We start from the raw sequence: 72,089 nt of genomic DNA on the forward strand, positions 1-72,089 counted from the left end.
GTCTACCACTTCATTATTATGGACCATTAACTATTTCCTTTAAAATGATAACAGTAACAACTATAAGATTTCTATTCAATATTTAAAACTATTTTTGTATCATTCATATTATTATTATTATTTCCATTTTTAGTTAATTTTTTATATTTGAAGTGTTAATAGGTAGTGTAATCTTGAAGCCACACCATCAAGAGCTATTTTAGATGGGGTCGAAATTTAATCTAAAAAGAAAATATTGTAGATGAAAGTTTAGGGCATGAATTAGTTCACTAACTTAAGTTATTTGAATTGGGTTTTGCATTTTGGTGACATGCTTGGACAAAACAGTGGACTAGCCTGATCCCCACAAAGTGACCCAAATTCTACTGCCTAGTGCATTCTTACAAGACTTGAGGCCCCAGGCGATAAATCCTTGTGTATTATTATGGATTGTTTTATGCAAATGATAGAAAAAGTTAAGGTCGAGAAAATAGCAGCATATTCATTCCATATTCTCCTAGATTAATAATTGCACTCTTTGTTTATTCTTGTTTGTTGTGACCTGTAGAAACGCGTTTGTCATTGTAGACAACACTTTGGTAGTTGAAAACCTTGTGTTGCATGTACCTTCAAAGAGACTTTTCCCCCATTATATCATATTCCAAACACGCCTAATTTGTTTCACATTGCCTATTTATCGTATGGACTCTTCAAAGAGACTTGTCAAATGTCAAAATTTTGAACTTCATAAAAGAAGTGTGAATCAGAGACTTCATGAAATATAGTCATTTTTCCCCGCACATCAACTTTGAAAAACATTATGGGAAATGGCCAATTAATTTCTTACGAAGGTACCTGTGGGTTTCAAACCCCCTGATTATTCCTTCAATCAATCACTCAATCAGTCAATAAACAAAGACCTCAAGTTAGAAGCTAGCATATGGGCTGTTTCTAAATTCCACATGGTCTGCAAGAAGGAAAGGGTTTGCAATCTGGGGTCACATGTGTTCTTGATTTCCACATGCAAGTTTCCAGAATAAAAAATTATGTGTCAATTTAGCTCAGCCAACCTTCTCAATGAGTGAAATTTCTTAGAAACTCGTCTTTATCATTACCACGCTACTTTATCTCATCTACGCATTTGTCCTACGAGATCACACACATCAAAGTATGTTCGTGGTGTGTGTGTGTGTGTATAGGCCCCAGGGTTAGGCCAACTTCATCGCAAGGGAATTAAGAGCTTTCCCGGCTAAATAAAGATGATGAACTCTGCTAGTTTCACCGGCAACAAACATCATCGTCTTTGCACTTGTTCATCTTTCAAACTGGAATGTCTAGGCCGATCAATCTGCTTTCTAGTCTCATCCTTTTACGGTTTCGTAATTCTCCGGTTCAACACTTTCTGGGTTCAGCTTTGTTATTTCCTGTGTCTTTCATTTCAGGGATTCTGGCTCCTCAAGGCTTTGAAGCCGAGGACTCCTTTGAGGCCTAGAAACTTGGATTTGTTCTTCACCTCTGTGTCGGCAGCTACTGTTTCTAGCATGTCCACGGTAGAAATGGAGGTTTTTTCCAACAACCAGCTTCTGATTTTGACTCTTCTAATGTTTGTAGGTGGAGAGATTTTCACTTCGATGGTAGAACTCCAGTTGTGGAGGTCTAAACTTAAGAAACCATTGATAGCAGAAAACCAAGTCAATTCGGTTAGTAACAATAGCAGTGCTCCTCCGGATCCTAGAAATCCTTTTGGTCAATTTGAGTTGCGCGTGGTAACGGTTCCTAGTATGAGTAATTCAACACTAGAAACTGATGAGGTTCAGAGCCAAATTGAGGGCCGAACTAAGTCATTGTCTAGTGAGTCTCTCAAATACCATTCCATCAAATTTTTAGGCTTTGTGGTGATGGGGTACCTTGTAGTAGTTCATGTCCTTGGAGTCGCACTAGTGTCTGGTTACATAGCCCTTGTGTCAAGTGCGAGAGATGTACTAAAGCAAAAGGGCCTCAAGCTCTTCACCTTTTCACTCTTCACCACAGTATCAACTCTTGCAAGTTGCGGTTTTGTCCCAACAAATGAAAACATGATAGTTTTCAGCAAGAACTCAGGCCTGCTTCTTATCATCATTCCTCAGGTCCTTCTCGGGAACACCTTGTTTCCCTCCTGCCTGCGTTTTTCCATAAGGACTCTGGGGAAGTTTAAGAAAGTGGAGTCCAATTACCTGTTGACCAACACAAGGGAGATTGGATTTCTGCACTTGCTTCCTAGTCTCCATTCTACTCTTTTGGTTCCTACTGTTCTGGGCTTCATTCTGATACAGTTCACGTTGTTTTGCTCCATGGAGTGGAATTCAGAAGGGTTGAATGGCCTGAATTCTTATCAGAAAATCATCGGTGCCCTCTTCGAGAGCGTGAATTCAAGGCATACCGGCGAAACAATTGTGGATATCTCAATTCTCTCACCTGCCATCTTGGTGTTATTCGTCGTAATGATGTGAGTCTCTTTCAACTCTTTTTTCTTTTTATCTTTCTTTATCCATGATCTCAGAAGCATAGCCTGAAATCAAACACCATAAGTGGCCACCCCCATGTGAATTAAAGGTAAGGTGCTAGGAAATATTGTTCAAATTTGCACATAGAAACCAAGTAAAACGCAAATATTCATCAAAATTGACCATCTTCATGTGGATTAAAGTTGATGATGGTAGGAAATATTATAGAGAAACCTAGCGATTTCTGGGGTTTTCTTCCTGTCCTCATCACATGATATTTAATTCAATCTTACATTCTAGATCATTGACCATTTTTAATACATTTGGCTACCCATCACATTTCTATGCATAAAACAGTAGAATATTTGGAATAAGACCCACTTAGAGGTCAATTGGGGTCTCTACTTTCAAGGGAGAATTATTTTAGAAACTCTCCAGAAATGTGATTGATATTTATTATGTACGAATATATTTTATTTCAACAACTCCATAGTTTATAGATATGTTTTGTGTTTCTTCTGCTTCAGAATACTTTTAAGTGTATAAGGTTTCGACTATTCTAACACGAGCTTGATCAATTGAAAATTTTTGCTACAGCCCTTTAGTTTGTTCAAATAAAAAGAGAGAAAAATTAAGCCATGCCCAACATGTGCCTTATCGTGGAATCAATTGTAACTATAAGTACTATGAATTATTATGATTCCTTGTGCCAAATTAAGAATAGCTCTAGATGTTAATGGTGGACAGACTTAAATTTTTCTAAAAGAAAGGAAGACCAATCATTCATGCATATAACCAGGTCAAGTCAAATGGAGTCAAAAACTAAGGTGGGAAAAGAAAAAACAAAAAGGCCAACAAGGTTTTATAGTTCCTATGTTTCATATGTTTTAATATTTTACTAATGGACGTTTTTAGGGCTTAAAAAAAAATAATAAATTGCATCGTGAGAAGTATTTATTGCATTAATATATGTTTTTTGCTTCATGAAACTTTATTATATGCATTTAAATAATCAAACCTTTGAGTCAAATATTTAAATTTTTTTTTATATGTATGCAAAATTCCATATATAGAAACCTTAAGAGGCATGTTTGACAATTGATTTTGACAATAATTTATGTTCTTCAAAACAAAAAATTATGAAAACAAGTTTGACAACCAAAAATTATTTTCTATTTTTTATTCTTAAGAACAAATAATATGGTCTTTTCAAATAATATCTTTTAGTTATTTTTATTGTTTTGACTTTTTTTTTTATTTTAAAAAATAATTATACAAATATGTACAATGATTAAAAATAAAATATTAGACATAAAAATTATTATTAAAACATATTTTAAAATATTAAAAATAAGTTAAAAATATTTTAGGTTTTTAAACAAACTTTTATTTTACAGAACATCATAAAACATTTTTTGAAAATAATTATCAAATTAACCCTTAGTTATTCTAAAATAACATTTTAAAAAAAAATCTATAGGGTACATTTGGCAATATGACATTAACTTGTAACTTTGACATCCCCAAATTACCTTATTCATAATAGCAATTTGTTGACCTTTGTAATATATATTTGATTTATTATGAATTTGGATAAGATTTAATTTGCACTGGAATTAATTAATGTTTTAATCCACAGGTACCTTCCTCCTTATACTTCTTTCCTACCCATAAAAGGTGATGAACAGTCTTCAGAAATATGCAATGGAGGGAGGAAGAGAAGAAGGGGAAAGATTGTGGAGAATATAATATTCTCACAACTATCGTACCTGGCCATCTTCATCATCCTTATCTGCATAACGGAGAGGAGAAAGATGAAAGATGATCCTCTCAACTTCACAGTGTTAAATATTGTGATAGAAGTAATCAGGTAAGGCTTTATTATTCCTTTCCTTTTTTCTTTTTCCGAGATTACTAGTTGGGTAGAGTATGTAATTTTTCATTTCTTGAACATTTATGCATGTAATGCATCTAATATTGTTTACATGGTACATGAAATCACATGATTATATTTATTAATATTTCACAAAAGTAGTGAAAAATGATGTGTGAGTATTAGAACTTATTAAAAAGCCAAATATATAGCCAAGGTGTTTCTTCATAAGCCTGAGGTTATCATGAGAGAGTGGCCTATATCTCTCCACTCCACTAATTTGTGGTTCATGTATCATCATCTTCATTATATCAATTCCAACAACATCAATCATTGCTTAAGGGTGCATAATCTATGGAAATCCATCTCTCAATGTCCAACTTTTGGATATGATTTCAATTTTCACCTAGCTGAGAGAGAACACATGCATTGATCTCGAACATATATCAGGACAAACAATGTTGGGAACCCCACCAAGGGAGCTTGCAAGACCAGTACTTGTCCTCTTTGAAGAGAATCCAATTCCTGGTGTTTAAGGTTTTTGGGTTTTATTCACTACGAAAGCCTTATTTATGATTATGACTCAAATATGTAAATCTTCCAGTTATCCACCACCTAAAAGACAAAGAAATTTCTCCTTGTTTGCCCTGCATTTGCATTTGAATCTATATATACTTACATGTTGCAAATGATTTGCAGTGCCTATGGAAATGTTGGGTTTACAGCAGGCTACAGTTGTGAACGGTTGTTGAAACCTGATAGTAGCTGCCAAAGTAAATGGTTTGGATTCTCGGGAAAATGGAGTGATGAGGGGAAAATAATTCTCATTTTTGTCATGTTTTTTGGAAGACTAAAGAAGTTTAATATGGATGGAGGTAGAGCATGGAAGCTCTTGTAAGTGGTAACCAAGAGGCAAAGTCTGAAGGCTATATTGATCTCATGTAGGATATGAAATGCAAATCCTTAGCTATCTACAATGCATAAAAAGTTGACAGTTGCTTAATTTTAATTGAGGAATTAATGAGTACTGATAGGGATGAAGAAAAGAGAGATTAATTGGACTAGGAGGTAAGCGCAATCTCCTTGTGTTCTTCAATAGGTAATTGAACTCCACTCTCTTCACAAATTTCCCCAAAATCCATTTTGAAACAATCTCCTTTTTTAGAAGAATCTGAGGCAAACAAAATTACGTACCAGGCCTAATAGATTCCTGAGACCATTATTTTTTCATTTGTTGGGTCATGATGACCAAAAATAGTGAACATGTTGAGACCTTTTCTATAGTATATAATGTATTGATCATGAAACAACGACTATAAAACACTGTGATAAAAAATTGCACAAACTAAACTGAACCGAAAAGAAATTAAAAGGAATAGAGGAACTCATCAAAGAAGCACAAGAGGATAGGTCTATATATGCTCATAATCAACCGACTATGGCTAAAGGCTAAAAGAGTGTGACCATAGGTTATTGTTGCAGAAAAAAAAGACTCTGACTAAGCGTGATCATAGATGGTGCTGATAAAGCCTATGATCATGAACAAAAGCAATCCCATGACCACAGGTCTATGGCTAGGGAGAACTAAGTTCCACAACTTAAAAGGTTGCGCTCATGCAGCTATAGGATTCTCTTGGCCACGACCAAAAGTGGCTCAACATGTAGACATTTGGTCATATAATAATGGATTTCTTTTGGCTCGTCCATAGTTGCATTTTGCTTTGCTCTATTTCCTCCTATGACTATGGTTTGTTCTTTTTTTTTTAAAAAAAAATTATTGTAAATTTAAAATTGAACTATTATGATGATTGATGGACTATGATTTATATATTAGACTACACTATTACACTAGACAATGATACAATGTGCAGACTTCATTCATTCATAAATCAAAGTTACTTTTGGTTTAGGAATACAAGTAGTAAAAATTCAATATCTATCTTTAATGATGCACCTATTATATAGTATTTGAATCAGGGAGGAAGGGATTTTGGGGAGAAGTTTCAGTTTTCATCTTTTGGTGAATCCTTTGGCGAGAAAAGAAATAAACAGAGAGAGGAGTTTTAGGCATTGGAAGGAGAGCACCATCTCCATCCTCAGAAGGGAGCAGAGTTTACCACCGACAGAGAGGACTTTGGGCATTTTTTTTAGGAGAGGCAAATAGGAGCCTAGGGAATTTTCTTACTTGTTTTTTTTTTTTTGGAGAAAAGCACTTCTAGGTATGTTTGCTAAACCACACATGTGTTGCAATCAATTTTCTTTGGGTTGTTGTACCATATTGTAACAGATTCATGTTCTTCCATTTTCACATTATTCTGATATGACTGGCAGTGGTAAAAGCTTCATCCTAATATTGAATGGGAAGGTTGGCTTGAGCAAGGAGAGTGAGACCTTTCTGAATAGTATCTCTATGATTTCTCTCTACAACCCCATTTTGTTCAAGGGTGTGAGGACATGAGAGTTGATGAATGACTCCAAAAATTGGAAATGGTGAAGAGAACGAAATTCTCCACCCCAATCTATTCTAAGACTTTTCAATTTGCAATTAAAATGAAGTACAGTTTGTGTTTTGAAATTATGAAAAGCTGAATACACTTTAGATTTAGCTTTAGGGAAGTAAAGTCATGTGAATCTGGAATATATGCATCTATAAAACTCACATAATAACGAAAACCATTGGATGAGAGGGTGGGGGCAGGCCCCAGACGTACATCTGAGTTAATAAGCATTAATGGAGTGTGATATGTAAAATAGGAAATTAGACAAGGTAACTTATGGCTTTTTCCCAATTGACAAGCTGTGCAAAATGAAAATTCTTATTTCTTGAAAATTTTCTTTTACATTAATCCAAAACAATTTTGACAATCTTATCAACTGGATGGCCAAGTCTTGGATGCCAAAGACCAATACTAGACATGCAGATTTGATTACAATGAACTAAATTTGAATTGGAACTGGAGCATAAGCTAGCTGTGTAAACTCTAGAGACAGAAGGACTTGAAAACTGAGTTGGTGAAGATGAAGCTGGAATGTGATGATAACCGGGTAGACTAGTGAAAAACTGGTTTAAAGGAAATGAGAGCTTGGGAAGATGAAATTGATGAAGCCCATCCTTAAGAATCCCTTGAGTACAACGGCTCATGTGACCACATCCTTTACAAAACAAAGAGAAGAATGAAACTCAAAATAAACATCATTATCCTTGGCAAATTGTGAAACATTGATGAGATTTTTGGTGATATTTGGAACATGTAAAAGATTTCTAAGAATGAAGGATTTAGAAGAGTAAGGACTTGAAAAAGATGAATGTCCAACATGTGAAATAACCAAACCTGTACCATCACCCACATGTAGCTTATTAGAGCTCGGATAATCAGTGTCAATGTTCAGATTGCTGAATTCATTGGTGACATGATTTGTACACCAGAATCTAGAAACCAAGCCCCATCATCTTGAGTATTTGGTGATACAAAAATAGCTTGCATTTTGCCTGCATTGCTAGAAGATCCTGATGTAGTAGCCCCAGTATGTGAGTGTGAATGGTAATCAGAGAAACCAATGAAGAATGGGTCAAAACAATGGTAACATTTGAGAAAAATGTGACCCATCTTCCCACAAAGTTGACACTGAGGCTTGGCACTGCTTCTGCCACCATATCCTTGACCTTTGGCTCCTTTACTGCCATGAAATTTGGTGCCCGAATGGCCATGAAATGACCCCAAGTTTTAAGATGAATTTCCTTGAGTAGGATAAGAGAATTTCTTTTGTGGATTTTGATAGGTGACATTAGCTGTTGGTATGACACTGGAGGCATGGATATTATATTGCTCAAGTTGTTTCTCATGTGCAAACAACAGGCCAATTACATCAGTTAGTTTGTAGGCATTCAAATTAGATGTAATTTGCACAGTGATGGATTCATAATCATGTCCTAACCCAGCAGTAATAGCAAGAATCTGATCCCTTATGGATAGAATATCATCGATTAAGGCAAATGAATCCATAATAGTCTTCATTTTATTCAAATAATCCCTCATAGCTAAACCACCCTTCTGTAAATTTTGCAATTCAGATCTAAATTGCATTAAATGTGTTCCATTTTGAGCAGCAAAATATTGAGTCAAGGCAGTCCAAATCTCATGAGAAGTAATGGATCCAACCAATTAGGGAAGAATACTTACAGAGATTGAGCCAAAAAGCCAGGAAACGATCAACATATCTTGACGTTGCCGTTATTCATAATCTGGGTTGAGGAGGACCTGAGATAAACCTTCAATAGGATTTAAATTCAAACAAAATTGAGGTGGAAAAGAAAAGTGCCTAAAGTATAACCATCAAGCCCTAGTCCATGAATTGTAGCATAGATCTGTTGCTTCTATAGGAGGAAGTTATCCTCATCAAGCTTCATTGCAATTGGTTGTGTGGCTGGATTCACAACTTGTATCATGGAAGATGATGAACCAGAGGGTCTTGATACAGTTATTTTACTAGACGATGACATTGGGGTGGAATCAATGGAAGAAGGGGTTTGTCATTGAAGATGAAATGACTCTAATACCATGATGAGAAAAAGGGTTGTAAAGAGAAAAATGGTTTTCTATTCTGTTTTCTAGGTTTTTACTACTCAGAACAGGGATATTTATACATCCCCAGTCACACTTTTTGTGAGTGTTGCTTATATCTAAAAAATATAAAACATGATTACATTGAGAGAAGGGACACGTCACCATCCTCAGTACATTGTCTCAGAAAAGAGATATTTATACATCCTTCAGTCACACTTTTTGTGAGTATTGCTTATATCTAAAAAATATAGAACATGATTACATTGAGAGAAGGGAAGCATCACCACCCTCAGTACATTGTCTTTTTAAAAATCCATTTTGGTCATTGTTTCTATGTTTTGATTCATGCATTTTCGTTTGTGCATGCTATGTTTCTTTTTTTCTTTTTTGGGTTTTGCTTTTTTCTGTGTTCCACTGTTTCTGGTGCTCGATTCATGGTAGATGGGAAAACCTTTAACATTAATGGGAGGAACTCTTGCTAGTTGATGAATATGTCGATTGACTTCATTTTTATATGTCGAGATCTTCATTCTGTTTAGGGTATTGGTTTATAGAGAGAATTTCTTGTTTATTCCGATCCTAGAGTAGTAACATGTAGAATAAAAAATACTCAGGGACAAGAAGAGATTGTTTTCTGGATGGATCTTATACAGAGGTAGTTGCAGCGAGTTATGGACAGAGAGTGAATATGGTCGAGGCACACATAACAGGGTGGCATACCAACCCCATGGATAGGACATGCAGGTATCCCAGCTTGGGTGAAATGGTTTAGTGTCCATGATATAGATATTGCTTTCAGTAATTTAGAGGATAATCTTGTCATGGAAAGGAAAGAAAGACTTCATGAATTCTTTTGAGCTTACTTTTGGGGTCTTGGAGTTTCAATCTTGGAAATTTGTTTGAAAAATAGGCAGACCCAAAATCGAAGAGATGGCAGAAAGCATCATCCGTAAGCTTGTTATTGTTATTGAGGCTTCATAATGCCTGTTTGATTCAGAGGAAATGGAAGCATTAGAGATGACAGTAGTGATGCGAATTCTACCACTATACAGGTCTTTCTCCATGCAAGTTAATCAACACAAGGAGATTGGCCACCTTCATGACTTGCATAATCTTGAACTTGGTTCCAACAGATTATGGGTAATGGAGAATTTGCAAATTTTAACAAGAGCCCCAATTAAAGAATCTCTGCAAGCTGACCGAAGCTCATGAAAGTATCAAACCACCTCAGGCCATAATTGATCTCTCATTATCCCTTGAAGATCAATCCCATAAGCAGGGTCCCTCAAAGGATGAGTCAGATAAGCCCGGAATCAACCTCTCTCTATCCTTGGCAGATTGATCCAATAGGCAGCATCAAGTTGAATGTAACTCAGATTCGGATTCTCTTATCCAAACCATCAACATAACACTAGAAGATAATTGAGGAAGCTCCAACTGCAAACCATGTTCAAGGTTTGATAGCCCACAAAATCAAGGTGCACTAAACCGATAGGATTGAAGTGGAAGGTTATAACAGACTAAAGCTTTTTTTTTGTGGATCTAAAAAGAGCAATAAAAATATACAACTTTTATCTCTATACATTTTGGGTTGACATTAAGAATTCTTTGGTTGTTAATGCTCCTTACATATAGATCTAGCAGATCCCAAACATAAGAATTTCAATTGTAGTAAGCTAGGATTATTAGGTATTGTCTCCATTGGGATCCAAGAATTTCAATTGTAGTAACCTAAGTGTTTAAAAATTAAAAATTTATTAATTATCTTATAAATAAAAAATAATATAAAATTAAATTAGTTTCTATTTATAATTATAATTAATTAAATTAATTTAAAGATAAAATTATAGATAAAGACCAAAATATTTTTTGAATCAATATCTAACTTAATATAAAATAGTATTTTTTTTAATATAAGATGCTAAACATAATTTATACTTTTATAAATATTATTTTTATTGATAAATAATATATCACAATAATTATAATTATTCTTATATATTAAATTTATGGCAAGACTCATTTTCTTAGTGAAAAACTAATTTTTATAAAATTGGAGTTGCCACTTATTTTTATTTAATTTTAAAAGGGAAAATAAAATAAGAAATAAAACCTTAAAAAAAATGACTCATTTTTTGGAAAAAACATATTTTTGAAAACCCGAATCTAAGTTCGGAGGTTAGATTACTTATCAAGAAAGTACCATAAAGGTAGAACCCCTCTAAGTCCAGAAAACAAGTTTCTACTAACTAAGTTGAGGTAAGCATGACAATTAATCAATGAATTAAGGATACCAGAGATAACAAAGAAATCAATTACATGAGAAGGGAAGATAAGCTTACCTTAATTGCAACCCAAAGCGCTTTCATGAACACATCAAGGTTAGTTTAACAAATATAGCATATGACATGCATTTTATCTCATTCAAGGAAAACAAACACTAATCAATCCATACAAAGCAGTATCATATATGAGGGTATTTCACACACAAAGTTTTGCCAATTTATATAATTAAAGAGATAAAAAGTGTAAAGGACATCGTACATGGATAGCATATATAACTTACAATGGGCTTGCATAAGACTAGAGAGGGGTTAAGACAATTGTGATAACAAATAACTATGATATCAAACCCTAATACATATTGTATATGTACAACTATAAATGAAATGACAAAAATCTAAAGAAATATCTACTATCACATAAGACATGCAGACAACTCATTGTTAAGGATAAACTATGTAAAAGATAGTCAAAATTAGTGACATAATCTAAGCAAGGAACAAAGGGGCATAACATTAGCATCCACAAAATAAATAAATAAATAAAAATAAATTCCTAAGTAAATATTTGAAAGTATTATTTTATAATGAAAAAAAATTATACAACATTCTCATTATGTCTATATCACAATACAAAAGTCAAAGTCAAGCCAAAATATGTCAAATAACTTAAAATTAAATAACAAAGTAAATACGGTGCAAAATTTCCAACAAATAATCAAAATAGAAGCTTTCACCAAAATAAATAAATAAATAATCCTCGAAAAATATCTAGAAAGGCAACTTAATTAAAAAAAAAAAAAAAAAAAATCTGTGAACCTCTCCTATATGTCTAGATCATCACTCAAGTGGTCAAACAATTTATTGAAACCTCATTTAATCATAGTTTACAAAAACATCCAAAAAGGTCTAAGACGTGATAGAATTCCAAGCATATATAAACGTATTTTTTCAACTAAGCCAAAAGTGTGATAAAATCACCCAAAAACTTACACATTATGTTTTAGAATGTCTAATTTACAAGAAAAAATAATGGTAAGATCAAAAGACACATAAATCAATTTTAACAAGCAAACAACCCCTCTATTCAAAATTTGATTAGTGTAGTAGATGCAGCAAAGGAAAAATATTTATCTCAATTGTGAAAACATATTCTCATATTTTATATATCTAAAGTAAACTTCAAGATTGTAGAATCCAGAAAAACTATCAAAATAATTTTACAAGGTCATCTAATAATTTAAAAACATAAGAACAATCTAGTTGTCTAGAATTGGGTGAAAATTGAACCTACCTAAAGATGACTTCATATCTCCCAATTGAAAAAAGCTTTTTGGTTCAAACAAAACTCTAAAATCAAGTTCAAGAAGTCTACAATACCATACAACCATAGGAAATTTTTTTGAAACACTCCAAATGGTTTAAATCAAATTTATATTTCAGAGATGTGGCAAACTGAACAAGCTGGTTGCAAGAAGTTTTTTTTTTTTTTTTAAAAATAAAATTATGTAAGGGTCTCACCAAATCTCCATTGATATTCACAAATCTAGCCTATGCATTCCCAATCTCACATGAGTACTGATAAATTCATCAAAGCTAAGAATTATCCCATTTATTTGGGACCACAAGTTTGGATTCATGTGTTATTCAAATGGCTTTGATGAATTTATCAATACTCATGCGAGATTTGGAAAGCATAGGCTAGATTTATTTGGGACCACAAGTCTGGATTCATGAGTTATTCAAAACCAGAATTTTTGAAAACAAAGAAGAGAATAAAAACCCATTTAAATCTATTGCATACATTTTAAGAAAAAAAAAAAGATTTTGACCCTAAGGACTCTAGAAGGAGTTTTTGAAAAAGATTTTTTAAGGGATCTTTTGAGAAAAGGTTTTCTTTTCAAAAAGGAAAAGATGTATTTTCAAATAAAAAATATAAAAATCAAAACAACAAGAAAACAAAAAAAAAAAAAAAAAAAAACAAAAACAAAAACAAAAAAACAAAGGAAAACAAAATCACAAAGTGAAATTTTTTTAGCAATCAACTAAACTAAAGTGGTGAGAGTAAAGGTCAATCTTCATTATTTATCCAATGACTCAAGATAAGTGAAAAGAACCCTAGAATAAAAAAAATTCTAAACTCAAATTCATAGCATGTGACATCAATGCTTGATTTACCAACATCATGAATAAAAACGAATTGTGATATTGAATAAATCCCAAATGATTAAAGATATGCAATTGTCAACTCTTCAAGAATTAACCAATTACCCTTCATTCATCAAAATATTAAAACATATCAAATTTCATATTGAATCATGAAAAAAGAAGAGATCAAACATCCATAATCAAGAAAACCAAGAAAGCTATAAAATTTCTCTTTCAAAAAATCACAACCATGCAATTATTACCCATCAAGAATCAACCAAAAACCCTTTCTTTGAAGATAAAAAACATGCGATTACCATCAATCAAGTACCAAACAAGAAAAATCATTCCTTTCAAAAGGATATCATTCATGCATTTACTATTTATCAAGAGTCATCCTAAAATCCTTCAATCATTATCATATTAAAAAAGGGTCTAAAATTTCTTTTGAATCAAAAACAAAAATGAACCATAAGAAAACAAAAAATAACATCCACAATCATCAAAAATCAAAACAAAGCAAAAAAAACTTGCCTTTCTTCTTGGAAAGAATGAAAAACTCCAATGATTAGCCCCTTAAGGAGTATAATCTCTTTCAAATGTGTGTTTTCCCTTTTTCTTCAATGGTGTCATGTAAGTATATATTAAGGGCAGCCCTTTAATGCATGTTGTGGTGGACTCTCCAATAGATTGTACCTCTTCTCCTCCTCCCCAAAAGTGGTTTGATATGCTAGCCTTCCCTTTATAGCCAACTTCTCATCATGCTCCCAATGCAGCCAAATTTTTCTTAAAAAATTCCCCTTTGTCGTGTCTAGCTTAACCTTCCTTCAAGATGCCATTTAAATCTTCTCCTTTAAGGTATGCTTCCTATTCTCTTTGGCAAGTCCATAGGCAGCCACCTCATCTTTCCTAGTTCATGATGGTAGGTCAATGGTCTTCCTTCTTAAAACAAATGCAATTTTTTCTAAGGATGGAGAGGTACACCATAGGAAGAGTCTTACAAAAATCAAAAGAGTCCAATAAGTCTTCCAATTTTTCCAAAATAAAGTCATGCAACATGCCATGCAAGGTGGCATGAATTAAACATCCCCATGCATGTGATCATGCAATATGCAATGAACCATATAATCTCATACACATGCCATGTAATATACCATGAACCAAAAAAAAACCCATGCATATGACACAAAATATTACCTTAAAGTGCAACTAAAGAAATCTTAAAAAGAAACTATATGAACTAAGCTAAAGTGGACTTAAGTGGACTAAAGTAAAAATTACCTAAAATGAAACTAAGTGAGTGAGTGAGCTAAAGTGAGTTAAAGTGAAAGTTACCTAAAATGTAACTAAGTGAGATAAAGTGAGCTTAAGTGAAAAATTACCTAAAATGCAACTAAGTGAGCTAAAGTGAACTAAAGTGAAAGTTACCTAAAATGCAACTAAGTGAGTTAAAGTAAGCTAAAGTGAGCTAAAGTGAACTTAAGTGAAAATTATCTAAAATGCAACAAAGTGAGCTAAAGTGAGCTAAAGTGAGTTAAAGTGAAAGTTACCTAAAATGCAACTGAGTGAGCACAATAAAAAATTACCTAAAATGTAACTAAGTGAGCTAAAGTGAACTAAAGTGAAAGTTACCTAAAATGCAACTAAATTAGCTAAAGTGAACTTAAGTAAAAATTACCTAAAATGCAACTAAGTGAGCTAAAGTGAAAGTTACCTAAAATGCAACTACGTGAGTTAAAAAGAAACTAGGTGAACTTACCTAAAAGGTGTCTAAGCAAGCTAAAGTGAGCTGAAAGTGCCTGAATGAGCAATTACAAAATGCACCTAGAAATGAGATAAGCTAAAAGACACTTGGATGAGCTAAAAGTGAACCTAAAATCCATTAAACTTCTAATGCTCCTAAATGAACCATCCTAAAATGCACCTAAGTGAAGAATCCTAAACTAAACTCGAGGGGATTTCGAGCTCAAGGTGAGGGTCTATATAAATCTCTCAACAAATGATCCTCAAAAGTGGCTTAGAAAAAGTAAACCATAGATGTAACAATGGGCCACCAAGGGATGACTATAAAGCAAAAGAAAAATACCAGAAAGCAACTAGTATTGCATGTTCCAAGATGACAAAATGGAAGGTCTACAAGTATGCTCCTCTTCAATAGAGATCACGAGTGTAAAGAGTACGAGTGGAAACACAAGTAATGAATGAAACGAAGTAAACTATATCGAAAAACAAAGAAGGATTAGAAATTTTGTCCTAGCACATGACACAATATGCTCCAAGATAGACCTAACAAAAGGGAACAAGTACTTTAGATTATGAGGATACAGGAAACTCATGCGATTAAATATAAAAAATAATGAATACAATGAAATGATGAGAACAAGGAGTGGAAAATTATCATCTTTCAACACTAAGAATGTGAAAAATAGTGGCTTTAAACTCCAAAATTGAAAATAAGATGGATGTGAAAGCCAAAACTAAGAACAAATGGTCATGAATGTAAAACTGAATATATATATATATATATATATATATATATATATATATGGTTGTGAATGCCAAAACTATGACTTTGAATGCTTAAACTATGACTTTAAACGCCTAAACTAAGAAAATGACTCTAAATGCCAAACTATGACCCTGAAAACTAACACCACAACTTTGAACACCTAAACCATGAATTGAATGCAAAACTATGGCTCTAAATGCCTAAACTAAATAAATAAATAAATAAATAAATAAAGGCTTTGAACACCTAAATTGAAAAATGTGGCTATGAACACCAAAACTACCTGAACACCTAACACCATGACTCTAAATGCCTAAAACTGCGGCTCTGAATGCCTAAACTAACAAAGCTGGCTCAAAATGCCTAAACTATGAAAGGGGCTCTAAATGCCAAAACTAAGCAAACGACTCTGAATACCAAAACTAAGAAAATGATTATGAACTTCACAACTAAAAAAATTGAACACTAAAACTAGGAAAACAAATGGATTTGAATGCTAAAAGATCACATAGCACCAAATGATGAAGACCAACTAAATGTGATTGGTTGTGAATGTGTGATCTACGCTGAAAACGAGACTAAATGTGACCAATCGTGAAGGTATTGTCCCAAACTCAACCTCAACTCACATGAAAATGATCGATTGATATAAGTGCGATCCCAAAATCAAACTCAATTGACACAAAAATGACCAATCGATATAGTTGTGGTCCCAAACTCAAACTCAATTTGATACGAAAATAATGGATCGATATAAGTGTTGTTGCACACTTAAACTCAAACTGATACAGAAATGGTCGATTGATGTAGGTGTTGTCCCAAACTCAAACTCAAATTGACATGGAAATGACCAATTAATATAGGTGTGGTCTCAAAACTGATATGAAGATGATCAATCGATAGGGACTCTTCTGATCATGACTCCAATCCCGTGGATGAGAGAGTTTCACCTGTTACAGGGGATGTTGAGACTATTGATTTTGTCATAGAGGATCAACCTAGAGAGTTGAAGATTGGTTCATCCCTATCTACAGATGAGAGAGATAGACTTATTCATTTACTCAGGTCATACTTGGATGTCTTTGCATGGTCTTATGAGGACATGCCTGTTCTTGATCCCTCTATAGTTCAGCACCACTTACCTATCCTACCACATGCCAGACCGGTTATGCAGAAATTGAGACGATTACATCCACGTTGGAGTCTGCAAATGAAAGAGGAGATTCATAAACAACTCAGTGTTGGATTCATATAAGTGGTTGAGTATCCAGAGTGGTTGGCTAATGTTGTCCCAATACCCAAAAAAGATGGCAAAGATAGAGTTTGTGTGGACTTCAAAGATCTTAATAAAGTCAGCCTTAAAGACGACTTCCCTCTTCTACATATTGATTTGTTAGTTGATAGCACTGCAAGCCATTCGATGTTGTCTTTCATGGATGGGTTTTCAGGGTATAATTAGATTTTGATGGCTCCAGAGAACATGGAGAAGACAACCTTTATCACTGAGTGGGGTACCTACTGTTACAAGGTTATGTCATTTGGGTTGAAGAACGCAGGAGCCACTTATCAGAGGGTCGCTACTACTTTGTTTCATGACATGATGCATAGGGACATTAAATTTTACATGGATGATATGATTGTGAAATCCCAAGGCAGAGTAGATCACCTAGAGGCTTTAAAGAGATTCTTTGAGAGGATCCGGAAGTTTAGATTGAGGTTGAATCCCAAGAAGTGCACCTTTGAAGTGACTTCTGGGAAGTTATTGGGACATATGGTCAGTGAGCGGGGCATAGAGGTTGACCCAGATAAAATCAAAGCCATACTTGACATGCCTGCACCAAAGACTGAGAAAGAGATTAGAGGTTTTTTGGGCAGATTACAGTACATTAGTCATTTCATAGCCAAATTGATAGACATATGTGAGCCCATCTTTCGTCTTTTAAGGAAGAACCAACCAACAGTTTGGAATGATGATTGTTAGCTTGCATTTGAGAAGATCAAGGGGTATTTGCTTTCTCCTCCTGTTTTAGTGCCTCATACGCCAAGACGTCCGCTTCTTCTATATTTGTCAGTTTCAGACATGGCCTTGGGATGTATGTTAGCTCAGATTGATGACTCAGGGAAGGAACGAGCTATTTACTATCTGAGTAAGAAGATTGATTACTACTCAAAAAGAGCATATTTTAGATAATAATTCTCATGAGTTTCATGTCTTTTGAGTAGTAATTATGCCTAAAACACTCAATTAACATGTTGTTGCCCTTGCAAGAGTTACTAACAAGTTTTATGGAGTTTTGGAGTCATTTCAAGGTATGTTTTTGATAAATTTGTGACAAAATAGATGAATCAAATTGAAGAAAACAAATAAAGTTGATGATGATCCAAATGCATAATGAAAGAAGCAATGAAATGCACTTGGATCAAGCTTTGGAGCTTAATTGAAGGTGATGGAGATGGATTAAACATGAAGAAATGAGAAAAGTTGTAAAGAGGAGCCGGAATAGCATAATTGTCGGTTTCGCATGACCATGCGAAATTTTCGCACAGTCATGCGAAATGAGACAGAAAGGAGGTGGCTGCAGCATAAAGGGAAATTTTGAGGAAGTGATTTCGCATGACCATGCGAAATTTTCGCACAGTCATGCGAAACGCTCCAGAAGAACGAAATTAAAGCTTTTGGATTCTCCACTTCGTACCATCATGCGAGATTGCTAGGGCTCGTGCGAAAATGCATTCTCTCCAGATTCCTTGATGAAGAAGCATCTAGAAGACCTCTAAAATGTTGCCAAGTGTCCTTTTTACCTTGGCCTATAAATAGAAACGAGATGGACTCATTTAAGAACTTTTGACTTTTGATACATTTTCTAATTGTAGTAATTTTCATTCTTCTTCTCTCCATATAATTCTCCATTTTCCTTCAGTTTCTCTTATTTTCTCGGTAGCCAAACATGTCTTGTGAGATCAAATCTCCAAGCATGAGTGGCTAAATCTCGTTTTTCTCGGAGGAGGGAGGATCTAGAGGCAAGATCTATGGTGAATTAGAGAATTGAGCCCGAATTGTAAAGGTAATTAGATCCAATTGATTGATTAATTGAAATTTGGGGATTTTTCTCTTCAAATTGTCTTGAATGATTACTACAATGCAAGCTAGGTAGATTCATCAAATTCTTAATGCTAGATTTGATGAAATTGAATAGTTGCATTGTGTGAATCATTGGAAGATAGTTTAAGATGAATTGAATTTATGATTCAAATTGATCTCTTGGATTAGATTACCTAATTTTAAGAGAAATTAGATCTAGATCTAAAGCTAAATCAAAAATCGGTTTAGATGAAAATTTAGGTTTTCAATCTAACTTGATGAAAATTAGATCTCAACACCTATTCACCATGGAAATTGCTCTCTAGAAAATCCTAACTCCGAGAATCTCACATCTTATAAATTTTCTTCTCTTTTACACTTCATTTTCAATTCAATTTGAGTACATTGCTATCTTGAGAATTTATCATGCAATTTCAAATCAATTTCACTTTATCACAATCATTTCTTATCATTTCATTCAAGCCTTAATTACCAAGAATAATCCATCCTTGTGGACGATACCTAAAAACCACTATGCTACAGTAGTTTGTACTAAAACCACTTTTTGATCGGGTACAAATTGCTATAGAAGAGTGAATTAGGTTATAAATTTTGTTTTGATCCAACAAACGACAAAATCCGAGCGATCAAAGATGCTAGAGTATGAAGTGAAATATGTTATGATTGAGCGCCTATGCCTAGCACTAGTTTGGGCTACCAAGAGATTAAGGCATTACATGACAGAGTACTCAATGCATTTGATATCCCGCCTAGATACTTATTTGATAGACCTGCATTGACTGGTAGACTGATGAGATGGCTCGTACTTTTGACAGAGTTTGATATCCAGTATGTTTCTCAAAAGTCTATTAAGGGAAGTATTGTCGTCGATCACCTAGCCTCACTACCGACATCTGAGGATAGACCAGTTGATGATGATTTTCCAGATGAGGAGTTTGTTGCTATGACCAGCTTATCAGGATGGTGCATGTACTTCGATGGTGCAGCCAATCAGTCAGGGTATGGGATAGGTGTTCTGTTGGTATCCCCTCAAGGTGATCATATTTCGAGGTCCGTTCGTTTGACATTCTCTGATCAACATCCTGCCACGAATAACATAGTTGAGTATGAGGCTTGTATCCTTGGTTTAGAGACTGCATTGGAGCTTGACATTAGACAGATGGAGGTATTTGGTGACTCCAATCCGGTACTCAGACAGATTCAGGGGGATTGAAAGACTAGAGATGTGAAGCTTAGGTCGTATCACGCCTATTTGGAGTTGCTGGTTGCGAGATTTGATGATTTAAGATATGTTCATCTACCTAGAGCGCAGAATCGGTTTGCCGACGCCTTAGCTACCCTAGCTTCTTCTGTGGACATTCCGATTGATGTAAATATACGTCCATTGCTGATTAAGTTGAGGTCTGCACCCGCCTATTGTTGTTTGATTGGAGAAACAGAGGTCCAGGATGACCTACCATGATATCATGACATTTATCAGTTTCTTAGATCGGGCACATACCCTGAGGTAGCCACTGCCAAGGATAGGAGAGCACTGAGGAATTTGGCCACTAGATTTGTGATTTGTGATTTGTGGAGATACCTTATATAGGCGATCAGCTGGTGGTATGCTTCTATTATGTTTAAATCGAGCCTCTGCAGATCGAGTGATGAGAGAGGTTCATGTAGGAGTTTGTAGTCCGCATATGGGAGGACATATGTTGGCCAGTAAGATTATGAGGACGGGTTATTTCTGGTTGACTATGGAGACAGATTGTTTTCATTTTGTTCAGAAATGCCCAGGGTGTCAGATTCATGGTGATCTCATTCATGCACCACCATCAGAGTTACACGCTTTGACCTCGCCATGGCCATTTTCAGTAGGGGGTATTGATATCATTGGGAAGGTTTCACCAAAATCTTCCAGTGGTCATGAGTTCATCCTAGTTGCCATAGATTATTTCACTAAGTGGGTGGAAGCCGCATCATATGCGAGGTTGACATCTACTAGGGTTGCTAGTTTCATCAGGTCACACATCATTTGTCGTTATGGGGTTCCCCATGAGTTGATTTCAGATAGAGGGGTGCACTTCTGAGCTGAGGTAGATACTTTGTTGCAGAAGTATGGCATCCGACATCATAGATCTTCAGCATATAGGCCACAGACCAACAAGGCAGTAGAGGCTGCGAATAAGAATATTAAGAGGATTTTGAGGAAGATGGTTGAAACTTCTCGAGATTGGTAAGAGAAACTCTCTTTTGCATTGTGGGCATACCGTACCTCTTTTCGCATCTCTATAGGAGCTACACCTTACTCTCTAGTGTATGGTATGGAGGCTGTTTTGCCAGTTGAGACAGAGATGGGTTCTTTGAGAGTAGCCCTTGAGCAGCAGATTTCTAAGACAGAGTGGGTTCGGGCTCGATTTGACCAGCTTAACCTTTTAGATGAGAAGAGATTGAGAGCAACCGATCATATTCAAGCCTATCAGAGGAAGATGGCTCGTGCCTTCAGGAAACAGGTTAAGCCTAGACCACTACAAAATGAGGATTTAGTTTTGAGGATTCTCAGAGGTTTGATTGGAGACCTTAAAGGAAAGTTCAGATCTAGTTGGAGTGGGCCTTATGTTATTCGAGAGTTGACTCCAGAAGGGGCTGCATGGTTGATTGACTTAGATGGAAACCAATTTTCAGAGCCTACCAATGTAGATCAGCTGAAGAAGTATTATGTTTGAGATTATGGTCGCATGATGGGTGGCCATCATTTCGATCAGCCTTACACCTTATCACCTTTATTAATATATTAAACTGTTGCTAGCCCATCGAGCCTCACGTGGTATGTTATAGCCTTATTTTTTTCTTATAACCTTGATTACCATTTCTATACCCGGGTTGGGACCCTTTGATGTATATGATGCTTTGCTAGGAAAGTTTCATGAGCTTTAGACTTACAGGCCTATCTTCTCATTCTTGTTACCATCCCTTTATCTCCCCATTTGTTTTATTTTACTATCATCACCTTGCGTTTATCATTATTTGCTTCATCTTATCTCTTCTATTTCTTGGGTTGATGATTCTTCAAATGTTGGTGCAAAAGAGGGTAGTCATATCACTTCATCCATCCCATCATTTAGCATTGATTCGAAGATTTTAGTTTGAGAGGTTGTCTCATGGGTTGGGGTTCATGTATTCATCAGTGATCTGAGAGAGTTTGTTCATTCCTTGTATCTTTCCCATTGGAGTTCGATTTATTGATGATCAGAGCATGCGCATCCAAAGAAAAATCAATAAAAGAAAAAAAAGAGCAAAAAAAAAAAAAAAAAAGGCACAATGATATGTTTGTATATGACATCTTGCTCTATTGGGCACTTATGTCACCTTTTGAGGTTTGTTTACTGGGTATATTTGTCATTGTGGGTTCTTGTAAGATTTTTATATAAGTTTTCACTCCTTGAGCCACTCTTGTTATGCATTTGGAGTGTTAGGGATTCATGTGAGAGTTCTATGGTATCCTATGCTTCTTGGACCATGGTCGATATGTATTAGGTATGAGGGATGAGCGACCTTTTACTAGGGTCTCCGGACCATTGTCTTATCCATCATTCCATCATTAGTGATATGACTTTCCTTTATTGTACTGACATGGGTTAATCATCATCTATTCTACTTTCTCATTGCCTTCTTTTGTATCCCATTACCTCTTTTCGGATATTCATTCCACCTTTTATCTATTCCCTACATATTGATACACATTTTTGATTCGATACCTTCTTCACATCATTCACAGTTTCATTGATGGTTTGACTACTCATCATTTCTCTCATCTCGCCATTGACATTTCCTTTGGTTACCTTTAGGTCCATGACTCATGAGATTTTTTCTATGCATTACATCTGGTACAGGAGGGTATGGGTTTGATCATTGGGTATTTGAGCCTAGTTTCCCTTCACTTCTTTCACCCTTTCACCCTGGCCTATGTTACGTCCCGTGTCTTAAGACCACCCTAAGGCCATGAGATCAGGCGTTATCTTTGACAGTCTTCACTTGGATAGGCTTTTGTAGACTGGTTGAAGTATAGTCGTTATCATGTTTTCTTTTATGTCAGATACTTTTGGAAGCATTTGGTCTCTCTCTCTCGCTTGACATATTGATGTTTGATGGATTTTTTTAGTTTGGAGGCAGTTCATCGATGATATTGGATTCACCCTTTTGTCAACATCAAATATCCATACCGGGGCATATTCCCCTTTCATTCGATTGAGATGAGCCCCTAGTGGAGCACTTTCATTAAGCTTGGGCATTTTCATCGATCAGAGACCCCTAGTGGAGTATGTTGAGATGATATCAGTTCTAGTAGAGCATTGTTAAGCTCATTGACAGTTTTCATGATTCTAGGTTCCATCTGCGGAGTATTTCTGAGATAGACTAGTGGACTATTACTGAGTTGAGGACAGTTTTCAGTGCAATATATAGATTTTGTACACTAGGGTATATTCCCCTACTTGGAGGTCACCAAATTCCCATAAGATTTAGTTAGGGATTCATCAGAGACGTGCTTCTATTCTCGAGATTATCATATTCCTCATCATTTTGGTTATTCATTTGAGATCAAATTTAGAGAGTCTTCCTTGAGGTATTAGCTGATACTTCATTTTGATTTCTTAGTGGATTATTGTTGAGTTGGAGACAGTTGATTGATGATGTTGGATTCATCTTTTTGATTGTGCGTCAGATATCCACACTGGGGTATATTTCCCCTTTTCTCTGAGGTTTTCTAGTTGTTGTTGGATGATATGACTATTCATATCCATGGTCATAGAGATGTTTGATTGATTTTGACTGATTCTCTATTGTACATCAATTATCCATACTGGGGCATATTCCCCTCTCCATGATGAGATTATGTTTGGGCAGTGGTATATAGATGGATGATCATTGTTGGTTGTTTATCTCATAACTTCGACATCAGATATCATATTGGAGCATATTCCCCTCTCCTTTGTGAGATTTGTTTGGGCAGTGGTATGAGGATGGATGATTAGTGTCGGTTGTTTACATCATGATTTTGATATCGGATCTTATACTAGGGCATATTTTCCCATTTTCTTTTAGTATCCTTGAGATTGAGACAGTGGCCAGCTTGGTTTTAGATTGAGATTAGTTTGGAGCTTTCGGCGATTGATTATATTAGGACCTCCCTGCATGGATTTGTCGAGATAAAGATGGATCATATTAGCTTTCACCAGAGAAGCATGGTTAGATCCTTTAGCCAGATGTTCATGGGATAGATTTTGTTTTCATCATTGTCACCTTGTAGATTGGATTACCCAGATGAGCAGTATTTTGTACACTTTGAGATTTACCTTTTGAGATCCGTCGACAGGGCAGATTTTCAGACACAGAGAGTTCTTTTAACTTAGACTTTTCAGAGGTTTGTCATGATGCATCAGTTTCTGACCTATTGATTTCAGCGGATGATTGATTTATTGGTTGTTTTAGTAGTGTGAGCACCTTGGATACTGGGGCATATTTCTCTTCTTGAGCTCAGTAGTCCGACCCTTGTCACTTTGAGTATACGACTTTGAGCCCATTTACTTCCTATCCACTTTCGAGTTGGTCTTCTTTATCTGTTCCTTCTAGGCCCTGAGCCTCATAGCCCTGAGTTATCCACTCCTTCTAGACCCTGAGTCTTATGGCCTTGATTTATTCATTCCTTCTAGACCCTAAGTCTTATAGCCCTGAGCTCTCTTTCTTCCTTTAGGTCCTGAGCTTGATAGCCCTGAGCTATCGTTTCCTATAGACCCAGAGTCTTTCCAGCCCTGAGCTGAGCCTTCATCATTTGGTCACCCATGAGTGGTTTGACTGGGAGTTTGCGTATCGCACTCTCCTTCTAGCCGATCAGTCATAGAGCCTGGAGCTCATAGCCCTGAGCTATTCATTGTAACCCCGAGTTACTCATTGCATCATAACCTAGAGTCATTTACGTCATCCATAGCCCTGAGCTATTCATCGTAACTCTGAGTTGCTTATTGCATCATGACCCAGAGTCATTCATTCCGCCCATAGCCTTGAGCTATTCATCATAACCCTGAGTTACTCATCGCATCATGACCCGGAGTCATTCATAGCATCCCGAGCCCTGAGCTTATGACCTAGAGTCGTTTGCATCCTTCACATCCTTGAGATGTTTTGTTTAATCATTTTAGCCACTTGTGAGTGGCCTCAACTCGGTACCATGAGCTGGAAAGCATCTTGATCGGCTATCCATTTAGAGCCCTGAGTTCTTGACCTAGAGTCGATTTTCATTTATGACCCAGAGTCGTTTCTTTTCCATTTAGAGCCCAGAGCTCACGACCTAGAGTCATTCACTCCATCTTGACCCAGAGTCATTCTTAGCATTTATAGCCCTGAGCTCATGACTTAGAGTTGTTCATCTTGTCCATAACCTAGAGTTATTCATCTCATCCATGACTTTGAGTCATCATTTTCATCTTTTTCCATCTTTGTGCTACTCGTCACATACCTTTCTCTCTTCACTATCATTCCCCCACGTAGAGTTGTTCCATTATTGTAGTTGCAGACCCATGTTCCGTTCTTACTCTCGTCATGTGCTAGGACAAAATCTCTGGTCATTCTCTAGTTCTTTGATATAGTTCACTTCATTCCATTCTTTGTTCGTATTTTTACTCACATTCCTTACACTCGTGATCTCTACCGAAGAGGGGCATATTTGTAGACTCTCAATTTTGTCTTCCTAGCACATGTCCTATTAGATACTTATTCGATACTTTATAGTAGTTCCTTGGTGGCCCATAGCTACTCATATTACTTACCTATTTTGAGCCACCTCGGAGACTTTGGTTGAGGGATTATCTGACCCCTTATTGTGACCTTTGGCAGCCCTAATTTAGAATTAGGTTTTTCATTCATTTTTAAGATAGTTTTTAGATGTACTTGGCCCATTAAGCAACACCCTAAGCCCACTTAGATTCACCTTGACCCGCTTAAACCCACCTAGGCACCTTCTAGCCTACACACTCACTTTAAATCCACTTAGGCATCCTGGCCCACATATGTTACCTTTTAGGTAATTCCCACATGACTTACATAATTTGCATGATTTGCACTTTTAATGCTTTCATGTACTCGATTTCTTATTTATTTTATTTATTTATTATTATTTGGTTAGTTATTTGTTTTTATTTATTTTTTTTATTTGATAGAATATTGCATGAGATTGATGATTAATTGTGTAAACTGATGTCTTAATTATTTTTATGTACCTATGATAGACATAATGTTTTTAATTGCATAATTTTAAATTTGTTTTGATTTTCAATTTCATGACCTTTACTAATTTTAATTCTTATTTTATTTTGGCATGAGATTCGGATGCACACATTGGAGAAGATTCTTGATGTAACGTACACGGCTACAAGGAAGAGGAAGGAGTTGCTAGCCATAGAAGAATATATGGAAACTTCCATACAAAAAGGAATTTTTGGAGAGACAATCTCCATGGACGGGCAGATACATGGGAAGAAAAAGGAGATTTTATTATTTTCTAATTAGAGGCACAAATAGCAAGGAGATTCGATATTGAGATCAGGCACTATAAGGAAGGCATGCATTGCATCCTTTAAAGGCATCTCCACGTCTACAGAGGAGAGGACTCTCTTGTCGTTTTTGGGGGTTTTTTCAAGAGAGAGACTAGCACCATTCGGAGGGGGAAGGGAAAAGTACCAGAATTTCAGAGGGAGGATAAGGGAACACGCATTCATGGGGGAATGACGGCTGCCAAAGCGTGCATTGCTAGGAGTCCCGCATCATTGATAACAGGAACATGCTGTCACTTTGAGGATCCACCACGCACAGATGGGAAAGACGCATAAGAAGCGGGGATGATAAGGGTGAGAGCAGGAGACTTTTGGAGAGGGGAACGGGTGCACAGTTTGGGGTATGAGAATGAGGTGATCTTGTTTATGGAGAGAGAATCAGTGCATGGTTCAAGAAAGAAGAAGACAAAAGGGAAAGAGATTTTTATTAATCTCCATGGGGCGCACTATGAGTTTGATGAAAAGAAAAGTGGCAGCATTCAATTTTTTTGGAACACAACCGTACAGTGGGGATTCTCCAAGGCTGCCACTTTAGGGTGAATTTTTTTTTGAAAGGAAAGTGGCAGCAAACTGCTACTTTATGATGAGATTTTTTTAAAGAAAAGTGGCAGCAGATTGCCACTTTAGGGTGAGATTTGTTTTAAAAAAAAAAAAAAAGTGGCCACAAGTTGCATTTTGAGGGGGTGAGATTTTTTTGAAAGAAAAATGTTAGCAAGTTGCACTTTTAGATGGTGAGATTTTTTGAAGGAAAAGTGGCAGCAGGTTGCATTTTAAGGGGTCCATGCCTCAATTTCCATAAAGATCTTCATGGTATCTTCAAGAGAACCATGAACGCCATTGATCCCTAAAGCGAGTAGGTTGCATCTTCCAAAGGTAAGTGAGTTTCCTTGTTCTTGAGTTTTTTTATTTCTTTTTTTATCCATTAGTTTATTAGTTTTTTTTAAGATTGAAAATTAGAGCTTTGTTTGCTAATTTTTTACTCTATTAAGTTTTCGAGTCTCTCAAGTTTTAGTCGATTAATTTATTTGGTTTTATGTCATCATCATCTTGTTTTATTTAATTTTAGTTCATGGGTTCATCCTAAATAATTCGTGTGATGCTTTAAAATTTTAACGGATTAATTTATTTGATTCTATGTCATTATCATCATGTTATTTTATTCTTTTTTTTTTTTTTCATCTTAGTTGATTCATGTGATGCTTTAGGTTTTTAGGTGATTAATTCATTTGGTTCTATATCATTATCACTATGTTTATTAATTTCAGTTATTTTTTTATTTTTATTTATTCATTTTTATTTATTTTATTTTTTTTTTATTCATCATATTTGGTTTATGAGTCTTTAGAATTTTAATTATTTAATTTATCTGACCCCTTGTCATTCTATCCATGTTTTAAGTGTGTTAAGCTCTAGTTCTTGATTGATCCTTACTCAGTTCAAATGTTTTAGAATTGTAAGTTCTTATGGTACTATATTTAACATTACCTTAATCATAGGTTTGTGTGTTCGACTAATCTAATTTGATTATTGATTATATCCTCAATTTATACGCTTGACTAATCTTTGTTAGTTCTTGATTGATATCTAGTTGACTTTATTTGATCTAAGGCCGTTTAGTTATTTTCTTTGACATTTGTTCGTTTATATTTGATTCATGAAGGCCATCGGAAAATTGTGAAGATTGGCCTTCATTCACACCATTTCAGTTTGCTTGGTTGCCAAAAATTTTACTTTATGATTTTGTTTCCGTTTGTTTTGCTTGGTACAATGTTTCTCATACGCTTTATTGTTCTCAAATTAATTTCTCTTATTTTAAAATAAAATACTTTTCTCAAAATGTTCCTTATAAAAACCTATTTTAAAAATTCATTTAGAGTCCTTAGAATCAAAAACCCCATTTTCTTAAAATAATATGCAACCATTTTTTGATCGGTTTGCATCTTTCTCGGTTTTTAATGAAAATTTTGGTTCGAAATCAGACACGAATCAAAGCTTGTGGTCCCACATAAATGGGATAATTCTGAGCTAAATTCATGTATATCAATCGGGGAATTGGTGAAACCCCTACATAAGAAAATCTTTTTCTAAATTTATTTTTGCTACCACCCTGCTATTTATTGTAATTATATTTACATTTTTCTTTTTAGGAATTTTATACAAGATATATATGATAATTAATTATTCCGAATTCTAATAATTTTTTCTAATTAATTAGATAAGCATGCTAGGATTTATTATTTATTATTTATTATCTAACCCCCATGTCCTGAGGAAGCGCATTAAGAGTTATATATGCTATCTAGGTACGTTCCCAAAATTTCATGAATATGCATGTCATTGCCCTTGTTTGATGTCATACTTGATTGTCTCGATGCTTGTTTGATCGTCCTTGATAAAATGCATGTCGTGTGTCATATTTTTTAATTAACCATTGATGTTTTGTGATAACGCTTAAGAAGTGGTTCAGGTACGCACCCTAACTCTCCTTTATTGTGATTGATATCCTTATTTAGCATGCTACTTTCTGAAATCACTTAGCTTACTTAGGTATCTGCAATTAATCAATTAATTGCCACATAACCCCCAATTTAATCAGTAGAGACCTCTTTAGGGCTTAAAGGGGTGCTACCTCCTAGAGGTACCTTCCCAATAAGTAACCTGATCCCCGAACTTAGATTCGGGTTTTTTTCAAAGACACATTTTTCCAAAAATTATGGAGTCATTTTTTTTAGGGTTTTATTTCTTGTTTTATTTTCCCTTTAAAATAAAAATAAAATAAGTGGCGACTCCGACTTTTCCAAAAATTATTTTTTCACAAATAAAGAGCGAGTCTCGCCGATTGAGTGGGGACGCACCGTGAAAAAACCGGGTCCACACACCCATTTTCACTTGAAAATATGTACCTATTAGAGATTTGGTGATTGGACAAGGCATTTACACTAAGTGTACAAAGTAAATGTGCTAATTGTATAAGTGTGTACAAGGCTACCTATCTTGAAGGATTTGAAATGCTTTTGAAAAAATTGCTTGCTCATTTATTTTTTCTAATGGAGACATTCCTCATTTCCCTTCATACACATCAATTGGATGAGATAGCGCGCTTATGATGAATAGGAACCTAAATTGGGTGTCATTCTTCCCCTTTTCAATGAGCCATGACATTAGAACGTGGGTAACCCGACCATATGCATTAGTTCTGTTGTATCTAGGTCGAATTTTTGCAACTGTACAAGACATTTACACTAACTGTACAAGGGTGTCTATCTTACTTTTTCCAATCATGGGGAACATTCCTCACACATATTGCTTGATAACACACTCATTGCATGCATTTTATTTAATGTCTACCATGTTAATTCTTCATATTAGCTTCCCTAGTAATGATGAATATGAACCGAAATTAGGTAAACTTTTTTGTCATTTTCCCTAGTCCATGGTAATGGAAACATTGGTTACCCACCCATTTTCACTTGAAAATATGTACCTATTAGGAATTTGGTGACTGGACAAGACATTTACACTAAGTGTACAAAGTAAATGTGTTAATTGTACAAGTGTGTACAAGGCTACCTATCTTGAAGGATTTGAAATGCTTTTGAAAAAATTGCTTGCTCATTTATTTTTTCTAATGGAGACATTCCTCATTTCCCTTCGTACACATTCATTAGATGAGGTAGCGTGCTTATGATGAATAGGAACCTAAATTGGGTGTCATTTTTCCCCTTTTCAGTGAGCCATGACATTGGAACGTGGTTAACCCAGCCATATGCATTAGTTCTGTTGTATCTAGGTCGAATTTATGCAACTGTACAAGACATTTACACTAAGTGTACAAGGGTGTCTATCTTACTTTTTCCAATCGTGGGAAACATTACTCACACATATTGCTTGATAACACACTCATTGCATGCATTTTATTTGATTTATACCATGTTAGTTCTTCATATTAGCTTCCCTAGTAATGATGAATATGAACAGAAATTAGGGTAAACTTTTTTTTCATTTTCCCTTGTCCATGGTAATGGAAACATTGGTTACCTCAAATGAAATGATAATAACCTTTCATTGATTGATATCCCCATGGCCTTGTCTTTTCCGGTCTTGATGTCCTCATCCTTGAGCTCAATCTTTGAGTGATAATGGCTGGTCATCTTGCACACAGAGCCTAAGCCCGATGCCTTGAACTTTACCTCGTATGAGATGGCCTTGTTTTTACACTCTTAATTGCCTAATTTTCCTTTCTAAGAGGCTTCATTTTCCAATTCTATCTCCTTTCAAACCTCCAATGGGAATTCAGGAGACAACTTTTAGTATCGTGTCTTAGTTTGATTGAAGGTAAAATTGAAACCCACAACAACCCTGACTTGTTGGAACCCCATGTCAGAAAAAGTAAAAATAAAAATAACGAAGTGTATAGATTCTTCAAATAGATGTATATGTAATTGAAACAAAATAGGTGGAACACACCTGTGAACTCACCACTAACATTACAAGCAACTGGAATGATTGTTGCCTTGAACTATATATCATAAAGAACACCAAAAGGAAATATCTATATATAAAACACAAAATATTTGAGTAAAAAAAACCTCTCTCAAAGGAATAAAAGAATTGGAAAAACCCCTTTCCCAAATGTGAGTAATCACAATGCTACTTTTTATTCCTAATTTTCCGCTTCCCATCTGCGGGAACTGGGTGCCTTCCATTCCTATGCTATCGGGTCCCAACCCCATTTGATAGTTTCTGTGTGGTGAAGGGCCCACAGTAGAATTCAAATTCCTACAGGAAAATTTTGAGAACATTTTGTCAGTATACATGGGAACTTACTAGGTAACAGTATTTGAAATGAGGAATAAATCAGTTTGCATTACCTTAGTTCTGGACTATTTGCTGGCTTTGTATTAGGTTTCTTGATCTTTGACTCAATCCCATTAGTCATGCTAGTTATTTTTGCATTATTGAATTGCCAAAGCAAATCGGAATCAGAAGAAGCACTGGTGGCAGCATCCTTATCCAAATCATCATTATTAGCAATGTCATAACAATTGTTTTCCATGAATATGTTATATGATTGATCCGGGAATAGCTTTGAAGAATCTGAAATAAGTTTTTGGTAGAAAGCATCAAGCAAGTTCCTATTCTCTGTTTCCCAACATCCTAAAGGGTTTCGAACTCTAGGTACAACATCTTACTTATTCACCATAACCTTATATACCACTGACCAGAGCCCATGTCTTTGTCGTCCTCCACATAATTTTGCACAGAACTACTGATTGGAGGCCAAGGAGGTGAGTTCCCTAGTAACTCCTCAAGATCAAAAAAGCTTTGGTTCTTTTGCCTCATCATGGAATTGTTGCATGCCTACATAATCAGAACATCAAACTTGAATTCTGGTTTCACAAAGACTTGGATGCATAATAATTAGTCAACTAAAATGAAGCCATTATTTAATGTCTACCTAGACCACATTTATGTGGAACCTAATCATACATGAGCTAGAAATTACTTTTTATGAAAATTTCCAATGAATGTGATATAATACATAGTTTATGATCATCTTCAAACTTAGGCATGGCGTGTCATGATTATCAAGAAATAAAGGTTCCCTCACCATCAACAATTTGCTATCATTCGAGTTTAAATACACTTATGTTATTATTCAAAGCCAAATATCAATTATTGGGGTCAAGAAAAAGGAATATCCCATCATGATTAAAAAAAAATATTTACCTCAATGTTGCCTACATCCCACATTGGTTGCCTGCAGCTATTTTGATCATCTAACATATCTCCAGCCTGCTTGTTAGAATGAAAAGGTGATAAATCACTGGCTTTTGTTCTATATCTTTCAAAGCTGTTGGAAAATGAATGTTGCATGTCCTCTGGTTCTCCCTCTTTCCTTGCCAACGTTGCCTTAAGACTAGCAATCTGAAATAATAGTTCAAAGTTTTCAGAAGAATAAATAAGAATTGAGAAGAATGATAAATAATGAGAGCATTCAGAACTTGTTCTTTCAACTCTTTCACATATGCACTATCCTTGTTTACATGAGCAGCACCAAGTTTTACCGTGGCAAATTGCTCTGCAAATTTAATTGTGCTAATTGTTTCTCCAACAGCATCCGGTTTAGAGCTAATGTGAACAAACATTAGTGTCTTGGCTTGCCCCCCTAAATAGAATTACAATCCAAAAGCCATATTATAATTTAAAAAATAAAATTAAACAAAATAGAATCCAATATGAAGTTCCTACTTTAAAAATGCATTAGTTTATTCTTACCAAGTGAGTCTTGAAGAAGTTCTGTTAGTTTACTATTCGTATAAGGGACGTGGATTCTTCTGGGCAAGGGAAGATATGGCATCCCCTAGACCAGAGAGAGATCTGTTAATATGCTATGCCTCCTGTAGTCTATCTCTAATGACCTCAGATTTGTCTACTCTCTCACTGTCGGCAAGATCAACAAGATGCATACAACCACAAAGAATAGTTCCTGACATCAAGTCTCTTCCCTGAACATGAACAATCAAGCAAGTGCAAGTTGATTGAAAATAAAGTCAGCAAAACCAGCAGAGATTACTAAAAGAGTATTCATAGAGAAATATATAGAGGAATATGATCATACCTGTGAGAGTGACTACTACAGTTTCATATGTTGACAAGTGGCAGAGAACCAAGGTTTTAATTTATATGCAATTTTGAAAATTGATTCTAATAATATTTAATTCTTCCTGTTTACTTACAATGCAATGACAATCAACTTAAGTCAAAAAACAGTCAAAGTTCTACTAATCCCATAATCCCAATGTTCATTTCCGCATGTGGCACCATAAAAAAACATTTAAAGAACTACGTTTGTCCACCATAAATTACATGCAAATGTGCTAACTTTATACAATCTCATCACAAATTACAATCCCCATTAATCCCTCCAGACACGTTGTCGGTGTGCATTATGTGGTGAAAACAACATACTCCCCATAATCTTCAACCTATCATGTTTCAATTTCCCCTGCATTCATTCAAGTTTATAGCAACAAATCAGCAAATTAATTAATTAGGATTTTCTAACTATTTTAACATTAATGAGATGGTCATAGATAATTCCTTCTACGTACCACATCGATTGATTTGGAGAACCCGCCCATTGACCACAACTCCATGAATTTCATTACAAACACTCCGCAATCGTGCCTACGTCAATGTCATTACCAAAACGTTATTAAGTGTGGAATTATAAATAAGAGAGGAACTTAAAATAAGTTGCAATCCATTTTAACATCATCCCAAACTACAAGGTCAACACTCACTCATTAGGTTGGAGGGGTACATCAGGTGTTAGGAAATTGAATGTCCTCAAATCATAAGGTGATACATCTTTCTTGTGTGTAGCCAACCATAGGACAACCTTAGCCTGAAACATTTATTAACGCAACAATTGAAATTTTTATAGGAAGACATACCTAACAAATTATTAGTTGTTACTTGTTACTTTACCAGATTTTGTTGTATTCCACTCAAAGTTGTCTTCTTCCTACCAGGACGAGAATCTAGCAGTTGGATTCTCTTGTTTGATAGGTCATATATGTAGAGTGTCCAATGGTTCTTTATGAGAACCGGTAAGAAGACCTACACCAATAGACTGCCATTAAACATACATCTAAATATTATACCTTCATGTAATAAAAAAACAATTCCAAGCATTAAACACATGAATCCACCTCGTTAACATTCACATATGGAATATCCATCTGATAAACATGTGGTTCAAATCGTCCTATAACTGCCTCCCTCACTAAGTGTTTTGCATGGGAGTGGATTACCATTTCCTGCATATCAAATAGGGGATAACATCAAGTTTGTCATTGTAGGTAATGCCTAGTTCAAGACATAAAATAAAGTTAAGCAATCATTTAATGGATCAGTCATCATTACAGCTATGTAGGGGGATAGAAACCGTTTCGTCTTCAATTCATGTTCATACTGTAATAATCAACAGTAGACATCGATGACCTGATTTCGTAGATCATAAAAGTGTAAGCAACTAATTATATCAGAACCACACTTTAATTTTCAAACTTAAAATAATGCATAAAGAAGGATAAGAAGTCATATGCACGTCGTTCCCTATCTAGCCATTCCCTTCGAAGCAGCCTAAATTGCCTCTGGTTAGGATAGTGTCATGCATAGACACTAGTTCCTCATTGTTACAAACACATACAATTTAGTTTTTGTGTTATCACTATCATACAATGAGAGGAGTGTCTCTGAAGTATGTTACCTAGCATCCAAATCCTCTGCAAATACCAATGCAGCTGCTTGTTTTAAGTCCATTCTGATGGCAGATTGTTTGGTTTGTGGTTGGGATATGTATGGGGACAACAGGTTTGGAGCCATTCGACGCACTCGGCGTCTGCGGACATTCCTATTTATGGGGACAACATTACCTTCTGGTTGTTCTTCACCATCTGCAATACGAGATTTAGAACTAGTCAGCAAAGGTATACCTTATGATTGGGTACTTGGGTTGTTTACCATATGGGTGTTTGCATAAATTTTATCACTTACCACTTACCACTTACTGCATTAATGGGTACACTAGGTTGCAACTCATACTCAAGGGCGACAATGTGATCTGGTGTGTATATCACATGGTCTGCACCATGCAAAGCCATGTCCTCATCACCAAGAAATGCATGGTCATCGACCATGGGAGTGTTGGCTGGTGCATAGCCAGAGTGACCACCAGCATCTGAATTTACCCCACTATGTCTTTGAGCCCCTAACTTATGCATAAGGCCACACATTATTCTCAGCTGCTGCTGAATGCCCTATTGATATTAGTCGATTGCTCATTCCACATCATGATATTGATGCCATATTTTCTATCACATGATATTGATGTCAGTCTTTGAGCACAAAATGTCACAACAACATATTTCTTTGTAGTTAAGAAGTAAAAATAAATTACAATGACAATGAAATGAACATTTATTAATTTTTAAAAAAAAATTAATAGCTTACATCACTATTTTCAGCATCAACATTTGTATCATGGTCCACATTAGTCTCTGCCTCCATAGTTCTCTCTATGGTTGGAGATCTCTGGGACGCCTATAATTAGCACTGAAGATTAGTACTTAAATAATGAGTGTTATTCTGGTAATGACAATATATTTATGCATGCATCACTTACAAAATCAACCTCAGCATGTCTGAATGCTTCAAACTCCTTTATCTCAGCGGCTAGTCGCCGCTTAATCATCAGTCCATGCCAATGCTAGGGGCACTGTAATGGGGACTTGGACTGAAGGAATTTGGAATTTAATGACATAATGCAGCTGCATAATAAATACAAACATCAGCAGGCAAATGTTACCTAGTTGTGTAATAAAATTATATAAAAAAATGGAAAACAAATACTGAATAAGTTCACTACCTATAGAAATAAAACGCAGCCATGTACCCAAGAGGTGTTAGACTATTGATATCACCTAATTCCCTCAACCAGTTGGTCAAGCACAAACTGGGCCCAATTAATGTCATTTCGGAATCCATCCTCATGGATGGTATGCCACAAGTTACAGCAACCATTAAGCCTAGACTTGGGGGCCAACAATGTGGCACATGCGTAGTAAATGAATGCTCTACGAAACTCTTCTCCCACAGGTAAGTTGAAGAGTTTCTCCTCGCATGCCCAAATAGTCCTAAATGGATGCTCTGATGATGTAGAGGTCACCTGTAGAATTTTCCCTTCTATTGGGAGGCCGAAAATGAGGCCAACATCGGTGGCTGTAATAGGATACTGTTTTTGGGCTGAGAACTCTATCCGTCTAAAGCCAACATTGAAATGTTGGATTAGAAAGATAAAAATGTTGTGGCACACCTTTGTGCAGTTTAAGTTCAATAGACCTCCAAATTGGAGGTATCTTATGGCTTGTATTTTTTCCTCTAGTAAACGGTTGTAGATTTTCTTAAATCTTGCAGCTGAGTATCGTGTAAACATTGATGGGCCCTGCATGTAATGTTTGACAACATGGCCATGTTAGGAATAGCAATATTATTGCAGTTGGTAATGCAAAAAATAAGTGAAAAAGTAAAGATGTCATTTCTAATAGTTACAAAATGAAGTAGCACCAAATGGATGATTAAGGAGAGCAAAGTAAGGAGAGAGAGAGAGAGAGGAAGCAGTAGTATCATCAGTATCATCAGAGCCATTAGTTTTATCCATGCATAGAAGATTGTACAACCGATGGACCTTGCAAAAATACATAATGTCAGGAATACCAATCCCAACTGATGATGACTGCAAATAAATGAGGATGAGTGCAAGAAACAAGTCTCTTTTCACAGCGTCACAGTGGCAAAAGCTTGAACATCAAGATCTTATCTTCAAATACATAGTGTCAGGAGTACCAATCCCAGCTGATCTCATCTGCACTGTCAAAAGAAGCTTGGACTCTTCATTGACTTCAAGGCTATTTCCTCACCAACCCAGTAAGCATGGAAGGACATTTTCATTTTCGTGGTTTTTTAGTGTTTTTTTTTCTTGGTGGGTACTTGTAGACATTGATGTTTTTGGTGAATAATGGTCTAGGAACTCTGGGTTTTGTGTATGTGTTTGTAGAAGAACTGATAAAATAAGGTTTTATCACCAACGACCTTAGATTTTTTGGTATTTAGTTTGTTCTAAGAATGGAAAATGGTATTCCATCATATTCTAGAGGACAGGAAAATCACTAGGTCAAAGGCAATTGCTCCCAAACCAAATTTTTCAACAAACATAGAGAGGGTAATTATGGTAACCCTTCCCAGTGAAAAATAAATAGAGATGAACAAAGACTTGTCTGCTTGTATTTAGAAATAATATACAGCAGGGTAAGACATGAGATGGGATTGGGTGCTATTGACAGTGAGATATCCTGTAAGAGGGAGGATTGTCAATTTATGAATAATCCTATATAGAATGGACAATAACAGTACAACTGTACAGAAAAGACTATAATAGTACAAAAATAAATCTGGGAATATTACATGATATATAAAAGAAGGAAATCAAGTCAATTTATGGAAATAAATTGACTAATTCTATTAGAGAAATAAACCATCAACAAATCAATGAATAATCCTATTTAATTCCCATTTAGATTGTAAGACAAATTGATAAAACCAAAATCCTTGGTAATGAATTTGTGATCTTTAACAATAAGAAACAAATGGAGTAAACAGAAAATGCTATGGAAAAGCGAATTTCTTTCATTGCCTTAACATGTTTACAATAAAATGCTTAAGAATGTAGAAATAAAATCTCACTAACTTAAAGGCCTTTTCTTCGTATTCCCTCGCACACACTGGGTTTTGTGTCAGGAATCATCTTTGCAATAATTGTATTCCCCCCAGTGTTTTCCACTATACCTAACAACATGCTGGGTTCTAAGGGCCTTGCACTCATGGATGTGAGCAAGGCAAAAAACTTAAAGAGATCTCTTTGTTTTCCTTGTTATTTTCATTCTTCTGGCTATTTAAAAGGGGTCTAACCTGCTCCTTTTGATACTTCTGACATGCACAAAATCTAGAGGAATTGTTAGAGCAAGCACTTTGCTACTGCCATTAAACATGGACAAGGTTTGGAATCCAAGCTTATGTTGAGAGTATTCCCATCTGGTAATTACTATCATTCAAGAATTGTACACTATCTTTTGATACCATGAATCATGTGTTCGGCCGAAGTTCATTCATACCTATGTTGTTAGCTGAGTGAGGATCCATGGGAAAATAAATGAAAACTAGGACTCTTAATCTAAACTTATGAAAGTTTTGAGGCCTGAATCTGATTCACTGGGCATAATAATCTAAAATTTGCATAATAGAGGAAGTGGTCATTTTAAATTAGGCACTGATACAATATGAAATGCTACTACATAATTTTTTGTAGAATAGTAAACAAAGAGTATCTTTGCTCTTGAAAACAAGAATAAAGAAGGTGAATCCATGAGTCTTGGAGAATTAAATGAATGAAGAGGAATTTGGAAACCATAAACTCCAACTGGTAGATAGCCAATACCACAAGAACATCAACTAAGGTAAGAAACATCAAACATAGTTTCAAGTAGAGGTTATGACACTGCTTGTTACATAGTTTCAAGTAGAGGTTATGACACTGCTTGTTACACTTGAAACTTCATCAGTAGTTCTCCTTCATTACCACAACAGTTTAACTAGTATTAAGTTATGTTTTATGCCAATGCATTAGTCTTAAAACCAAAACATAGTTCACAACATACACTTATAATATCCTGCTTAATTACAAGTTTTCTATTTGCCTAAGAAATCAAAATTTTAATATCAGGCAGGACTCAACTAGAGTTTCAACAGCTTGGCTGCATGCCCATTTATAGATGCCAAATTATAAGATATTTGAGAATATTCTGAGGCTTTAATTTCAAGACTTAAACTTCAAGAATTAAAAAAATCTTTAGAGAGAGAGGATTTAATTATTTGGACAATCTTTACAACAACAATAATAATCATCATCATCATGAAGATTGATGTTTCAGTTCTAATGTTTCAGTCAATTCATGCACCAAATCTTGTATTAGTTTCACATGGAGCCGACCTATTCATCCGCATTCACATTTGCTTGAGCAGGATATTGGTCCAACGCATTAAAATATTGCCCCAAAAGGAGAATTTCTGCCTTATCGCCCTGGAATCCCAATTATTTAATTGATTTTTTTTTAGAAACAAGTCAAGAAAACTTCTGCAAGAGATTACAATCATATCTGCTAGATTTTCACGGAGAGCACCATTTCATCTCTTTTAAAGGCTGAATATACAGTTGAGAGAATTATAGTGCGTTTGGAAATGTTTTTTCCCGAAGTGTAATTAAATAAAAAGTTTTCCTTTCTCATAGATTAAAAACATAAATTATGAAATTTTTTATAAAATGGAAACCACTATTTGGGGTGGGTAAGAATAGCTTAGAGATTGTATGCAATAAAAATCATGAAGTTAGCTCAAAATGGGAATGAAATTTTCATTCCATTCTAGAGTATTAAGTGCAACCAAATATTGAAATGAATCTTTATTAAGATTTTCTGGATACCATTCCATTCTCAATAAAGGAACAGTCTTATTAATTCTAAAGTAAGTGTTAAGTACCTAGAGGAGAACAAAAATAATATAAAAGAAAAAAATTAAGAAAAAAAATTGTAAACATTTATTTATCTTCTTTTCCTGATTTTCTTAGCAATCAAAGAAGAAAACAATTTTATAAAGTAAGAAATAGAAAATATGAAATTAATAAAATTGAAAACATTATTTAGAGGTGGGATGAGAAAAACTTAGAGATGTTGATGAAATAAAAATAATGAATTAAATTAACATAAAATTGGAATGAAAGGCTCATTGCAGTTCAACCTATTAAAGTGCAACCAAGATTAGAATGAATCTTTATTACCATTCCATCACTAGGAAACAAACACAATATGAACCGAATGCGTCAAGCAACATCAACTATCCATTACTTTGATTTCCAGAAACTAGATATCCGAGATTCACCCAGGAAAGTGTAAGAAGTGATCTGAAGTAAATAGAAATCTTTAGTGCCAGTTAGAAGGTGAGGCAACTAGATTAGCAATAATCTCTATATCTGAGCAGCTCTTGACAATGAACCGAAGTTGAGCATAAAAAATAACTCTTACTCCGTATAGAAAATCAAATTTCATTTTTTCACTCAAATAAGCCAAACAAAGGCCAAAGAGGAAAATAAACACAATCAAATTTCATTTATTTGGAGATTAAAAATTTGGGGAAAGAGACTCACTTCCTAGGGTTATTTATCATTAGTCTCTTACATGCAATTATGATTCGAGTGTGGCAAGGAGTTCGGTGAGCGAGTTGGTTGTTCATCAGCAATCTAGTTGCTGACTCAGCTCCTAAGGTTTTATGCCTTTGGAAGAAGAGTTCAATGGCCATCACTAGCAACATCTCTCAATAGTGAGGGTTGAGAAGAGTGAATAGAAGAAAAATGTCAAACAATTAGTAAGAAAACAAAATCACAAGTCATTTGAAGATTCTCACCAATGGGTTCTCAACAGTTTGAAATAAGGAAGTGGCTCTTAGTGGGTTATTGGCAGTCCGAAGTGAGCGGTAGAGGTAGTGGTTATATAGTAGCTCTATTGAGCCATTTATAATAGCAGCTCATTTCTTCTCTTAACTATAAGAGCTCTTATAGCAACAACCTATTTCTTCCCTCAGTTATAAGACCTTTTATAGCAGTAGTTATTCCTTCCCCTAGCAATAATGTTGCTTTGGTTGTGGATTTTGCCCAATTAAAACTAAGTCATTATATCTTACATTTCTTGTAGTGTAATAAAGATTATTTATATATTGATCTAGGAATTAGATAAGTAAATCCTTGTGGAGACCACCTAACTGCTATTCATGTTCACTAGTTCTTTTTTAGTAAATTCACTTTTTATTTTGAGTGCTAAGGACTATGATCAGTTAAAAATCAAAGTAAAACTTGAAATTGAAGTGTGAAATTGATTTTTCAAACAGATTTCAAAATTAAACCTTGAGCAAAGAGTTGTAATTGGAAATAGTCATCAAAACATTTGAAATTATCTTCTAATTGTTGTGATAATTTCACTCAAAAACAAACCAAAACAAAAAATTGGCATATTGCATGTGTCTTCTAAAATGGGACAACTTGTCCCCATAATCTTGCTTTAAAAATGGGATGAATACCGGTGTAACAAAAAGCTAATCAAGGGATACTTAGATTACTTCATAATAAGACATCATAGCAACTTAAAAGTCAAACAATTGTTTTCTTGGATGTTGTTTGATAGTTTAACAAACCATAAGAAAGTTGAAAAAAATATAGTTTTTTGTTTTTTTTTTTTTTTTTTTTTTTTTTTTTTTTTTTTTGCTCTTTTCTTTGTGTCAAGTTGTAATTTAAGTGTAACCTAAGTAAAGAAATGGAAAACTAAAATTATTTGGTGAAGCATTACACTAGGTAAGGAAGTTCATTGTGACTTAAAACTTTTCTAGGTTTTATAAAATATGGTTTGAGGTGACACAACCAAACTTACTTTGAGTATATCCATTAGCATTAATCTCATCCCCATCACCATTCCTACCACAACACCTCTCTTTATCCCTTCCTCTACCCTCATCCCTCCTCCTAGACGACATGGTTTTTGCCTATCCCTACAGCTGTATAGCGAAGACCATTAGATCCCTAAAGCATAATTTTATATGGTGTTAGTGAACCACATTTTCCATATTACCAAATTGTACACAAATATTACTTGACAACTTACAAAGCTGATAAAATAATATTGGATAAATAAATGTTGAATTGTTAAAATATTATATTAGAGAACTTTCCAACATAACTGATACATGGTAACTATAACAAGGGAGAATAAATCACTTAAATTTCATGCATAATATATATATATATATATATATATACACTAACTTAAAATGTATCTGAAAATGAAAATTTCATAAAATGATTTCAGATTATATATAAACAAGGGAGTCATTTGTTCACACCAATTCAAATATGTAAAATATCATAAAATAAAATTTTACCCATTTTGATACCAACATGCATTCTGATTTATGTTCTCACAATACATTAAAATTGCATGAATATAGATTATAAGTTCTTGTGGCACTCTACCAGAGAAGCCAAAACCTCTCAAATAGTATGTTAGCAACGGAGGAATGCAAAAAACAACAAAAATAAGCAAACATGATGTACCATACCGAGATTGGGAGTGAACTGGTAGTAGAACCATCTAGGCCATTACCAGTCATTGTTAATATTATAATTGCATCATTGGGCATAGAAAAGTAGAATGTTATGCACAACTAAATTGACCAAGTGAATAACTAGACAACAAGTATAGTACAATACTATGAAAGTTCAGCTAAGTGACATGAAAATGCACGCATCCAATGATGTGAATAGGACATACTTAAAATAGGGAAATGAAAGTATACATCAAGTTAAAGGATACCACATTGAAAGTGCAATTTCAAATTAAATCAGTAATGAAAGCAACTCCAAATAATGAAAATTAAAAAGTAGTGCATCGTATCTATAACAAGGACAATACATAACATCCAAAAGCAACAACCCCATGACCATAAAGCAAAGAATGGAACAATGAGGGATAGTCCACAAAATGAAAACCTTACAAGCAAAGAAATGAACATGTCACAACAATGGATTATTACATTTAGACCGATTGTGACCTATGCCATTGCATCGAGAGCAATGAATAGCTCTCTTATGGCTAAATTGTGACTCAATACGCCTTTGTCGAGGTCTTCCTAGAGGACGTCTCACTTGCGGGGGTTGGAGACTAGGAAATACATTGCCTCGACCATCTTGCAAAGTCCCAGCCTCACAAACTTTAGGCATGTTGTGTGTTGGTAATGGTTGAAACTGACCCGAGTAAATCAAATGTTGGGTAGAGACTTTAAAACATGGGTCGATATAGTCATACACATCGTGTCTCAATGTGCGGATCACAGCACATACATGTGGACATGGCAACCCGAACATTTGCCATGTTAGACACATACACTTATGTTGCTACATATCTACAACCAAATAAACCTCTCCAGTAAAAACCTTGAACATCCCACCCAAATAGGGCATCACAGTAATCGGAGCAGACCTCATGATATTTGACATTAGTTTTTCCTCTGTTTTGGGTCCAACCACACTCTTCCACTTATTTGTACCACACATATGGGTGTCCAACATGGCTGCAAGCTTATCCATGTGCATCAATAACAACGTATAAATTGTTTGGTGTCATTCATCTCTTAACCACGCATTGAAGGACTCTGCAATATTAGTTGTCATTTTATCCCAACGTTTTTTAAGGAACTTTGACATCGCCCAATGCTCTGGACTATTCTCCGCAACCCACCTTGCTAGGTCGGCATTAAAACGCACAAGTTTTTCAAATGCCTCATTGTAGTCTATATCCAACCGAGCATATGCAATGTTGTCTAAAAGCAACAAAGCATCTTCTTTCCCTTTCTTTCCCCTAATGTTTTGCCTATTGAAGAAGCTAGAAAAGTTCTCTTTCACATGTCGATAACAATAGGCATGATTTTCTACTCTAAACAACTCCGAAACACTACGCGATATCCCTTGATGTCTATCTGATATAATAATTACTTCTTGACCATCTAGGATCCCCTTCAATTTCTCCAAGAACCAATACCAGTCCTCATAATTTTCTGAACCAACCACACCCAGGGCTAGGGGGAACATTCCATCATTTGCATCATATGCAATGGCAGACAAAAAAGCTCCTTTGTATGGACCACTTAGGTGGCAAGAATCAATAGCCAATACCGGTCGACACCCCATGGTGAACCCTTGAATTGAAAATGCATGGGCAATGAACAATTGCTTGAAGTCACCTTCATGAGAAGTGTACTCGGCAATAGTTCCGAGGTTAATTTCCCTTAGCCTATGGCATAACCAAGACATAAACGCGTAGGATGCACGTGGAGATCCATATAAGCACTCTTTTGCCTTCTCTTTAAGATGCCATGCTTGGTTATAAGTCAATTGAACTCCATGATCATGTTCAAAACCCTTGCAAATTTTTCAGGGAAGGTATTCTGGAGTTGTTCTAAACACATCTTCAACAACAACAACACCTCTCTTTGAAGAAACCCTCACCTTAGATGAACACTCCTCTTGAGCTATATGATTATGATTAACTTGGTAAGTATAAACTAGCAATATTTCATTTCCTTCAACAGCATGAGCTGTTATCTTCCAATGACAACCCTCAATCAAACACTTTACGGACATATGAGTAGGTGAATTTTTCTTGTACTTGTGTTGAAACCTTCCAGTTAATGACATTTGGTATATTGCATTTTGAAACTCATTTGCATTTTTAAATGTATGTCCGGAACCTAATATTGTCTCACGAAACCGATTCGATTCCAAAGGGGTGTACTCACTATCTGCACAACGCAATGCAAAACCTCTTGATAACATCATAGTATTAGGGTTTGCATCGCATGATGCATTAGACGAAGGAAACGTAGGACGTGGGGACCTTTGCATTTACATTCATAACCAAAATTAGACTACATAATGCGTAAAATTGATATTCAAAAAATGTTAAATAGACATCCAAGTGAAAGCGCATTACCCAAATGCCAACTGTGTATTTGGTATATTTGCGTCAATGGCTTCCCCACCGGGTGACTCTACTATGTACACATTTGCAAAGTCATCACTGTGGGAAACCACGTTATCCAAGTCATCCTCATCTTCTAAATCTTGGATGACTCTGAGGTTAAACTTGAGGGTGTAGTGCATCCTACTCACATGAAGGAAAATGTCGAATTTTTCTAAGACTTTGTGAGTGAATTCTTCAAATGTCATTCCTTTATAAATGTGAATGCCTTTGCTTCTTCCACCAACATATTCCCAAAAGCCATCATTTTTTTAGACAAGTTTGCCTCCCACGAAAATATAACAATATATTCTATTTGTGGCATCCATCAACCTATTGAAATAAAGCACAAATTTATATTGTTGAACAAACAATAATGCATATTCAATGTGATCTTAAAAGTTTTTTCATCTCACAATATACTATGTTCCCATAAGAAAAAGTTATATTTTAAAAAATGTATATAAAAACAAATGTAACTTTAGCATGTCTTAAAAAAGAATTTCTATTGCTCCTTTTGATTATTCTAACCATTGTCAACAGTAAGATTATTTTAAGATAGGCACTAATAAACAAACGGTGAGTTGAACTAAGATATGAAGACCCAGCTTCTCTCTTCTCTTGGAGTGGTAAATACTACCTAACTTAAACAAAACTAAAAATAATAATAAAAATAAAAAACAAAAATGAGAAATGTAAAATTGAAATGGAAATTAGAAGATTGAAATTAATAGATTAAAAAAATCATTAAATTAAAAACTAAGAAAGGCTATAAAAGGAAAAAAAAAATGAAAGATTACAATTAAAAACTATGTTACTTCTACTCCTACTTCTAAAAACAAATCTCTAACTTATTTTCCCTATCATTCCCTTTTACTTATATATTCATAGTTCACATTTTTATAAGCAAAAACCTCTCTCTCCAACTACTTTAGTGCAACCCAATTTGACACTACTGCTTACATATGCTAATAATCTAATTGTGTCAGTACTTGGAACTTTAAGACAGAACATCACAACAATATCTAGTAAAGTAGGAGGATTTTGTGTCCGATTCGACATAATACTCCAGAACATATATATATACACCAAAAACATTGGAATTATGGAACTATAAGACATGCAATAGAAAATAATCCCCCACGTTTTATTAAGCTCTGGCCTATACTTACACTAGGTAGAAAACAAATTCTCATTCTCACTCAAACCCTTAGACAATTTTTGTTGGTGCTACTATATCAAACATGCTTACAAACTTATTCAAAGAGAATGGAGATATTTAAATATTAATTATAAAGCATTGCTTTGCAAAATAATATGAAGAGATAATAGCCTAAAAAATGAAACAAATACAGAATTCTCTTCTAAACTATCATGTCCTACTTTAGATGATTCATACAAAACCATAAACAATAGTTTAACACATTTAAGGTTTAAGGGTAAAAAAAAATAATAGATAAAAAGAGATAAATCTGTTACTTGTGCCTAAATCTCAAGTCAAGGCACCATAAGAAAAATTTATGGGGTCTTTTTAGGTTTTCCATTTTTCCTCTCTCGGTTTTCTAGCAACCAATTAAATAATTATAAATTATTTTCAAGTATATATGACAATTTTTCACAAATGTTTTTTTGAATTTAAAATATACAAATTGCATGAAAAAAAACTAAAAAAAATTACAAAAATAAATCAAATCGATTAAGCCATGAATCATGAGTTGCAGGTAAAGTGCATTTTCTGTATTCTCAAGGCTTAAAGAAAAAATTATGGTTCAAAATTTTTCCTTCTTTTTCTCATTATTTTCTCAACATCTGAATAATTGTAGCAAACCAAGAAGTCAATTATTGAATGGGAACAGTAACTTGAACTCTAGAGATCAAGTTGAACACAGTTTAGAGATTTGGACTAAGAAAATCTAGAACGAGATTTAGGCAATCTACTAACCTCAAATATGCAACAAGAGTCTGCACTGAGACGAACACACCGAATTGAAATCGAGAAAGAGATTACATCAATGTATTTTGGGTTGAAATCAAATGCTTGTCAAAGATGAAATCGGGAGAAAACAAAATTGGAGAACCTACTAACCTCAAATAGTCAACGACGCTCGGCACGAATGGCAACACCGATGTGGATCGATGATGGAATAAAAGACACCTAACTGAAATCGAGAGCTTATTCAAATTTTCGAGAGAGACGAATGCGAGAAAAAATGAAAAAGGCACAGAGATTGAGATACAAGCGATGGAGGAACTCGGGAGGAAGAGAAGAAAACGGCTTCTAGGCTTGAAATGTTGAAGAGAGAGCAAAATTAGGGCAAAATTCCAACCTGGATTTTTTTGTTTATTATTTTTTTTTTCATAATCAGCAAAGGTTATTTTTGGAATTAATAAAAGTGCATATCCTTCTTTTTAATGTTGACACTTCCTATGGGTTTTCAACTTAAATGGGTCAGTTACATGGACCTTCTCTTAATTTTTGGGCCCAGCTGGGCCCAAAACATAATTCTCCCTAAAGTATTTTAGGTTTTCTTTTTTTTAGTTCATTAAGTTTTTAGATGTATGGCATAAATTTTTTTTTAGTTCACTATTTCACTAGGTCATTGTTGATAATTCTTAGCTTTAAACATTTTATTATGATCATGCATGTCACGTTTTACTTTCCTAATTGAATGTCATCAATTTTTGTCCTAACCTCTCTATCCATACCAAGTGTATTTGCATTTAGAATATACTATTCAGGTACACTCTCCAACTTTCACTTTCTTTTGGCTACATAAAAAATAAAAAATAAATGTTTCGAGTGAACTATATTCACATTTGATATTGCCTTGGGTGCCTATGATTTTCATTTGAATTCCTCTGATAAAATGCATGTTGAATGATATAATATCTTAACTAACTTTGATGATCTTGTGATAGCGCTTAAGACACGATTCAGGTACGTATACTATCATTCTTCATTATTGTATTTTGAATCCTTTTTTGGCATGCTAGTCACAATGGAGTTTCATAATCACCTTAATCCATTTAGGTATCCATAATAAACTGACTAATTGTTATAATTCCCTCAACTAAGCTAGTAGAGACCTTGTTAGGGCTTAAAGGGGTGCTACCTCTTTGGAGGTACTTTCCTAATAGGTAACTTGATCCCCGGACCCAAACTCGAGTTTTTTTTTCGCAGACAAATTTTCCAAAAAGAAAAATAAAAAATCAGGAGTCATTTTAGGGGTTTTGGTCTTACTCATTTTCCCCTTTAAAAATAAATAAAAGTAAGTGGCGACTCAAATTTTATTTATTTATTTTTATAAAAATCAATTTTTCACTTTAATAAAAAACGAGTCTTGCAAATCGAGTGGGAACGCATAATTAAAAATGCGGGGTCCATAGTACGTTTCTAGTTACTCTCGATATTCTTACCCATATTCAATTTCTCCATTTGGTCGTTTTTGAATATTCAATGTATTGTTGATTGGTGTGGACGGAAAAGGCCACAAGTTGTTTTGTTGAGATTGGTTGCTTGCTTGTTTGCCTTGTTTTGATTTTGATTCCTTTATATGTCATTGATCCCTTCTGAAATATATGACTTCGTGCCTAAATTTAATCAATACTCTGTTTATGTTTAAATCCTATTCCTTATTATCCCCTTGTCCAGCCCATGGATTAACATGTGAAATGGAGCTAACAATGTTGATTGATATTTTCTGCTCATCCTTTCTCTGCATTTACGTTTTTACCTATATTCTATGTTTCCTTTCTCTGCATGAGGGATGAGGTGTGCGACAATCCCAATGTATTCTGGTGTGTCTCTGTGGGTTGACGACGAAGATTGAGTGACTCTCGAATTCAGTTAAAGTTTCAATTGCAGTAGACATCAATAATAAGCGGTCTATCCGACTCTGTATCTTTCATGTGACGGCTCTAACTCGTAGGTGTTGGAAAATTTTGGAACCTACTGATAATTTGCGGAGAAATTAAAGACTAAAGCTTTACTCAAGCCCCTACTTCAATCAGTCCGACTTCCAACTAGTGCCAATATGTCAATTCAAGCTACTTCAGAAGTATTGGGATTTCTAAAAGATTGTGTCTTTTCTCCAGAATGGCGCACCTCAGTTTATGAGAATGATTGTAAAAAGCTTAGTGGGAAGCACATTGATATTCTGATTTCCATACTCAATTGTCAGTGCTGCTATTCTAAAGACAGGATTTCTGACAGTATTACAGGTTTACATGAGCAAAGGAAGATTGGACACTTCCATGAACTTTGCTTTGAATTGCTGCACAATCTTCTCACACATCATGCTTTGTCTGATTCACTTGAAGAATACCTTTTTGGGCAAATCCTTAAGATTGATAATGGTTGCTTCATTTACAATGATCTAACCCTAACTTTTCTAGCTCACTCTCTCATATGTTGAGTAGGTTTAGCTGGTAGCCAGTTCAGAAACAACATTTACAAGGGAGATATAGATTTCGTTGTTGAGAAGACAAAAACTCTCTATTCAAAATGTCCAAGCCTCAAGGAACTTTTTTTTGGGACTCTTCCCTCTATGTTTCACATCGAGATTCTCCTTATAGCATTCCATTTATCTTCAGAAGGTGAAAAGGCAACATTTGCAAACTTTTTTTTTTCTTCCCTCAGAACAATTGATGCTCCTGCTGATGGTTTTAACAACACTCAATTGTCATGCTGGGCTATACTAGTTTCAAGGTTGATTTTAGTGTTTTGTCATATGATATTTTACCTTTATGTTTGTCCTTCATCATTGCTTCTTGATTTGAGATCCAAGTTGAGGAAAGCACCACTTGTTGGATCCAGTCCTTCTGTTAACACAAGTGATAATTTTTCATCTTGGGCATCAATTGCAGTTGAGAACATAATGGGTGCCTGGATCAAAGAAGACCCTTTCCTTAGTAGTTTGGTTAATCAACTTTCTGATATTGCATCACTTCCTGCCTCACTTTGTAGAAATGATCTTGCCATCCAATCCTTATGCTTGCATTGGGATGATATATGTGCCTCCTTCTCTTGAATTCTAGGGTTCTGGAAAGGCAAGAAACCTACAACTATGGAAGACCTTACTCTTGAAAGGTACATTTTTATACTTTGTTGGGATATTCCAACAATGGGCTCTGCATTAGACCATCCCCTACCACTCTGGAATAACTTGCAGACTCTCGATTTATTAGATGTAAAGTATTTATTTCACTTTAGCCATTCTTTTCTAGGTCATTCTGGTGTTATTGGTGAGGGATTAGCTTTTTGGATGTGGTAATTGGTGTACTGCAGCACTAGAATGTTGTGCGCATAACAGATGACATTGAGGACCTACGTTGGGATTTCTTGAGGAATGGAATGTGGTTGTCTCTGGTACTCTCCTTACTTCAAACTAGAATTGAGGAATATTGCCTAAAAAACAGTGTCCCTGGAATGGGTCCAATCTCTCCTGAATATGCATCCAGTGATTATGAATATCTTACTCTTGCAAAAGGCCTAATTTCTAGTTTATTAGAGGCTAGGTAAGTTGCCAAAGTCTCAAGGATATTGTCATCTTTCTTGAACAGATATTTACAAGCTTACGAGAAAGCATTTCTCTCTACAATTGACAATGGCCAGTACCATGGTGATAGGTTTTCACCTTTATTGCTTCTCAAACATACTAGTGTTGACGAAGGCATGCAAGATGGGCTTCTTGAGAAGAGTGGAGTAAATCCTTATCATCTGGAGTTTGTTTATGGTCTTTTATCAAAGTTGGATCTAATAAGCCAAGAAAAGAGGAGTTAGTTACTGATCTCACGAGATGAAGCCCACTTGTTATTTGTTAGCTTTATTTTTATTGGCTTGTTATTTTTTACCAGCTGTTATTATAGCTTGTCTTCATCTATTGCAACCGTGTTCTTTGAACAATATATATATTAAATTTCTCTTTCTTGCTTCTTTAACAAAGAGAGCAGAGTTTCAGTTTCATCTTTTCTATCTTGGTATCAGAGCTCACATTTAAGGTTTAATTTTTTCTTCTCTTTCTCACTTTCTTTCTGTTTCTCTCAATCCAAACATGGCCTCTACTCCGACACAATCTTCTTCTTCCTCTGGTTCGATTGGATCTGGACAAAGCTCAACAATGGCGTCCATTCCTTCCTATCAAATGCTTAATCACACTCTGCCTGTGAAACTTGATCAGACGAATTACATCCTGTGGAGATCTCAGATTGATAATGTCGTTTTTGCTAATGGCTTTGAGGATTTCATTTATGGAACCTCTATCTGTCCGGAGAAAAATATGAATCCAGGAGTGATCAATCTAGCTTTTGTTGCTTGGAGGAGACAAGATCGAACAATCCTCAGTTGGATTTACTCGTCGCTCACACCAGGTATCATGGCATAAATCATAGGCCATAATACTTCTCACTCTACTTGGAATGCCTTGGAAAGTATTTTTTTCATCTTCTTCAAGATCTAGGATAATGCAACTCAGACTCGAATTACAATCCATAAAGAAAATATCAATGTCAATGATAGACTACATAATGAAGATCAAAGGAGTTGTTGATAATCTAGCTGCTATTGGAGAACTTGTCTTAGAACAAGATCAGGTTATGAATCTTCTTAGAGGTCTTGGATCTTACTACAATGTTGTTGTTACTGCTATCAAAATAAGAGATGATAAGATCTCTCTTGAAGCTATACATAGTATGTTATTAGCCTTTGAGCATCGTCTTGAGCAACAAAGCTCGATTGACCAAATGTCTGCCAATTATACCTCTTCCTCTAATAACAGAGGTGGTGGAAGGAAGTTTAATGGAGGTCGTGGACAAGGCTATGCTCCAAATAACAATAATTACACCTATAGAGGTCATGGACGTGGAGGTAGAAATGGACAAGGTGGAAGGCAAAATTCCAGTCCAAGTGAGAAACCTCAATGTCAGTTATGTGGTAAGTTTGGCCACACTGCTCAGATCTGTTATCACATGTTTGATATCTCTTTTCAAGGTAGTCAGACTACTACTTCTCATTCTCTGAATAATGGGAATCAAAATAATTGATATGCTATGGTTGCTTCTACTTCTAATAGTCCTACAGATGAGAGTTGGTATTTGGATTCTGGAGCAAGTCACCATCTGACTCAAAATTTGGGGAATCTAACTAGTACTTCACCATACACAGGAACAAATAGAGTCACTATTGGTAATGGTAAGCATCTCTCCATCTCCAATATTGGCTCTAAACAGCTTCATTCTCATACACATTCTTTTCAACTCAAGAAGGTGTTTCATGTTTCCTTTATCTCAGCTAATTTGATTAGTGTGGCTAAGTTCTGCTCAAATAATAATGCCTTGATTGAGTTTCATTCTAATGCTTTCTTTGTGAAGGATCGACATACGAAGATGGTTCTTGCTCAAGGCAAGCTTGAAAATAGGTTTTGCAAGTTTCCTGTGTTCAACAACAAGAAACCTTATAGTAGTATTAATAATGCTTCTGCTTTTCATTCCCATTTTTCTATTATTGTTGAAAATAAAGCAGAGTTATGGCACAATAGACTAGGTCATGCTGCTTCTAACATTGTTTCAAAAGTCATGAATACTTATAATGTTGCTTCTGGGAAAAATAAATCTACTGTTTGTTCTGATTGTCAGTTAGCTAAAAGTCATAGACTACCCACTCAGCTCTCAAATTTTCGTGCATCTAAACTTTTAGAACTTGTTCATACTGATATTTGGGGACCTGTCTCAGTTAAATCTACATCTGGAGTGAAATATTTCATTCTTTTTGTAGATGATTATTCCAGGTACACTTGGTTTTATTCATTACAAACAAAAAATCATGCTCTTCATCTTTAAGCGATTCAAGCTTCAAATGGAGAATCAGTTTGACACCAAAATTAAGTGCTTATAGTCTGATAATGGTGGAGAATTTCGATCTTTTATGTCTTTTCTTCAAGTAGTTGGTATTGCCCATCGATTCTCCTATCCATACAACTCGGCTCAAAATGGTAAAGTTGAGCGGAAGCACAAACACGTAGTTGAAACTGGGTTGGCTTTGTTATCTCATGCTTCCTTGCCAATGAAGTACTGGCACTACGCTTTTCAGACAGCAACTTTTCTTATCAATCGAATGCCAAGCAAAGTTCTCGAGTATGACCCTCCTTATTTCACTCTTTTTAGAAGGCATCCTGATTATAAATCTCTTCATGTATTTGGCTTCCTCTGACTTTCATTCGGCCATACAACACTCATAAATTGCAGTATAAATCTGTCCAATGTCTTTTTCTTGCCTATAGTTTGAATCACAAGGGGTTTTTATGTCTTGATTATGCAACTAGAAGAGTCTATATTACTCCCCATGTGGTCTTTGATGAATCAACTTTCCCACTTGCTCAATCCAAGTCTTCCATTTCGTCTAATGATACTTCAGTAGAAGGCTCTACCCCTACCATTATAGCTCCTACTTCTTTTCCTACTCCATGTCTTCTCCCAAATTCAAAAATCAGTCATGCTTCCATAGATTCTCATTCTCTATCCACAAGTGAAAGTCATGTTCCTACAACCTCTTCTTCACCTCTGGACACATCTAGTTCTTCTCCTGTTATAGATTTGCCACCTAAATCTATTCCGGAACCTCAAGTCACTGCTCTTGCTCCACGAATGGCAACAAGGTTCATGCGTGGTATAACCAAGAAAAAGACCATTCTTGATCTCTCTGCCATAAAGGTTTCAGAACCATCTACTCTCAAACAAGCCTTCAAAGATCCAAATTGGACTAAAGCTATGGAAATGGAGATTGCTGCTCTTCATCGAAACCATACTTGGGATCTTGTTGAACAACCACCCGATGTCAATGTGATTGGCTGTAAGTGGGTGTATAAACTGAAACATAAGCCAGATGGGAGTATAGAGAGGTATAAAGCTAGGCTTGTGGCAAAAGGATATAATCAGACTCATGGTCTGGACTATTTTGAGACCTTTAGTCCAGTAGTTAAGGCTACCACTATTCGCATCATACTTACTGTTGCTCTCAGTTTTAAGTGGGAAATTCGGCAGCTTGATGTTCACAATGCCTTCTTTAATGGTGAGCTAGAAGAACAAGTCTATATGTCTCAACCTCCTGGATACTTTGACACTCAATTCCCAAATAGAGTGTGTAGATTGAAGAAGGCTTTATATGGCTCAAAACAAGTCCCACGAGCTTGGTTTCAAAGACTCAGCTCTGCTCTTCTTCAGTGGGGATTCAGCATGTCTCGGACTGATAGTTCTATGTTTCTACACTTTGGTAAGGCCACTACTTAGATAGTTCTTGTCTATGTTGATGATATAATCATAACAGACAGCTCCTCCACACAGATTTCTTCTCTCATAGCTAAACTTGATTCAGTTTCTGCCTTACGAGACTTGAGTCAACTCTCATTCTTTCTCGGTATAGAGGTTTCTTACAATGAAGGATCTATGACTTTGAGCTAAACCAAATACATTTTAGATCTGCTTCATAGAACTGAAATGTTTGATACCAAACCGGCAAAAACACTTGGTGCTGTTGGGAAGAACTTGTCTAAATTTGATGAATATCCTATGGCAGATGTTACTCATTATTGATGTGTAGTAGGGACACTTCAGTATGTTACCTTGACAAGACCTGATATAGCCTTTGTTGTCAATAAGGCATGCTAATTTATGCAACAACCAACCACAGCTCACTAGCTCTCAGTCAAATGAATAATTCGGTATCTAAAAGGAACAATGCAAGATGGGCTCCTGTTAAGTCCTTCAAGTAACTTGACAATAAAGGGATTCACATATGCAGATTGGGGTGCTCACCTTGATGATAGGCGCGGCTCAAGTGGATATCTCGTTTATCTAAGAGGTAACTTAGTCTCTTGGTCCTCTACCAAACAAAAAGTAGTGTCTCGCAACAGTGTAGAGTCTGAGTATCGTGGCCTTGTTTTCGCTACTGCTGAGATTGTTTGGATGCAAGCCTTACTGCAAGAGCTAGTGTGCCAATACCTGCAATACCTCTACTTTAGTATGATAATATCAATGCTTACCATATGGCAAAGAATCATGTGTTTCATGCTAGAACTAAACACATAGAAATAGACCTTCATTTTATACGAGATCAAGTCATGAGAGGAAAGATACAGTTGCACTTTGTTCCCACTGAAGAGCAGCCAACAGATTTATTAACTAAGCATCTCACAAGTTCAAGGTTCTTGTCCCTCAAATCTCAACTTTGTATAGCTCTAAGACCCTTTCACTTGAGGGGGGATGATAAGCCAAGAAAAGAGGAGTTAGTTACTGATCTCACGAGATGAAGCCCACTTGTTATTTGTTAGCTTTATTGTTATTGGTTTGTTATTTTTTTACCAACTGTTATTACAGTCTGTCTCCATCTATTGCAACCATGTTCTTTGAACAATATATATATTAAATTTCTCTCTCTTGCTTCTCTAACAAAGAGAGCAGAGTTTCAGTTTCATCTTTTCTATCTGGATCAAATGGTTAAGAAAAGAGCTTCTGGATTCCCATCGAAGGTTTTTTGGGAATGTATATTGCATGGTTTCCCCTCTCATCTTCAAGCTTCCAGTGGAACTCTTCTTTCATGCATTCTAAGCATAAGAGGGATCATTTGCCTTCTAGATGGGCTGCTGAAAATCAAGGATGCGAGGAGAAACATTCTTATGGAGACTAAGGTTCTGTAGGAGATCCTTGATTCGGTGATGACTATCAAGTGTGATAGGATCTTTGAAAGTCTTCATGGGAATTGTGAAGCTATTTATCACAGTTTGAGTGCTGGAATGGAAAGATCATATTTTAGCTACCTATTTCAGATGAAGCAGATGGAAGGTTTTCTAAGGGATATCAATGCTGGAAAAGTAAGTGATGGCAGTATCCATGAATGTATAGTGACCAAGGCAATTGATATGATGGATATCCTCAGGAAAGACCCTTCACTGGCTGTCATTTCCAAATTTATGTCAGTATGGTTGATGTGTCTGAAAATGTCGAGAAGCTTTATGGGTTGCAACGTGGTGATTTATTGATTCTGGTTGATTCATTGGATAATTGTTACTCTGGATCGGTTAATGCGAAGGTCCTTAACTTCTTTGTTGATCTTTTATCTGGAGACCTCTACCCTGACCTCAAGCAGAAGATACAAACAAAATTTCTTAGCATGGATTTGCTTTGTCTGTCTAAATGGTTGGAGAAGAGGCTGGTGGGTTGTGCAGTAGATGCCTCAAAGAATCAACTATGAATTTTATTTTATGCCTTGCATCCCCACATGATATGCAATCAAAAGAGCTACAGTCATTTGTTTGAAGCCATGCTGATTTCACTTGATACAGCATTTGTTTTATTTGATATCCATACAGCCAAGTCCTATTTCCATTTTATAGTTCAACTTTATAGAGGGGAATCCCTGATGAAGCCACTTTAAAGAGGACTGTAGCATTGATGGAAAAGCTAGCTGGTGAGGAAGGTCTGCTTCAAGGGTTATAGTTTCTCTTTGGTTTTTTTTTTTTTTTGGAACTGTCTTGAGTGATTATAGGTCTAATAAGAGTACCTTGGAAAAATCTCCTGAGAAGCCTTTTTCTAGCAATAGTATTGGGGTTGGACCTGTGGCTTCTAGACCAGTAGGTTCAAGGAAAAATTCTGAAACTCTGGTTCTTTCAGCTAATCAAGAAACAGGATCGACTTCTCTTGAATGTGATGCAACTTTAGTAGATGAAGATGAGAATGATGAAACATCTGATGGTGAGGTTGCTAGCATGGATAAGGATGAGGAAGATTACAATAACAGTGAAAGGGAACTTGCTTCCAAGGTATGCACATTTACATCCAATGGCAGCAATTTTATGGAACAACACTGGTATTTTTGTTATACATGTGATCTGGCTGTCAAAAGGATGTTGCTCTGTGTGTACCATGTTAAAACTCAACCAAGGTGAATACCCTAATTTCATATATACTGGAATATTTCTTGTTATAACTCAACCAAGGTGAATACCCTAATTTCATATATACTGGAATATTTCTTGTTATAACTCAACCAAGATGAATACCCTAATTTAATATATACTGGAATCTCCTGATTAAAAATGAGTAGAAAAATAATAGCGGAAACATACCTGAATCCATTGAAGGAGAAACCTTATAGGAAGAAAACCCTTGAGATGGTCTTCCAATTCTGGCCACTAGATTCTGTGTCAACTTCTCTCTGAGAGGATTTTCGGAAATTGGAATGCGTAGTGGTAGAATGGGGACCATAATCCAGTTGATACTGATACTGTGGAAGAGAGAAAGAAGCTCTGACTGTAGGTGGCCTATAAAGTGAGTGATGCGTAGGCCTCCGATGCTGATAACTAATAGCGCCAACCTCTCCAAATCTGCCAAACGGCCCAATCAACTTCTTCCCCTTACTGTCAGAGGAAGGAGTAGTATCTGTCCATAATCCTCGAGCGATGGCCTCCTCAACACTGAAAACCGCTTGAACCAAACTCCTGAGATCCTGAAACGGGATGCCCACAAGACGTCTCGCGAATCTCGGTTGTAGGTTCCGAAGAACCATATCAATCTGATCCTGCTCCTTAGGCTGGTCTACCATACCAGCCACCTTTGCCCTCCAACGAGTGACAAAGGAAGAAATAGACTCATCTGGCCTCTGTCTAGTGGCCTCCAACTCTCGCCTGGATACATCAATATCGGCACTGAAAGCGAACTGGGTCAGGAACTCATGAGCCACGTCCTCCCAGGTGCGAAGTTTCGAAGGCTCAACTGAAGCAAACCACCTCTGAGCTGCTCCACTAAGTGACATAGGGAAGAGGGCCACCAACTATGCATCATCTATCCCATGTGCTCTCATAACTGTGCTATATAGTCTCAAGTGGATCTTGGGACAACCAATCCCACTGTAGCGCTCAATGTCTGGCATGCGAAACTTGGCGGGCAAGCTAGCCGCCGGTATGCCATCTCTGTCATCCCAAGTCAAACCTCCGTCCTGCAATCTGATCTGTCTCACCTTGGACTCAAGCCTCTCAACCCTAGCCTCCTGCTCGGCTAATCGAGTATCCTCAATAGTAGGAACCATGGGAGGCGACACTGTGACAGTAGGTGGCAGAATAGTCTCATAATGATCTGCCAGATGGAATGGAGTGCCGAGTGAAACCCCAGGTGGACGAATCTGTGCTGTCTGAGATGCATGAGGAATCGTCTCGTCAGTGACCATGCCAGCCGGATGAGGATCCTGGCGAGAACTCTCTAACTGATCCAAGCGCCTACTGACTCCGGCCATGAACTCCTGAATGGAAGCAAGTGTGGAAGCTAGCTCGTCTGACATCTCAACTGAACTGTCTAAACTCGGATATGAATCTGCTCTGATCAATCGTCCTCCAACTCTCCTCCAAGAATGTGACTCCAGACTGAACCGACTCCTAAACTGACTTCCTACAATGCAAGCAAAACAGATGAAGGACACGAGATAAAACTCTAAAAGACGACAATACAACATGCAAGCACATGGTCCTGAAATGGCAATCAGAAATCTGGACATATGACGAGAACTCGAGAGTCATAAAGGTGTCCACTGTGAGGTGGCTACAAATGTGACTAGAGAATTCCCATCAATAATCCAAAATGAAAGAGGTGTGAAAAACTCACTATCACGAGATCAGTACTCCATCTATAAACATATATCCTTGAATCAACCTTCAACTCAAGCTCCATAAGAGAAAAAAATAATAAGGTGATCAAGGCGAATCTCTCGAAAAAAGTGTGGATGTAAAAATGTGTCTTTCACCTTTCTATAATGCAAATATGAGCATCGAGTAAAAAAACGAATCCAGGATTAAACAAATGATGAGGTACTGAGCCCGGGATAGGTGTACAATGTGAAAAGATGATCAATGAACATATCTTAAAGCATCGAGTAAGTGACAGCCAAGTGAGAGGATGTGTCGAGCCAAGAAAGAAAAACGAAAGCCCTAAGGAGGGAACATGACATACTCATCGAGTGAAAAACATAATCCAAGGTGACACGATAAAGGTGATCCGACCGATACTCAAACTCAAACCAATCTCCGAGCACTCTCAACTGGAGACTAAAAAGAGGGAGTGTCAAATTCGAACTACGACTACAAAGGCTCTGAAGGCCCTCAGATGCACCCACGTGTAGGGAAGGAATCCTAATAGAAGGATCTATAGCTCAACCTACGAGGTTAAGGCGGCTCTAAATGGATATGGGTGGACTTTAAAATATCCTTAGCAGAAGCGATCATACCCTCCAGCGGTACGCAACCCTCTGCACGCCTCCGAAGAGACGGGGCGCTTCCATGCAAGGTGGTCATCAGCTCCACACATGCACTACCTCGACATCCCAGGGGGTTCCTATAGTGAAAGCTCTCACACTCTCAACACTCAATAGTCAACTAAAGTGCACAGTGAGCGGTGTGGGTGCATCCGAAAACCCTATGAATCTAGAGCAAAAGAGGAAACACACTGGTCGCACAACTATCCATGAAACCTAGCTCGGGGCTATACAAGTCTTCAATGATCGGACTCCAATCAGCATCGATATGTCGGTCTCCTCCAGAACGCTCCCAGACATCGATATAGCCCGTCGCTAGACCCTACTCCTAATCTCTGGCTCGGTCAAAGAACAAGCACACAGAAGGCCTCACACTTGCAATAGTGAGAACCGGAATGAAGGGAATGACCGAAACCAAGAGAGTCGGAGGTAAGGGGATACATGTGCGGCCCACAGAGACAAGCGACATGCAATCAAGCAGAAGAAGGGCAGTCATGCGACATGCGGTCAGGCAGAGTACAGGATATATCACTCATGTATACATACAAGTTGTGACAATCAGGATGAAAAAATGATACAAACATCATGCTCAAAGGCGACCGAGAGAATATACAAGCAAGTGAATCAATGTGTCTAATCAATCGATACATAACAATGAATCTATACATGCAAGGTGACCAAAACAATCATGGCAAATATCGAAATCACTATGCTAAGCGAAACAAGATAGGCAATCAATGCAATCAACATGTCAATATCTCCAACGAATATGGCAATGAATCACAGACAAAATAGCTATCTCGGGATCCTCAATCAAGAAGAATCAATCATCATAATCAGAATGTCAAATATCTTAAACAAATATATCAATGAAGCATGAAGAAACTGGTTATATCATAATCCCCAATCAAGATAATCGACCTATACGATCAATCATGTCAATGTCCCAAGTGAAAACTCAGGAACTCTCAAAGTGCAATCAAGAGAAGAGTACCCACTGATCAACTCACCAAACGCCACATTTGCTTCACTTTAAGTTCAAGCTTGACCCTCTAAACGTCCCCAGCGGAGTCGCCATTTTGTGGACCCCGCATTTCGCGCTCATGCGTTTCCCACTCGATGGCGAGCTCGATTTTTATTTTTGAAAAAATTGATTTTATTGATTATGAAAAATGACTTGGAGTCGCCACTTATTTTTGTTTTATTTTAAAGGGTAAACAAAATAAGAAAGAAAACCCTAAGTGTGACTCCTTATTTTGGAAAAGATGGTCTACGAAAAAACCGGATCGGGTTCGGGGGTCAGGTTACTTATCGGGAAGGTACGGTAAAGACCGTAGCACCCCTCTAAGTCCCTAAAGTCAGGTCTCTACTAATAAGGTGAAGCTGACGTGGCAACCAATGAGAAAGTCAATGAATACTCAAATCGATCATGCACGTATGAGATTCAGAAAATGCATATGGATTAACCAAAGTGAGAATGAGCGCGTACCTGGGCAACGAACCATCATGCGCTATCAAGAGAGGAGGTTAGTGTGCAATAACAATCACGAGATATGTCACAGAGCAGAATAAAATCAATCATGCATGGCAATTAAATCAATCAATCAATCAATCAATTTATAAAAATCACTTATGTGGGGCCCCCACCAAAGCCCGGTTTTATTTTGCATGAATTAATTTTGTGAATTCCATTATTCGGAATTACAAAATTTAATTCTTGCTTATTTTTAAAACATTTTAAAAGATCATGAAGGACTTGAAAATTGCTTACCGAATAGAAAGTGGAAGCAAATTTAAAAAAAAACGATTTTTTTGACTTTAAGATTACCAAAAATAATAAAAATAAAATAAGTAAAATAAATTAAAATAAAATGATAAATGAAATAATAAAAGCAAAATAATGAAAAGGTTAAAGAGTAAATGAAAACTACTTGAAAAACAGATTTTTTAAAAATCAATTTTTGGAAGTAGAAATGGAGAAATTAGGAAATGAAATATCCATTTGCTTCGAGAATGGCTCACCAAAGGTGGCCATGCATCCCATGAGAGAAAGAGAGTGGGTCCCATGATCAGAATTTGCCTTCCTCACCATTTTGACAATTGGATGGCAACAACATCCCCTGTTGCCTTTACAAGCCTTCCGCTCAAGTGCTGGCCAGTGTCTTTGTGCCATCTTCTCAAGAGCTTCAATAGCCAATTCCACACGACGAGTTTGAAGCTGTAAAATTTGATGATCAAGCATCCTAGCAGCATATAGATTGGCACTCACATCGATTTGCAGATCGCTCAATGTTATAATCGAATCTCTGTATTTTGTCCATGAGCAAGCAACTCGTAAGATGTTGGACTCTAGCTCAGAGAACAGTGCTTTAATTTCCATGTTTAAATCCTTGAATTCTGCTATGTCATCATTCAGCAAAGGTATCTCCTCAACCATCTTCAGCATTGCAAGTTGAAAAGGATTGAAACCAGCATTTTCCTTCAGTACATTTGAAAGATGTAATGTTCGGGCCAAGGTGTCAGGATCAAGCAATAAATGATCAAAATCCAGTGAGAGGATAGCAAAAAGCCTATTGCGTGCTTCTTCATAATCACCTCCTTGATTGTAAGAGATGGGATCCTCTACAGCAGCACCTTCTGGATGGTATAAGATGGGAATCTCATGGACATTTGAGAAGTCGGTGGATTGGATATAATAGCTTTTAGAACCAAATTTCCCGCATCTGACTCCAAAAACTGCACCAGCTTCAATACCAGATTTTGCATAACCAAGGATTTGATGAAATTGCTGATGATTAACACGAAGTCCTTATTCAATCTTTAACTTCTCCTTGAGAAAATTAGCTTCATTAAGAGACTTATGGCTTCAGGGAAGAAGCGTCACCATGTTTCCACTCTAGTGATGGGGTCTGTTAGGAATATTTTAATATCCACTGTGCCTAGGGAATTATAACGGACCCATCAACAGGAACAAAATCATGAGGAACACTATTGCCAGTTTTGATGCCCATGATGACGAGAAAAATCACCATCACTTCTTGTTTGCTTTCATGAGATAATTCCAAAGTATCGGGAGCAGCAGAGTTAGCAGCGTTGAAAATACAAGAAGTAATGGAGTCAGTTTTCTCCAATTCCAAGTTCTCTAGAGATGGTTTTCTCTCTGCACTCTGGCACTCCAAACTTGTTCCAGATTCCATGAGGATAAAAGCTATATCAGCTTGATTCAAAAGTGCCGCCAGATGGAGCACAGAAAAACCTCGCTTACTACATTGGACTCTAGTACATAATCGGGCAGAGGTTCAATCAATTATGGTTGATGATCATCACCCCATGCAAGCCCATGTACTGTTGTGGAGCCCTGTAGTTTTCCTTTCTCTAACAGTTGGGTCATCCTCTTCAAGTGTAGCCGTAGAGACAGAGGCATCCAAACCATCAGCAGAAATATCAGTATTACTACTGCGAGAAGAAACTCATCTAAACATTATTCTGAAAGCTTCAGATGGTGAAAGAACACAAAGTGCTGCCTTGATGGAAACAATCCAAATGCCATATAGGATGTTGAGTAGTGAGTCCATGCTAGAGGTAGCCATGCGCGCGGTGCACCAACCCAGCGCGAGACTGCATGCTTTTCCATGTATTCTGCCATGTTAATTCTAATAAGAATATTTTCTGTATTAAAAAGATACCCTGTGAGAGTCTTTGGTGCAGAACTAATTCTAGCAAGATTAACTTGTCCCTCTCTGATTGCTGTAGGTTTGACGAAGGGTATACTGGTCCATTTACTCACAGTTCAGCAATATCGAGGTCAGTCACTTCTGCACTTCATGCTTAGAAATGAAAGTGGCGAATCCTCTGGACCCTTTGGTTGCAGGGCAATGTGGTAGCAAAGCTTGGAGAGCCATTGATGAAGGGTCTCACGCATCTGTAGATTGGAGAAGTGATGTGTCCCAAGGTGAGGTAAGGATCTGAGTCTGAAATATCATCATCAATAGCCAAAGTTCCCATATCCAAAAGTGAGATCTCCTTGGGATGACCAGGTGACAATCTTCTCTTCAAGCCATTAATCTAATCTCCCACTTCTTCATTTGGTCCAACGTCTCTGCCACCTCAGCATCAAAATCTGCCCATCTCAATGCCAAAATCTGCCCAGCTCAATGTCCCCGTCATCTGAGCATCTACCTTGCCCAGAATCTGCTCCACTGCCTCCAATCAACAAATACGTAACAAAGTCATGGATCTGATCCCCCAGAATACGTCCTTTACCACTATGGACAGCTTGAGAATCCAGGCATATTAAGCCAATACCCTCTTCTTCACACATAAGGGGCAGCCTCCCCCATGATCAAATACCAAGAACAGATGAGGGTTGCAAAACAGAGCACAGAGCAGGAACAAAAGGACTTATGAAAGCTGCGTTTCATATCTCAATTAACGAGCTTATGACCCAGAGGTGGATAAAAAAAATGGGTTTCAAATAATTTGCAAAGAGATCGAAATTAAAACGAGATGACCAACAACTCATAAAACAGAGTCCAGAGGACAAGTTAGAAACCAAATGCAGGATGAGGGTGAGCAAACACAAATATTGAAAGAAAATAGGTAGGAGTTTCACCTGCTTGCATTGATATGTCAAGATAGAAACTCATGATAACCAGTAAACATAATAAAGTGCCATGAACACAAAAGAAACCTCAGATTACATGAATAAATACCTGTATCACCCTCTTCCAAGGCTATTCCTCTGTGTCTTTCTTCAAACAGCTTTCATGAACTCTCTCTAAAGCCCTCTGGTCCTCTCAGCTTGCTTCTCTAGAATCTCCTCACCCTGCTCTCCTCTGATTTTTCTCTGTCTCCTCTCTCTCTCTTCCCGAATCCCCTAAGCTCAAGGAATACCCTCCAGAAAAATCTCCTCCTCCCTCTAGCTAACAGAATCCTCTCCTCTCTGCTCCCCCTCAGAATCCTCTCTTTTTCTTCTTTTCTTCCTGCTCCAAAAACCTCTCTCTGTAGCCGTCTTCTCTCCCACAGCTAACCTGCAATATCACTCAACAAAAACCCCAAAAAGCAACCTGCACCCCCCTCTGCCAAAGAACCTCCTGCACCCATACCTTCACTAACGGCCTGCTATCCTCCAAAATAGAATACACGCTCCTGTCGAATATTCCCTGTACGTGTCGCATTCTAATGGCTACAACCAGCTCTCTCCCAACGGCCAAATGCACTACCTGATGGCCAGTCTTCAAGCTCCACGTGGCTCCCCAAAATCTGGACACCTAGCAAAACAAAAATACATAAAATCCACCCCAACATGAGGGTCTACATACCCCTAGAACGATCTCGGTGTATCTGGATTCCTAAGACAAATGAGGCATCACCAAGATCTTTCATCTCAAAATGTTTTGATAAAAATCTCTTGGTGTCGTGCAATATGCTAATATCATTTGTGGCTAGCAATATGTCATCGACATATAAAACCAGGAAAATATACTTACTCCCACTGAATTTGTGATACACACATTCATCCATAAGATTTGCCTCAAAACCATATGAGACAATAATTTGATGAAACTTGAAGTACCACTGACGAGAAGCTTGCTTGAGCCCATAAATGGATTTAGTTAATTTACAAACCATATTCTTTGAGTCTTCGGACACAAAACTGGTTGTACCATATAAATTGTTTCATCAATGTCACCATTGAGAAACGTTGTTTTAACATCCATTTGATGTAACTCAAGATCATAATGTGCAACTAGTGCCATGATTATCCTGAAAGAGTCCTTCGTAGAAACTGGAGAGAAGGTCTCTTTGAAGTCAATTCCTTCTTTTTGAGTAAAGCCTTTAGCTACAAGACGTGTTTTATACCTTTCTACATTACCATTTGAATCCCGCTTGGTTTTAAATATCCATTTACAACCAATGGGCTTCGTACCAACTGGTAATGGGACAAGTTCCCAAACTTTATTGTCTTGCATAGATTTGTACTCTTCATTCATGGCTTCAATCCATTTCTGAGAGTTGGAACTTTTCATGGCTTGCTGGAAGTTGATTGGATCATCTTCCATCATTCCACTTTCTACCTCATGTTCCTGGAGATATACGATATAATCGTCCGAAATTGCATTTCTCCTCTCTCTCGTGGATCTCCTTAATGGCATATTTTCTTGAGGTTGTTGAGTTTGTTCTTCAGGAGCAATGTCCTCATTTGCAATTAAGGGTTGAATAATATTGTCTGTTGGTTGAGGATCCAAATTTACTTCTTGATCAATGATAGGTAGTGAAACCTGTACATTATCAAAAGCAATAGTAGATCCCTCTTCCTCCTCAAAGACAATATTCCTAGCCTGATTTCTCCCCCCAAACTCAACATTCTCAAAAAATGTTGCAGTTCCCGTCTCAAAAATTGACCTAATAGCAGGATCATAAAATTTAAAACCCCTTGATCGCTCTGCATAGCCAATAAAGTAGCTGCTAACTGTTTTAGAGTCCAATTTCTTTTCATGAGGCTTATAAGGTCTCGCTTCAGCTGGACATCCCCAAATATGAAAATGCTTTAAACTGGGCTTTCAACCCGTCCAAAGCTCATAAGGCGTTTTAGCAGCCGCTTTAGTTGGCACCCGATTTAGGATATAAGCTGTCGTTTTGAGTGCTTCACCCCAGAGTTTTTCGGGTAAAGTAGAATGACTAATCATACTCCTTACCATGTCCTTAAGGGTTCGGTTTCGTCTTTCTGCTACACCATTCATGCTAGGTGATCCTGGCATGGATCACCTAAATATCATCCTTAAAATATCATCCTTAATTTTTACTAAAAGAATACATGATTTATGTTTTCATTGTAATTTTAGTATTCATATTTACGAAAATTATTACTATATTACTTATTTAAGATCATGTTTGTATTATAATGTTAATATTCATATTTACGAAAGTTATGAGTACATTATTTATTTAAGAAATTATTGGCCATTCATTTCATATTTATCCATTGTGATTTGTACAAAATTAAATTTTATTTCAAAATAAATTGAGATTTTCATGAATTTTAAAATATTATAATTCAAAATTTTTAATATTATTATTCATTTTTTTTAACCCAAAAAAAACTGCTGGTATATTCGGGTGGATATTCTATTTAGTGTCAAACATAGAAAGCCTCCATCTGAATCCATTCAGCACCTTTTCCACTCTTATTCTAGGAAATGGAAATTAAAGAAACTTTAAATCAAAGTTAAAATATAATGATAATTTGAGAAATTTTAAATCGAAGTTAAAATAAAATATGAAAGTTGGTACATTAAAGAAAATAGATGAGCTTATATAATACATGAAAAGGCTAATCAAGGGATGGTATTAGTGAAAAGGACACTTTTGAAATGGATTATATAAATGCAACAATGAAAATATCGAGCTTAGTACCATTACATCTTGAGACTCTTGAAAATGGCCTACCAACAGCAACATCTTTTGGAATATTGGTCTTTTTCTTTTTCTTTCTTTCTGTCTTTTTGTTTCTCTCCATCTGTGTCTTCGGGTTGTTTGGATTAAAACATTTGCAAGAGCGAGTCATGTTCCCAATCTCATCAAAATCTTCCCTTTCTCTCTTCTTCATATCTTTTCTCTAAATTCCAAAAGACTTTGTCAAGATGGTAGATGAGAGGTGGTCCCTAACTTGGCACTCATGAATACGCGTTTTATGGATGATTCAAGCCCTACACATTTAAAGGCGAGAACAAAGTAGCGAATGTTCATCCAAATGGGTTACCACCAAATCAAAAAAAAAATGAATTATATGTATTGAATTAATATCTCAATCACCCTTGAACACCTTTGAAAGAAAATAAAAAAGATCGTCAGATTTTACAAATATATTAAAAAATATTTATGAAAGTTTTGAAAAAAAAATATTAATAAAAGATATTTTAAGGAAAAATAATACACCTAAGTTTTTTTTTTTTTAAAAAAAAATGTTTCTATAATATAATTTGTAACATTGGATAATAAATTAATAATAAAAATAAAACTTGAAAACACATTTTATATATATTTATTTAAATTAAATGTGTTTAAAAGGAAATGATACTAATATACCGCATGTTGCAATTCTGACGTGGCTTCACGTTGGCTGGGAAAAAGCCGTGAAAGTGATTTGGGTGGGCGCACTCAAGCTGTCTCCACCAATGATTTTGTCCAATTGTTTGTTTTGTCACCTTGGGACGCTGACAGGACTCTTTCACCAACTCTTGGTGTCATCTATTTGCATATCTCCACTTGTCCACTTGTCATGTACACTGTACACTATTATATTAGTATTTTTCTCAAACAAATTTAAGAATATTACAGGGAAAAGTGGGTTTAACTCTAATTTAGAAAAATATAGAAAAAAAGATTATTAAATTTTATATTTTATTTTTACTCATTTAGAAATATTTTAAAATATATGTATTTTTTCATAAGTTAAATAATAATTTCCTAAAATGATTATTTTACTTATCTAGTTGATAATACTAACTAAAAAATTGTTTATTCTGACAACTAATTTGAGATTAATTAAATTATAAATTTTAAACTTTAAAGCTAAAAATCTAAAAATAAAATATTAACTTTCAGTTCACTAAAGCACACTAGTAAAAAATATAGATATAATAAATATTTTATATATTTATTTAATTTTTATGTTTTTGGTTTTAATTATATTTAATTCATTTTTTTAATTGCATTTAGTTTTTAAGTATTTTAGTTTTAATTTTTTAATTTTTTATTTTTATTGTTGATGTCAACTAACAAAAATTTTATTCAATTTTATTTTTTTTAAATGAGAAGATGAGTGGATTTATATAATAAAGTATATAAAATCATTATTAATTAGAGAATTAGAAATATTTATTATTCTAAAAAAAAGTCACAATGATTTGTATTTCATATTATACAATAAAAAATTTATAATATATTTATTTATAAGATACTTTTATCAAATTAAAATAATAAATTAATTTTTTGATAATTTTATTTAATATTATCAAAATAAAAAGATATTTCAAGAAATAATTATTTGACTTGTGAAAAAGTGTATATATTTTAAAATATTTTTAAATACATGAAGACAAAATTGATTCATATAAGTTGGGATTCCTATTTTTATATTTTTTTCAAATTAATATATCAAATTAAAAACAGAATGTTTTGTAATATTCTTTAAACTAAAGAATATGTAATCCTATAATCAGATTTCATAAATTGATTTTTATTCAAGGTTGCTTCCACTTATTCTTGAATCAAGCGCATGTGAGGACTAATGAGGCTTGATCTCAACTTACTTCATTGTAAGTTTTTGTCTCTTCATTTGTGTCCTAAAGAGTAGAAGAAAGTCCATCTATTTATAAGAAAATTTGAATAAGATTTTTTTTATTATCTATCATCCTTGTTTTTATTTAAAAACTTCAATGATTTTCACATATAATGAGCAAACTCCATGGGTATTTGATAAAACAACTTAATAAACTTAAAATGATTTAATAATTTAATTCAAATAAATTAAGTATGTTTGATAAAATAACTTAATTATATGACTTAAAGTCAAAAACAATTTTAAGTAATAAGTAAAAATAATTAACTTATTTTTAAGTCCACATCTTCATTTTACATTTTTATTTCAATTTGTCTTAATAACCTCTACGATTTCTTTTGATACTCTACGACTTTCATCATTACTCGACCTTCTTTGTCTTAATTATAATTTATGAGGATAAATATATCAATTTGAGGATTTAAAATAAATTTTAAGTTAATTTTATCAAATAATCTTAATACTTAAAATAAGAATTATATAATAAGTTTTAAGTGAACAACTTAAATATAATTTAACTTAAAATCAACTTAAATAATTAAGTAACAAGTATTAAGTTTTACTAAACACCCATCTTAATAGAATTTGGGTACACAAATATTTTGCCAAAAATCATTTTTTTTTGTTATATACCGTATTACCAAAAATACACTAGAAGATTACTTTTATTTTTTAATATCAAAAAAACAGGTGATTTAAAAAAAAAAAAAAACAGTTCTAATAAAAGTGTTACCAACAAAATAATTACATACTAAAAGCATTTTCACCAAGGATATGCTTGGTTTTTAGAAAATTTGAGCGAAAAAAATAAAGAAGAAAAGTAGAAAGAAAAAGTGAAGGAAAATAAAAAATAATTTTAAGCTCAATAAATTATTTTTATATGTTTCTTTAAACTCATTTTACTTATTTTTCTCTATTATATAAAGATTAAATATTTTAATTATTTTCTTTTATATTTTTTATGATGAAACCAAATATGAGAAAGTCATTTTCTTTAACACTTTTTTTTTCCTTAATACTTTTTGGTAACCAAACGCAACATAAAATTACTCTCAAATCCACCGGTATATAATTTAATTTAGGGCATATTATGTTAGGCATCACAAAATGGCCTCAACTTACAAAATTGCTTCCTACCACTAATAAATTTGGTCTCATAATAGTAATTATGATATGATCTTCTTTTCAATAAAACTTTAAAAGTATAATCCACCAAAAAAAAATATCTCATATTATTGTTGGAGTTGGTTGAGAAATTATCATTGTATGATTAGAAGTATTTTCTAATATTTAAAACCATTTTTCATAAAATTAGAAATTTAATAAAATTATAATAAATAAATAAAAATAAAAATCTAGAAAATCACATGAGCTTACATTATCACTTAAAAATCTTTGTTTTTTCTAAAAAAATTATTTTTTTGTCATACAATATATTTCCATAAGCATTATCAAAAAAACTTTTAAATTTATATATAAAAGTTAATTAATTTTCATAAATAAGTTTTCTTTTACTTTGTATTTTAATAAAAGTGATACTAATAAAAGCATAATTAGATAAAGATATCATCGTTATAATTACTTCAAGTGACCTTTAGAGTACGTTTGATAGTGATTTTAGAAAGCATTTCTAACGTTTTTAATACTTAAAAGACAAAAAATTTCAAATGTTAAAAAAAATTAAAAACACTTTTTAGAATTATTGCCAACTGTACATAATCTCACACAAATGTGATCATATACTAATACAATGAGATCATGTCCAAAAATAAAAGAAGGTTGTGATAAATTATTCAACATAAATCTAATGTAACTATTCCTTATTATATAGTCTTTTTTTCTTATTATGTATGAAACTTTTACAAAATAAGTGAAAATTTTAAAATGATCAAAACCCCAAAACTTTTGTGCCACTACATCATGGTGGGGGCCAATGTGAAAGTGAGCCTCGATGTTACATATCCCTAAATAGTATATATAGAGTCCAACACTTGAAAGAACCAATAGGAAGCACAATTTCAAAGATATTTTATCATGTAACCATGTGCCAAATGCCAAAAGGTTGTGCATGGACATTTTGGTATGTTGTCTCCATCACAACATGTCCAAGATTCACTCTCTTCTAATTATGAATTCACTAAAATTAGAATAAATTAAACCTTTTTTTTCTATTTTATTATAAAATTTTCTTCAAAAGAAAGGACATTAGCCAATCAACTAATTAGGTGAGAGTAATTTTTGTAATCTTATTTTTACTTTATATCACTTTTATTAATAGTGATTTTATTTTATGGTATTTTTGGAAATAAATTGTAGGAGCTAAAAATTTATCATAATTATAATAAAAAATATAAAATAGATAAATGACGGATAATCTTTTTTAAAAATATATCTTGATTATAATTATATAATCATGATATGCTACAAATATAAAACTTGTTGAACCTTGTCAAAATGACTCTTTTGTACGAGTCCAAAACGTTGCTCTTGTGGAAAATTCATAGATGAGTTATCCTTTCATCCTTGTATTGTATTTATAGTAGTGACATGGTTACATATATCATAGTGGGTGGTTACATTGATATAGTTGGCAATTACAAGTATCTCTATTTTTTAGTGATAAAATGATAGTGATAATCTCAAAATATTTTACTCATGACTTATTTTGGCTCAACGATGGTTGGTTTCCATTAGGACTCAGATTGTTATTATGTTATCTTTAGAATGGTACTTGACTAATACTAGGACTCATGTTGTTGTTTTATTATCTTTAGATTTGTCAAACAATGGTTTAGGGTACTCTACCACATTGCTCCCCAAACGCCCATGTGGTCACAACTTGAGCTCATAGACTACTTGGTTGGGCTAGTTTGGTTGTTTATACTCTCGAAATGCTACAATTATCTTCCTACTATTAAGATGTGCATCTTCCTAATATTTGAATTTGTATTTTCCTTGTAGTTCTTCCAAATGCTTAGATTTCTAATCCGAAAACTTTGTTTTCCTCTTATCCCTACTATTTTGCTTTTTGTTATCCTTCTTCTTGTCCTTCTTGTTGTCAATCTTCAATATTTTGCTTTTTATTGTTATTCATATTGTCTTTCTTATTGTTAATCTTCTTGGATCAATCTTTCCATCTATTATTTGAACTTAGACTAAAGCCTTTGCATTTAAATACATAATTACTTATTGGATTCTATGCTAAAATCAATTCAATCACTTGTTCTATATTTTTTTTGTGAGGAATCTTTCATTTTTCAACTATCTGTTAGTCAATTTGTAGACTAAGCCTTTATTAGAAGTTCTATCATTTCATTTTTTTTTTAAATTGAAATTTATTAATATGTCGTCTGAAACAATAATAGTGTACATATATCTAATTTTAGAGTAGAATCCAAAGGGAATTTAAGAGAAAATAGATTCTCATCAAACTCTGAGTTCCTATAACAATAAAAATTTAATAAATTACAATGAGATAACATTTAAGTATTTAAAAATATAGATAAATAAATAAAAAAGATTAAAAAGGATAAATTATTCTTGTGATGAAGTGAGATAGTGCCCACAAGAGTTGTTGTCATGACTTCTCGCTAAGTAGGTTAATGATTGGATAACTTTTTTGCTATTCTTGTAACTTGTATTTGCTATAGGTGCAACCTCTTTCACTATTCTTGCAATTTGTATTT

At 35.3% G+C, this 72,089-nt stretch overlaps 1 protein-coding gene and 1 pseudogene across 1 annotated transcript; one reads left to right on the forward strand and one right to left on the reverse strand.

Annotated features, from left to right (window-relative positions):
• Positions 1–1,192: 1,192 nt before the first annotated feature.
• LOC117909841 (probable cation transporter HKT7) lies at positions 1,193–5,338 on the forward strand. The gene is made up of 3 exons (XM_034823887.1): positions 1,193–2,464; positions 4,102–4,332; positions 5,035–5,338. Exons 1-3 carry the CDS (start codon positions 1,239–1,241, stop codon positions 5,231–5,233), a joined length of 1,656 nt encoding a protein of 551 aa, XP_034679778.1. The 5' UTR covers positions 1,193–1,238; the 3' UTR covers positions 5,234–5,338.
• Positions 5,339–31,184: 25,846 nt separating this feature from the next.
• LOC117909837 lies at positions 31,185–35,796 on the reverse strand (annotated as a pseudogene).
• Between the last annotated feature and the right edge of the window lie 36,293 nt (positions 35,797–72,089).

The sequence above is a fragment of the Vitis riparia genome, unplaced genomic scaffold (genome assembly GCF_004353265.1).
Source record: "Vitis riparia cultivar Riparia Gloire de Montpellier isolate 1030 unplaced genomic scaffold, EGFV_Vit.rip_1.0 scaffold418_pilon_pilon, whole genome shotgun sequence".
Lineage (NCBI taxonomy): Eukaryota > Viridiplantae > Streptophyta > Magnoliopsida > Vitales > Vitaceae > Vitis > Vitis riparia.

Excerpts from the sequence above, each read along its gene's own strand:
- LOC117909841 (XM_034823887.1), top strand. The coding sequence starts at position 1,239 with ATGATGAACTCTGCTAGTTTCACCGGCAACAAACATCATCGTCTTTGC. Across the intron at positions 2,465-4,101 it reads GTGTTATTCGTCGTAATGAT|GTACCTTCCTCCTTATACTT; the intron begins GTGAGTCTCTTT and ends TTTAATCCACAG. Across the intron at positions 4,333-5,034 it reads ATTGTGATAGAAGTAATCAG|TGCCTATGGAAATGTTGGGT; the intron begins GTAAGGCTTTAT and ends AATGATTTGCAG.